This window comes from Chenopodium album, chromosome 13 (assembly GCF_948465745.1).
Source record: "Chenopodium album chromosome 13, dcCheAlbu1.1, whole genome shotgun sequence".
In the NCBI taxonomy this organism is placed as follows: Eukaryota; Viridiplantae; Streptophyta; class Magnoliopsida; order Caryophyllales; family Amaranthaceae; genus Chenopodium; species Chenopodium album.
In genome coordinates this window covers 14,463,452-14,535,540 of record NC_137846.1, presented here as the reverse complement: position 1 = coordinate 14,535,540, position 72,089 = coordinate 14,463,452, and the positions used below count along the sequence as shown (strand labels likewise).

Here is a 72,089-nt window from a genome sequence, read left to right as displayed (position 1 = left end):
AATTCAAACAAGAGTTTAGAAAATGTTCATTTTTTTTTCCAAAGATCAAAACTTTTTATAGTACAGAGAATCTGCTGCAAGTCCCTAAGATAATTCAGAGAAGAGATTAAATAATTAACTAAGATAAAACAGGTAAATTAACCCCAATGAAAGGAAGAAATACCCACTTACAAAAAAGTGAAGAAATGAGAGTGAAATTGAGGAAAATGTGTGAATTTTTGGGAGAAATTGAGCAATTTGGCAATGACCAATTACTACCATAAATAAATGAGAAGTGTACAGACTACAGAGGTCTCTGTTTAAGAGAGAGGTAGAGTTCCTTACCGAGGTAGCCAATAGGATGCTCCTCTTAATGCAGTGTACTTTTGTTGCTTAAAATTGAGTAATGTGACTGCAATCTGTAATAATGTACAAGTAATAACTTTTTTTTTTTTTCCGGAAAAACATTACTGTAATAATTGTAGTGTACATTTTGCATGAAATGATTTGACCGGTTTGGTCTTAGACCTCCCCATGAGGCCATGACTTCTAGTCCTAGTCCACAATAAATACAGATTATATGTGCATTAATAATCTTTTATACTCTTTTAGTTACTTTTCCGTCAACTTATTTTTTTACAATTATAAAGTACAGACACATCATCCAATATCAACTTATTTTTTACAATTATAAAGCACGAACACATCGTCCAAATTCAATATGTGTAATTGTGTATTGAACATTGTGTTTGGAATAGACACATATAGGACACACCTAAATGCGTGTTGGACACACACATCCAAAAAAAGAAAAAAAAAAAAAGAGAGAGAGAAAGTGTTCATCTATGGACACTTGTCACTTTGACATAAATGTGTTACTCCTACCTTTGACACTATTTTCTTTACTATTGTATTGAGCAAGTCATGTCTTGTTTGGACTTTTCTTTATTCTTTTGAGTTTGATCATTACCATACATGGTTTGATAATTATTTTTACAAAATAAAATAATAATAATTAAATTACAAGACCCTTCTCTTAGGTACAAATGTTAGTATCAATATTTGAACTCATAATCTTGCACTCATTAATGTAAAACTTTAATTACAATTCTAGTCTAGTGAAAAAACTTGAAACTTTATTATACTTTATTACATGGTCACTTGATATTACAATTTAACCCACACGTTATTGTTTGGTTGATGTGGGAATTTAATTCCCATAAGAATTTATACCTTCGTGGGAAGTTGATTCCTTAATAAAATTCCTAGGAATTTCTTAAATGCGTTTGGTTGGCAATAAGGGAAATTGAAATTCCCAAGAATTTTGGTTTACCTAAGGGGGCTAGTAATTTACTTCCCATGTTTTGTGAGAAGTTGAAATTCTCATGAATTCCCACTTTCCTCATTTTTGCCTTTTTATATTAACCAATTGAACAACTACTCATTTTATCAATTTCCACAAATTTCCAATTTTATTTTACAATGTCAACCAAACAAGTATTACATCTAATCCCATCGCGTCATCGTGTTTGAGACAATGTTTCAAGTAATAAAAAAAAAGTAATGGAAAAAAGTATAAAGTATATTATGTGAATTACATTAAAACTTATTACAGGTGAGGTTAGTTGAAGGAGATGAATAATTAAATTGATATTGATTCCCTTCCAATGTAAGAAGGATTGTAATCATAAAACCAATGAAAATGAAAAAAAATGTTAAAATTTATTAGAAACAGAAAAACTAGTGAAGATGACATTAAAAACAAACTATTATAATTGTTGAAGTCCATTGTTGTCCACTTTTGAGTGTCCCATATTGGAGAAAGAAGAGTGATGGTTCCACTTTATTAGGTAGAGTAGCAGTGATGGATTCAGAAAAAATATTTAAGGAAGTCAAAATACATTTGATAATTTTTTATGGGGTCATTTGGTAAAAAATATAAGTGATTTTATAAGAAAAAAAAATTAATTTAATAAGAATTTTTTTTTTTTAAATAAGGGACCCTACTTAATACCTTTCAATCCGCCACTATAGAAGAGTTAGGCCCCGTTCTTTAGAGCTGCTTTGCTCTGCTGAAATCTGCTCTGCTCTACTGAAATCTGCTCTGCTCTACTCTGTTTAAAAATAATACTTAATATTGAATTATAATAATAATAATAATAATTAATATTTAATAATAATAAATAATTAATATTTATTAATAATAATGTTAAAAATTAATATTTAATAATAATAATTAATAATAAATATTTAATAATAATAAATAATTAATATTTATTAATAATAATGTTAAAAATTAATATTTAATAATAATAATTAATAATAAATATTTAATAATAATAATAATATTAAAAATTAATATTTAATAATAATGTTAAAAATTAATATTTAATAATAATAATTAATAATAAATATTTAATAATAATAATATTAAAAATTAATATTTAATAATAATAATATTATTAAAAATTAATATTTAATAATAATAATATTATTAAAAATTAATATTTAAAAATAATAATAATAAATAATTAATACTTAATAATAGTAATACATATTTAATAATAATAATTAATAATTAATATTTAATAATAATAAATAATTAATATTTAATAATTATAATATTATTAATAATAATTAATATTTAATAATTATTATATTATAATAATAATAATAGTAATAATAATAATGATAATAATATTAATAATAATACTTATTATTAATTATACTAATAATAATAATAATTGATTTTTTATAATAAAAATTTAGTATTTAAAGATAATAACTAATATTTAAAGATAATACTAATTATTAATTTTTAGTAATATTAATAAAAATAATAATTAAATAATATTTAATAATATTTATTATTATAATAATTAATATTTAATAATAATATTTAATGATTATAATAATGATGCAATAATAGTATGAATTTGCTCTGCTTTAATCTGCTCTGCTCTGCTCTGCTGAAATTTGCTCTGCACCGCTGAAATCTGCTGTGCTCTGTCCAGAAGCTCAAAAGAACAAGGCCTTACTCCTATTATTACCAATTGATTTTAGTATGGAATCTCCAAAACCTTGTTTGTAGACCAAACTCTTGTGCTCCTTGTTTGAATTGCCCAGATCCGTTTCATATTCTTTCAAAAATTTAACAATTATAACGTAATAGGCCTGACCACCTAAAATGGTTTGGGTAGAGCCGTGTTCATATTTTTTATATACGGAGCAATAAACCTATCAAAAATCTTTAATTGACGTAATCTACGTAGTATTTATTGACATCTTAACCCATTGATTGTAACTTGAATTTATATTTTTTTCTTTGAGTATTCCGTAACCTTTTTTCTTTTTTTTTTTTTTTTTGGAGGGAGAGTATTTTGTAACTTGCTAGTATGTTAAAATTTGAATTACTAGTTCACTAGATTAGAACTCGTGTGATGCACGGTTTATATAAAATGTATTTTTAATTTGTACATTTTAAAAATAAATCGCTATTATACATGAATATAAATAAGAATTACGTATATTTTGTAAGTTTAATTTTTTTTTTTTTTTTCATCAAAATTATGATATAGTATCTGTTCAACGTTGCCTAATTCATAGTTCAATGTAGAAGGTCATTTATTAGTGTGCTATTTAAAATTGTTTCAATTTTCTACGATAAATTAATAGGTTTTAATTGTAATGTAGAAGCTTCCAATATTTAAATTTCAAGAATGTTAAATATGATAGCTCTACAAAAAAAAAATAATAATAAAATGATGACATCATCATTGCATTTAGGCGGGAAATTTTTTATCAAGAAAGCGACATGTGGGCAATGGTGACGTCAACAACTTCTATTTTAGTAATAGTTAATAGATATCATGATGTGAAAACTTTACATTGTGCTCAATTGTTAGTATTTTCTATACATTTAAGCGAACAAATTAAAATTATATCAGTTTCATAATGAAAATCTCAACACTAACTTGATTATTTATGAAACAATAAAACTCTAATTGACTCTCTTATATAAATGGGTAAAAAGGCTCGCCCCAAACCCGTTTGATTCATGTCTAACTCATATCATGTTGTCATATCAGATTAACTTTTGATGACTTTAGATATTGAAACTAGTGAGTCATAGTAATTTGGACAAGGCTGAATGTGTGGTACAAATGATAAACAATTACCTTGTAGGAGGCGTTCTAAACGGCTAACAATGACCAACTTTATTACGAAATTGCCATGCTATAGATCATCGATCAAATCAATAACTAAGATCCTTTTAGACTTCGTTTATACTCTTATTCCATCTACAAAGCTATTTAAATCCATCTGAACAAAAAGCTATTACTGAAATCCATCTGAGCAAGATTTCTGGAATCTAGGCCACAATATGCATGTTTATTGCACTGTAACAACAAAGGGCTAGATATAGTCATAATGTTTTCCCATAAGTTTAAGCTCAATACATTTATACATGCAAAGTTGGATGTATAACATCCACATACAGCTGATATGAGCACAAAGAATGATCTTACACCAGCTTCTTGTCTGCATATAAATCTGAGATTCTCATTTGATCGTCAAATCTTTTCTGCTATATGTCTTCCAAGTCGTATTCTTACTTGAGCTTGTTGCGAAGAGTGCAATAAACTTTTGGAAATCGATAAGCCTTATAAATTTATTAGTAGTACAAGATTATACCTTACCATATCACCAAAACAAAGTTGACAGGCAAATCAACAAACTTATGAATGGTTAAAAGACGAGTATACATATATGTGACCATGTCGAAACAAGGAGAGGTGGAGAGGGGTGGATGAACACCTTCCCTCTCCCTTTACATTCGATAAAAGATTGAAAAATCTTGCACAAATACACTTCCTTCTCAAGTTCTTATGGCCATGAAATTTTAGTCACTACAATACAAAGTCATCTTTAACAAGAAATACAGTTGCTTAAACTGTCCATATACACACATTTTAGATATCAAACAAGGTGCAAAGTAGAGTCAGCTAGTAATGCAGTATTCTTCATCTCTTTCACACACTGATGATTCTCATGCCCTGAATCTGCACATTTCCGCCTTTGGGTGGGGGGGGGGGGGGGGGGGGGGGGAGTTACCAAGAAAGGCAGCAAACTATGAGCATAAATTTGTGCTATACTTAGAGACAACCTTGACAGATAACACTACTGCAGGCAAGAGACATCGATTTGTTAGAGCATTACGAGGTTTTTTACAGGACCCAGACCGTGACAATCTAAACACAAAGTACATGGACTGCACCTTGTCAGTCAGACTTAAATAGCTGAGAGTAACTCTGCTACTTGTACTAAAAGTTACGGAGTACCTATCTGTAATAACTTTGTTAAGAGTAACATTCACAATAAGGATATAGATTCCATTATACCACCATACAAGCCACTATTAACCTAGGAAAGTATGGGTGGCATAGGCGTAATGGTAGAGTCAACTCTGAATGTGTCAACATTAATCACCATAGCTGCCTCATCTTTCTTGTCAATTGGTGTAAAGACCAACACATCAAACTCCGCCAAGAAATTCTCAAGAGCAAACTTTTTCCACCCTGGACCGAGCCCTTGACCTTTGTCATAGGAATAATAAGTAGTGAGCCATATTTTCTCCCCCACATGGAGAACGACTTCTTGGTTATGGCGAAGGGAATGCTTGTGTAGCCACTCTACAGGAACATTCTGCAAAAGAGAATTCGTGGTATATCATGTTTTTTAATGTATTCAAAAGATAGTGTTTCTAATAATAATCATTACCAAGAAAAATCTCTTGTAAACACAGCTAGGTTGCATTATTGCAATGAAACTATTTTCCGTCATGTTTTGATTCGCCCTTTGAAAAGCTGCTTGTTTCTCCATTTCAGTAACTGGCCTTTTATTTGGGATGTAATCCTTGCAGGATGTTTTTTCCAGCAGAAGCTGTTTTCAAGAATAATGAGAAGGTTAAGCTTAAACAACCAGATTTTTGAGACATCAGCATCATTTATCACCAACACTCAATCGTAAGCGAACTAAGGTATTTCAAGTAAAATACTCTATTTTCATTCTCTGTCCTCAGAGTGAAGATAGATACTATGCAGACAACAATAGTTGTTTGATCCAGGCATCAACTACAGGAATAGAGGATTACCGCTTTAAAATACCAGCTCACCTGGGGAATTAGGAAGCACCTGCTTCTTTGGTCTGCCTCTTTTCCCATGAGATTTGTGACATTGATCATCTTTCTCCGGGGAACAATCTCTATAATCAGGTCTGATCACCACACACCTTGAAATCTGATTCAGTTCCTTGAAAGTTCCACTGCTTCCACTCGGACCCATTTCTTCCAAATCATTTATGCAACCAATAGTAACATGTCAATCCTCAATAAATTTACATATTTTATATAATATTATGGTATTTCAAGAAGACAGATTGCGTACCTGCTTTATTTTTGAATATATGAGAACAATCTAAACTGGAGAACATTCACCGTTTTCAAGGGTGGTCATCTCCTTCCTTAAAATCTGACTTAGTTCCTCAAGAGTGTCATTTCTACTAAGCCCATTTTCTGCTAAAATCATGTACACAAAAACGCATGTTAACCATAAAAGCATAAACTAGTTCGTCGAAGACAATCTTCATGACAAAGCTGACCAGATAAGGCCTTTTATTTGTGAGAATGATCTATGACCCGGAAATTTCCTTCATTTTCAAAGGCGCTATAGTCCCTCTTTGAAATCGGCCAAGATTCATATGCTGCATCATTTACACTTGGTGATGGAGTTGGAGTTTTCACCTTTTCTCCTGAGCAAACCACCCCTTCATTATCTTTCTTTGATACAAGAAAGCCAGAATATTCTTCACCATTATCCTCAATAACCTCAGTGCTGGAAGCCTTTCTTGTCGTTTTCTTTTCTACATCTCCAAGGTCAGACTTAGGATGCATACATTTATTAACAAAATAAGTTGACTCTCTCTCACAAGAACTCCCTTGGTCAAAGATTAAGACCTCAAAAGTCGAGTTGCTCTTGTATTTGAACATCAAGAGGTTGTTTTCCTTTAGATCATTAACTTTCACAAAATCTTTCCATTCATTCCCAACAATTAAAGAGAACATTATCGGATTTCAGTAGCTCTATATTCCACAAAACACCACTTGGGCCTTTAAGTGGCATGTTATCTGGCAACTGATCTTTCATGTTTACAGCGAATTTCTGAGGTAGTACCTGTTTGATCACGATAACATTCAGCTAGCTATGTGGTAAATAATGTTCGAGCTCAAGATTTTCAAAGGTAAACTTATAACATTTGAAACCAGATTTAAATACATAAAACAATCACAGAAGATTCACAATGATCCTAAAGAACCTCAACTCCTAGTGTCACACATTTTTAAGGTCAAATGTGCTGCAGATTGTTCGTGGACGGATTCAGATTAATACACTTGAAAGATAGTAAGAGGCTCAATTACTTGAGTTTAAGACTTCGAAAAGTGAATTAGTAACACATAACAACTAAAAGTTCCCCACACAAAGTAACAAAACATGTATACACACAACAATACAGCATTATTCATATCTTTTTATTAGTACAGTATGTTCCTAATTAAAATTTTCCCTAAGTAGCAATCTCTAACCACAGAGATTTTTCATATAAAAAAAATCTCATAATATCTCATCCTCACCATGAACAAAAACATTAAAATTCTTCTTTAGTTCCAAAAAAAAAAAAATAAAAAAAAAAAATAAAAAAAAATCTGAAATTAGCCATTTTGACTATACTTTTTTCCCTAAGTTGCTAAATTATAATTGCATGGATTCTGTTTTTATTTTATTTCATTTCTATATGTTTTTAATACTACCATTTAAAAGATGAATAAAATTAATTACTACAAAAAGCACTTGCAAATAAAAAAGCATTAAAAATAAATAAATACTAAATGAACTTACAAGATGATGATGGAAGTTTGGGGGTAAGGTAAGATAGAAATGCATGGAGTTGAAATGTTTCCAGTACATTTCCTCTTCCCATGTCCTGCATTTCTTACACCCTGAAATTTCCCCCATTATTTTTTTATCAAAGATCAAAACTTTGCAGCAGAAAACGAGTTCCTAAACACAGAAAAGAAATAATCAGCCATGAAAACTCAACAAACAAAGGAAAAAGAGGAGAGAGAGAGAGAATTACCCAGTAGAAATGTAGAATGTGTGATGACAGTTAAAAACCCACTGAATTGTGCTAAATTGGGTTTAAAACCAAGGATGTGTATCATGCATTAATTAAGGTCATAATTGAACATCTTTTGGACAGGGAATGACCGAATGAGCATACGACCATTATAATACAGCTACAAGGTGGCATATGGGTCGTTTGGTTCGATCGACTCTATTGTTGTCATCTCATGTTTGGGTAAAAATCTTTCTATATTAGCTTGGGTCGAGTAAATTTAGGTTGCAGTACTTAAAAAATTATTGTTGAATGTCAAGTTAGCTTATCATGAAAATAGAGCAATTTGCCAATTTAGTTATGCTTAATGTCGTGTTGTGACAATTTTGGGTCAACTAATTTCAAATATGAATTCGATCATTGGGACGGATTAATGTGTCTATATTGTGCCTAGGCCGAGAAATGGGGATTGTCATGGCACAGTAAAATATATAATGAGATTAGGCACACACACTTTGGAATCTTAAAAGTCTATACTCCTATTTAAAATCAATTGTCAAGTCACTAATTCAAATTACACTGTTAGTGTAACTTAGTGAATCAGTGGCAAAGGGAGTATCAAATAACAAGGGGAAACAATTTCTCTTATGTGTGATACTCCAAATACAATCCTTGGACCCTAAGAAGGCTTAATTACCTTAAAGCACCTTTGTTATTCGTATTTAAGAACAAATTTTGAAGGATTTGTCATGCATATAACAGGTTATTAAGATTGCAGCTAAGAAATCTGACAGTTGATAAATTTATACTACCATCTGTTCTTCTGATGCATACACTAGGGCGTCTTTTGAGCCAGAGTTACATTCACAAGAAGTTGCGATTTTATTATATCAAAATACGCTCATGAGACAAGGCACACACTTTATACTTTCGATCAAAAAAGAAAATAACTTAAACTAATATTAGCCTAAGAACTAATGGGGAGAGGAGGAATGGTGCTTGGGATCACTCTAAATATGTCAACATCTATCACAACAAGTGCCTCGTCTTTCTGGCTTCCCAGCTGAAATACCAAAACATCAAACTCCTCCAAGAAATTCTCAAGCGCAAATTTCTTCCACCCAGTAGAAATCCCTCTATTTTTGCAGCCATAATTAACTATTGAAGCATGCCATGAATTCTCCCCCACACGAAGAATGACTTCTTGTTTGTGGCGAAATAGATTCTTGAACTGCCACTCAGCAGGAATTTGCTGCCAAAAAAAAAAAAAGGATCTGTCAAACATATTTCTGACATATACTACAATGTGGAAAGATCAAGTTGCAAATAATCAGTACCAAGAAGAACCTCCTGTAAACACAAGTAGGTCGCATTATTGCAGTGAAACTATTTTCAGTCTGTTTTTGATTTGCCCTTCGCAAAGCATCATTTTTTTCTTCTTCAGTCACTGGCCTTCTATTTGATATGTACTCCTTTGAGAAACTCTTTCCTGAAAAGATTTCCAAGCAAGATAAGAAGGTGTAGTTTGAACGCTAGCCAAATTTCAGAAAAACCAGTATCATCTACAATCTATTAAAACATCCATCAACTCATTCAAGAGTAACTAGATGTGATCAAGTACGGAGTACATAATATCAAACACAGCAAGGCCCTAACTTTATTCACCTCATTCATCCCTATGCAAGGGGAAATTTTTTTTTTTTTTTTAATAAATAATCTGTTAGAAAGCGACATCAACCAGGCAAAATTTCCACAAGATTAGAGGATTACCTCTTTTGAGCCCTGATTTCTTTGAAGATGTAGGAACTTGCTTCTTTGGTTGCCCTCTTTTTCCACGAGATTTGCAAGAATGATCTTTCTCAGGGGAACTTTCTCTATAATCAGATGTGACCAACGGCCCCCAAACTGAAATAGGAATGGCATCCTTGGCTATACTGCTTCCATTTGGCTCCTTTTCTGCCAATTCTTACATAAAATTAATAATAATGAGTCAAGCTTCAAATATTTACATACAAACATCTTAGTGTTCCAACTTGCAGGGAGACAAAAGGTTACCTGCTTGACCCTCGAAATCAGGAGAACAATCTGCAACTGGTGAAATCTCACTATTTTCAGGGGTGATAAGCTCCTCCTGTAAAGTCTGACTTCGATCCTTGGAAGTGACATTTCTGTTAAGCCTATTTTCTGCCATATCATGTAAATTAAGTCATCAATTTAACCAACACGTGAATTAGCTTCTTGAAGAAAATCTGCTAAGCAATGCTGACCAGATGGTGCTTTCTCTGAGTAAAAATTGTCTGTGACCCGGAGACCATCTTCATTTTCCATGGTAAGTAAGTACTTCACTTTAGTCTGACTCTGATCAATTGCAGTAACCTTTTTACGCACTGGATTTTCTGCCATATCATGTTCATACAAGTGTAAGTAATTCAGATAATTACAGAATTTATGATAGATAGCTTTTCATTTCAATAATTAGATACCAGAGTGGGCCTTCAATATGTGAGAATGATCTGCAGCTAGAGAATTTTTTCCATTTTCGGGGGTGGTCAGGTCCTTTGCATTCTGAGTCAATTCATCGACATTGCCTTTTCCGTTTGACTTCTTTCCTGCCAAATGAAGTACACAGAAATAAATAAATGTTTCCTATTAATAAATAACTCAGCTTCTAGTCTCAAGAAGATCATACTTACTAGACTTTGTCAGAACTTTTTGAGAATGATCTTTCTCAGGGAGAATTCCTCCATTTTCAGAGGTAATCCTGTCTTGGTTTGAAATCTGATTCGGTTCCTTGAGATTTTCATTTATGATTGACTTCCCTGACAAGTCATGTACAAGAAGTAACACAATAAATCGCCATACTTAGATGAAGCATGTTTTCATTTCAGACATTAAAGTATTAGAATGGTTACCAGATTTGATTTTTTTATCACTTGGCGGATTGAGGGGCGGTACTACCCTTCTTAATCTGCCTTTAGGTCTTGCAGCTGCACAAAGCACACGTTTTTTTGAAGTTGGAGCGTTCAACTTTTCTCTCGAGCGAACCACTTCTTCACCATCTTTCTTGGACTTCTTTGTAACAGCAAAAGCAGGACCTTCATCATCATTATCCTCAATCTTGTCGCTGGAAGCCTCACTAGCAGTCCTCTTTTTTTGGTCTTCGAGGTTAGACTCAGTGAGCCTACGTTTCTTAACAAAATAGGCTGATTCCTTCTCACAAGAACTCCTTTCATCAAAGATTAAAACTTCAAAACTTGAGCTCCGCTTGTAATTGAACACCAAGATGCAATTTTCATTCAGATCATTAACTTTCACAAAGTCTTTCCATCCATTTCCAACAAAAAGAAGATCATCAGATTTCAGCAATTCTATCTCCCACAAAGCACCACTTGGGCCTTTCAGAGACACTTTATCTGGTAAATCATTCATGTGTGCAGCAAATTTCTCAGGCAGTACCTATTCATAATTGTCATGATTAAACTAAGATCAATATGCAGTCAAAGACTCTCAAAAGAAACAAAATCTTAATATTTTCCAAGATAAACTTTTAAAAAACCAACAATTAGGCTATAATGTATACACAACATTTAAACATACATCATACAATAATTCATTAACAATTAGGCTAATGTATACACAAAATCTAAGCTCATAAAAACCTTGCGACAAAACTTAGCACAGCCATCAATAAGCATCTCACAGTAAGTTCTATTCAAGTAAATCACAACCGTAACACCCATTCGTAATTTCGATACTGCCATACGACGTAAGCAGCATCAAGTAATTCCTCGCACAGGGGTTTTCATAATCTAAGAGAGTACTTACAATTTCTAGCACATGGACAGGAAATTATAACAACAATTGGCTCAGATTCCTTTTGTAATCAAGATAATTTTAAAGATTTACATCAAATTCTAATGACATGACCAACTTTCTACTGTAAACACTTCTCTAATCTCGGAATTGGGATAAATCAACAACACACATTGTATGAATGCACAATAACAAACACTTTGCAGCTTTTAAAGAACATCAATCCCTCTATAACTGTTTGGATTTAATCATCGCAATTGTAGTTCAAATTACACTATCAACACGACTATTAATCACAGAATGAGGAGCAGTGAAATCTAAATTTTTTTATTAGGGAAAAAACTAGAAAGTTGAAATCTTTAACAAGGGAATCGGGTGAATTTCCATAAAAATAAAATAAAAATACCAAATAAAAAAATAAAAAAAAATAAAAAAATAAAAAAAATGAAGAACTTACAAGATGATCATGGAAGTCTGAAGTTAAGGTCAGACAAAAATGTACAGAATTAAAATGTTTCCAATACATCTCTTCTTCCCATGAACTGCAACAATTACACTCTGGATTTTCCTCCATTTTTTCCCAGAAATTTTCCTTCCTAATTAATCATAAATCAAACAAAAAATCAGGAAAAAAAAAAAGTACACAACAAATATGAAATCAACCCAAATCAAAGTGGAAAATAAAAAATTCCTTAAAAAAAAATAAATTAATAAAAAGTGGAAAATAAAAAATAAAAATAAAAATAAAAAAACAAAGAAAGGAAAGAGTGAATTACCCACTAAAAATTGTCAAAAACCCAGATGAAAATTGATGAAGGAAAGAAAACCCCACATAAAAATTGAAGGAATGAGGGTAAAATTGAGTTGGGAATGTGTTTTTTTTAGGAGAGCAGGGATTTGAGATGAATGAAAAACGTTACTTGATGATGTCCTTATTTTTAGCAGGTTACTACTTACTAGTTTTGTCGATTTCTGGTTGTAACAATGTATTCCGTAACATGCATTAAAGCTTTCAAGGTGGTGGGAATCGTCGAGTGGAGTATCAATGCCTGATATTTGCATGGGTGGAAAAAAAAAATAATAAAAAAAACTTGTGTACTAGAGGGTAGAGACGGCAAAGGAGGGGCATGAGGTGTCAAAAACAAACTGATCCAATATAATCCGTCAAAAATTAATCGATCCTTATATTCTAATTGAAGAAGTTTCAAACGATTAAAAAAAAATGTCGTAGTGGTAAATAAGTAATAATAGATTTAGTGTAATATTTTCGTAATTATATTAATAATTGTAAGCTCATATTTGATTATACAATGAGTTTTACGTGCGTCTAGTTATACACTATATGGTCGCTTGTAAAAGAACAAAATAATCCCTGTAACCAGATCTGGTTATTGGGCGGTCAGGTTAGGGTCGATGTGGGTCGGTTACGGTTCGAGTCAAAGAGGGTCATATTTTATCGGGACAATATTGGGTGGAGCCAATGCGGGTCGCGGGTCGATAGTGAGTCGATAATGGGCGGGCCTACAAAAAATCAATTAAAAAATAAATATCAGACAAAGCCATTATTAAGTATATATGAATACAAATTTATCTATGTAATTATTTTTACATGAACCATTTTCTTTATTAATTAAATTGGAAAAATATTTTGGCCCTATATTGACCCTACCCAATAAAGGTCATGTCCATTAAAAGTTCTGTAAGCTTGGCCCTGACCCTAATTATCATTGGGTTATCCTACCCAATAACCAGCACTACCTGTATCACTGACCAAGTAACCCCTGGAATATTGACTTAGTAACCCCTAAATCACTAACGAAATAACCCCTCATGATGGATGGCCACACGCTGTGGCCAGCCACATATTAATGAAAAATTATTCACTTATTTAAGATTTTACCATTTGATAAACAAGATGATAAACTTGTATTTTCTCAATTCTATCTAATTTAATTTTGAAGGGATCCAATATTACAATAATTTAACAACATTATATATAAATAAATACAACTATATTAATCGGCAAATATGAAAGGAAAAAGGTAGACGATTGGCCATGGTACCCAAACAATGTAGATGGTAAGAGTTTGATTGTCAGTATTTCTTCGTTGACAGTTTTTTTAAAGTGCCATGCGCTAGAAACATAAAAGTCAACGTCGGAGTCAGGTATTGGCTAGCCAAAAAAGCACTTTGCCCCCTTCACAACCAAACACAATTTATAAGATCCTTTTTCACAATTTTTGTCTTAAATAAAGGTCCTTCCTCACAAAAATGCCCTCTTAAAATGTCCTTCCTCGCATATTTTCCATAAAAAATATTTCGATAGTATAAAATAACAACATTACCACATACATCTAACAAACATTAATGCATGTTAATTTACTTAAGGATCAAAATTGTAAGTTTTAATTCACAATTAGGTCAAGAAATTCATACCCTTCAAAGAGAGGGGAAGAGGGGTAATTAATTCTATTTTTCATTAAAAAAAATTTTGAAATTTACAAGATGATGGTGGATGTTTGGAGATGAACATAATTACTGTTCCTGTACTTTATTGATAGATCTTGCATCAGCTAGACAGCTAGTACTATAATTAAATACATCTTCTTCACTTGAATGAAGAAGAAGCCAACAATGAGGCAGACTAGAAAAGATTTCCTGATCCCTCTAAACAAGATATCTGAGGCAAAGAAGAATAAAAAGAGCTTCCTCAACCCGCAGCAAGTTAACTGCAGTTGCAGAGCTAACAGAAGGTTAAACAACAATGATCTACAAAAGAAATTATCGCTCCAATTACGAGAGCTTCTACACCAAACTTCACTGCTACGACCATGTTTTCTTTCTAAAAGAATAAGCTCCTAGGACTGTGGTCATCAGCATTTACAGCATATATGGACATACTCTACATCTCGATTGTAAATATATTCTCAAGCTTGTAATGATCAGCCTTACAATCAATTACCATGAGGTTGCTTCTTGTAGTCTATATACCAAAATTAAGCTTCTCAGCTGGATATACACTGCTTGTACTTCCACTTTTTTGACCCTTCTGCGATGGCTTAGTTGTACCCTGTATCACAAAGTGAATTGGTTGCTTCTTTGCTTCAGAGAGATTCTCCCGTCTGTTCTTTCTGTAATGCATGGAAAATGAATTCAACAAGAGAACTTGGAAAGCATAGCTTTAACGAAAAGTTACTCATTTGGACAGACTTTTCCATACGTACCTGAGATGGAGCAAGAAAACAGCAATGCCTACTAGTGCAGTGCCCTTGACAACTGACTTCAACAATTTCCTTTGGGGCTTATGCACTGGTACATCTTTTTCGGTATCTTCTTGCTTTGCAAATCCAGACTCTCCCTATATGAATCCAGTCAAATGAAATAGCATATTAGCTTCCTGAACCAGAAAATATCTATTCAGGTCATGTGAAATCAGCCACCACCACCCACTATGAATTTTGTGATTGGCATGGTCTATGTAAAGATCTAGAAAGTGTGTGCCCTTAATTCTAACCAGTCAAGACTTGGGCTTTATTATTATCAAAAAAATGAGTTTTAGCAGGTGTAAGTTTTAATAATTCAGACACGACATCAACAAGTTTAAGCAAAGAGCATCAAGTTCAAAAAGGTTCGGATAAAGACTTGTTAGAAGAAAAGAACCTAACAGATTACCATAACTCCTGGAGAGAAATATACTGCTAAAGTAACAGCAAAATAAATGGGGAATTCAATTGGTATATCCTAAATTTGTAAATGCTTAGGGCCAATCTTGCTATAAATTACCCGTTAAGAGGTAAAAATAGAAGTAATTTCAAAAGCAAAGGGAAACAATTAAAAAAAAAAGGTAGGTAGTTTTTTTTTTTCCAAGAAACAGCAAAAGAAGCATAGATTTCACACCAAAGAGTTAGAGGTCACATGCAAATAGATCATCAGCTGATTATGTAGTATTCACCTTTTCTGCCTCTTTCACACAGTGAAGATGCTTATGATTTGTATCTTCCACAATTTTAGGGGATTGAGCTTCTGACTGAGGATCACAAAGGGCTGAAGCAAAACTATTAACAAGATTTGCATTATCTGTGTTGATAAGTTTGTCATCAATACTTTCAGCAAGAGCATTATGACTCTCAGATCCCTTCATGGCATCATGACAATCATTTAAGAATTTGGTGCCATTCTCAGCCACAACCATGTAAGGTACAGAATTTAGATTCATGTGAGGCATATCCGACAAATTACTTTCATTGGCATCCATAAAATTGTTGCCAGAGTGTTTTTCTGTATAATCTGGTGTGATCTTCTTGTCATCAAATGACATTCTGTCATTTTGTATCCGAGGACAAAGAAGCTCTGTATAGATAATAGTGTCTCTTACAAGAAGCGATGGAGATATGCTGCTTGGAGCAACAAATCTTGCAGGAATCAACTGATCATCATCACCATTTGATTTAACAGCAAGCAAACTTGAACAATTGCAACTGTGCCCATCACAATCAACAGAACAAGGAGACTTCTCTTCATGAGACCTCAATTGACCAGCCACATCTTCTGAAGTAGCATTCCCATTAATTAACCTATCATAGCAGGAATTTTCTCTAACATTTAAAACTTCTGTGCATGTATTAGATGCTTGATTCTCACTATCATACAAAAAATCGGGATTTCCTGAGGGTTTGGAAACAAAAGGGCCTTGTATTAGAGGCTCACTGGAAAGAACCTTGTCATCAGTCTTCCCATGAAAACAGGGTTCACCAACATCAAGAACTATGTCACGGACAAATGATTCATGTTTGACTGAGTTATTGTCCGATGGTACATCCGTATCACTCAAATATGGAGCCTCAACAACATGAAATTCATCTGTTACAGCACATTCAGGGGGTTCACCCAACTCAGAGCTCTTATCACAGTCAACTAAAGAAAGGTTGTTTAAAGTTCCAAGATGTTTGTTGCTAATATCATCGCCAACCAGATAAATATCATGAGAAGAAGTTGTATCTACATCTATATTATCATGGGATACACAATCAACTTCATCATCGTTGGCATCTTTGACATTTCCATGATTCAAATGACTATCTTCCCAACTGATTGGGACATGCCTGACATCACCAAATTGATACCCATGATTAGTCTCACTATTTAGTTCTAGAACTTTACTGCTAATATGAGAGCCAAGATCGTTCGAAGATGGCACGCTGAGCTCTCCATCACTGTAATAATGAGAACAAGGTGAGCCAACAGACTCAGCATTAGATGGAGACAGGTATTCACACTGATCATCGTCCTCATTTTCGAAGTCCGCTCTCATGCTTAACTGTAATTCTGAACTATATACTCGGACTACTTGTGGTGAACCCGAAATAATTGGAGATTCAGCATCATAAGCATAGTCTGATGATCCAGAAGATTCAGCAACCACAAATCTGCTTTCAGCCTCATCACAATTGTCTGAGTAACCATTACTAACAGCGGAGGTAGAATTAGACATCCTCTGCAAATGGCAGTTACAGAATGTCAGTAAAATAGAGCAAAATTATTGAGAGCAATTGCAATAAAATATTTTTTCCAGTTTCTCTATAAAGAGGAAAGAAAACAATTTGGCTAATACTGAAACAAATATACCCCTTCCATTCCCTTTTGTTTGCTCCCCTTTTGGTTTGTCACTTTGGGAGTTTGGGTTTGCCCCATAGGCCCATAGTATTAATGGCTAGAAGGATCACCACTTTCCTTCCACATCTTCTACATTGGTCCCAGCAATTCTTCTCTTATGAAGTCCAAATAAAAATAAAAAAATAATAATAAAAACAAAAATTCAATCCATCAAAACCTTTATCCCAAAAAATGGAGCCGGCTACATGAACCAAATATTTTTCTCCTTTCGCCATCAATGTTCCTTTACTTCCATTCCTTTTTATCCAATGTTACATGCTCCTACAAATCCAATTTCTTCATGCTCTTCTTAGCTCCTTCCATCCAAGTCATCTTTGGTCCTCCTTTCCCTCTTCTAAGCTCCCTCAATCTCAACCCTCTACTTTCCTTACTTGTGCATCTTCCCATGATCCCATCTCCGCATGACATGCCTAAACCAACGCAATCAGTCTTCCTTATATTATCTACAATGTCCGCGACTCTTTCCTTCTAATATCTTCATTTCCAATTCTATCGTTTAAGGTGTTCTCACACATCCATCTCAACATACACATCTCCGTTATTCCCATTTTCCTAAAACGATGCTTCCTGAATGCCAAACCTTCTAACCCATGTAACAATGTTGGTCTAAAACCCATCCAATAGAATTTTTTCTTTGACTGTAAAGGTATACTCCGGTCACACAATATTCCAGATGTTGCTCCCCATTTGAGCCATCCTGACTTAATTATGTGGTTTATAATTTATATCTTGGTCGATTTCTTCAATCTTCTGCAAAAACCACCCTAGGTATCTAAAATACGCAGTCATGGAAATCTCCTTACCATCCAACATTATTCTATCCCAACTTGACTTCCTTGCATTGCTAAAACTACATTCCATGTACTTGGTCTTGCTCCGACTTAATCTGAACCCCGAGATTCTAAGATTTTCCTCTATTGCTCCAATTTGGCATTAACCCCAACTCTAGTCTCATCCATTAACACAATAACAATATCATCTGCAAACAACATACACTAAGGTATCTTACCTTGTATTGGCCTTGTTAGTTCATCCTCCACTATTGCAAAGAAAAAAGGACTAATGCCAAGTCTTGGTGTTAATAAGTAATCCTTCGTTACTCCCCCTGCAAGTCTTTATATTTGTCTTGACATCTAGATACATATCCTTAATTAGGCAACACACTTACAAGTAATAACCATCTTAGTAATCACCAAAGTACATCTCTTGGCACCTTATTATAAGTCTTTTCTAAGACAATGATAATCATGTGTTATTCCTATTTCCTTGCTTTATAATATTCCAACATTTTCCTTATCAAATGCATAGCCTCCACGGTAGATCGTCCTAGCATAAACATAAATTGGTTTTTGGAGATTCTCGTAAATTTCCTCAGTCTCAAGTCTTATCTTTCTCTCTCATAATTTCTTGGTGTGACTTGTGAGTTTTATACCTCGATAGTTTGAGCAATCTTGAACATCCCCTTTGCTCTTATAAATTGGTACCAAAGTGCTCAACCAAAAAAAAAACAAAAAAAAAAACATAACAAAAAAAGTAACAAAGCCCCAATGGGGAAAACAAAAATGGACAGAGGGAGTAGAAAGATTACTTGTCCTCAATTCTTGTCATACTTCCAAACTTTACAAACATACCTGCCAAACTCTAACCCTTGAAACTTTTTCTACTTCTTGTTCAGCTGAGAGTGAAGAGGTTGACTGTGACATCTCTAGGCTCTTCCGAATGCCTTCAACCATGTCAGTCGGCATTGCTAAAGTGCAAGTGACACTATCAAAATCAGGAACCTACACACGTTTACAATTACAGCAATACAATCAATTAAACAATATGAACCAAAAAAAAAAAGACTTTATACACAAATGATGCTGGAGATCTTACATTTAAATCTCTTAACCGTGATTTTTTTGATAGAGAACGTAAACACATGCAAACTTTTCGAGTGTTCCTCCTTTCCACAACATCAGAGGGAGCAAAGAGATCAATCCCGTCTATGCCCAGATTTTTGCACATCTGCAAATTGAAAAGGATCTTAAAAAGCTTAAAACATGCAGGCGTTGCTAATATTTCTAATATTAGACACAATAACACTCAAACGCTCATGCTGATGGGTTTCAGTTGGTTAATGATCCACATAGCCTAATTAATATAATTCAACAGTAATCCACTAAAGAGGGAACTCATATTTGCAATTTCTTAATTTAACAGATGAATATAAAAATGAAGCCTGGACAGATAAATGACCATACATTCAATGAAGTGCAGGAAATAAATTGATGAACACAAGGAAAATAATGCATGAGTGCAGTATCAGACTATCAGTAAAAGGAGGTCCTCGGTGTAATCCCTACCCTTAAAAATGAATCAACATTATAATAGGGCATATATCTCCGAGTGCTCTTGTTTGATGCAAGAGTTTTCCATTCATACACTTTATTCTGAGTATCATCCACATGAAGTAATGGTATCCTTTTAGATATCACCTCAGACACTTCAAATCTACAAAAACAAACAGAATGTAAGGAAATTATCCATCAATTGAACATCAAACTGAGGGCCTAAGGCAAAAGCAAAATAGAGCACATGTACATGTAAAACTACTTGTAGTCTTGTATTCTCGAGTCTTAAGACAAAAAGTGTTGATACTTCTTTCAAATTGCTGTTAATTATGACAAATAAGAGCTAAATCTAATAAACACTAATTATTAAAACAACTTCCAGTAAGAAGATAATCCCCCAAGGTTAAATTTAAAATCTTCAATATATAACAGAATTTGGCAAATTAATAGAGCATGATCCGTCTAATCAATGAGTAGCTAAGTTCATCCAACCTTTTCAAAATTTCACAAGCAAGGCATCTCAAATTTTTCTGTGAGCTAAAAGGTAAGATACACTGCTCTAGCCTTTTATGTGTACAAGACCACCCCCCCCCCTCTTTCAGCTTCTCAGTTTTGTTGACACAAAGAAAATGTACGCTGGTTTCCACAAATTATGAGTAGTGTTATGAGAGTGTACAACACTACAACAAGTTGGAGGAAACAAAATGTAATAAAATGAGTGCAAAAAAGATCTTACAGTAGCTCCCCATCTGCAAGTAAATCTGAGATGTCTATACGTTCATCAAATCTTATCTGCAACACTTCTCCAAGCCATATTCTTGCTTGAGTCTGTGGCATAAAGTACAATTAAACATTGGAACTTGATTTATCATATGCGATGTTTCTCAAAAGTTTACAGGTCAAATTCAAAATAGACTCCAACACATAAAATGAAGAGGGGGGGGGGGGTGTTGAAGGGTTTCCTAACTGTTGAATCATATCTTGGTTCTTAAGAAACAATAAGAGCATATTTGAATCCATGTGTTGTACTCCTTCCACCCAGAATTAGTAGTCACATCATCAAAGAGTAACATGACAGGCAAATCAACCAAATCAAATAGGATTTCAATAAGTTAGGACCTAAAGGATTTCCTAGTTATTGAATCATATCTTGGTTTTAATAAGAACATGTATGATTATTGATTGTACTCACCTCCACCCGGAATTAGTAGTCACATGGTTCCAACTCTTTTTATGTCACAATTCACAATTGTGTAATTACTGTGATATCATCAGTTGTCTGACTTGTCTCATATTTGACTGTTCATTGTACTAATACTTTTCGTAGCAACACATATTATCCACACCTACATTTGTTTTTTTTTTTTTTTGGAATAGATCCACATCTAAAAATTTAAATCACTAGACACATATTTTCAATAAATTCCTTTTTTTTATTGCAAATGAGGGCCAAGGCCAAACAAAACCAAAGAAACTAAGCTACCATACGAAGTTTAGCTCCCCTGAGAGTGTCCTTCAACAGAAGCTCTTTTATTTTGATTAGAGGAACATCGAAATAAACTAGCCTTTCTTCAAGAACAACCCCTACATTAGTCAATGCTGTCAATCTATCGGCTACTTTATTCCCCTTCAATAAATACTTATTGCCAGTTATTGGACAAAGTTTAAAAAAAATAAAAAATAAAAAAAGGAACTACTTCATAATAAGCCATGATCAAATATTCATAGGAGAGTTGTCATACAGCTGTACTTTCTTCAATTTTCAAAACAAAAAAGGTTGAAAAACTTGAACCCATTTTTCAGAGTAATTACAAGCCAATGACTACTAAACTAAAGTCAAAAAGATTTAAGATTCCCAATATCTTTTTTTTTAGTACAAGAAAAAAGCAGTAATATGCTTAAACTGCCAAACACCATCCCTTAATTCATGCCATAATATCTGAAAAAAAAATTCCATGCTAATGTAATGTGCTGTATAAATAATTTAAATAACAGTAAAAAAAAAAAAAAACTAAATATCAACCAATGAACATTTAAAATATCTAAATTCCTATCCTTCTTCTATTGCTTTACAAAAATTAAGCTTAAGAGTATTTGTCTATTTGACATAGCAACATTGCTAAATACTCCACTAAAATTCTATACGAAAAAAATACAAGGTTGCGATTGTACACTCACATTAATTCCTATTGTTTGAGTTTTGTGATGGTGTTATTATATTGTACTCATTTTAATACGCAACATAAATTACCAAGTTTTTTTAGTTGGTTTAATTAAATATATATATTCTATAATCATTTTTTTTTAATTTTAATACATGGGTATTCTTCATTTCACCTAAAATATCGTTGATTTTCAACATTTTCAAAACTAAAGTTACTTAATTATTCTTACAAAACAATAGTTTTATAGTTTATTATGAGTATTTATCTAATTTTTTTTGCAAATAAAAATCAACAAAATTTAAACTTCCTCAGTAGTCATCAGTAGTTCAACTTGATATTAGCTAAAAGCCTTTAAAAAAATCAAAATTAAAAAATAAATAAATAAATAAACTACAACATACGAGTATTTAATATTTAAAATTGATATCACACTAAAAATAGAAATAATTTCAATAAAACCCAAATTAAAAATTAAAAAGAAAAAGAAAAACCTGCAAGTAAGCATCGTCAAGCTCACGGAAGTTAGACTCAGTTGACGACATCCTTTGCGGCGAATCATCTTCCACAACCACCGTTGACGCCGCCGTAACACCGACCATCTTCCGCCGCCGCAAACTCTTCCCGCCAAAATATTTGAGGAGAGAGAATTAGAAGAACAGTAGTAGACAGATAGAAAGTGTGGGGCTTTTGCTGGTACTTGGTGTAATTTTGAGATGTGATCCTTAAAGTCTCCACCCTTTTTTTCTCTTTTTTTTATTTAAATTAATAATTGAATTTTAAAAAAAAAATTAGAAAAGACAAATAATTTATTCTGGGAAGATATATGCCTTAAATTAATGGTGATATCACTCGTATACTGTGATACGCAATTATGCTCATTAGGGGTGAGCAAAAAATCAGGGTACCCTGAATCGGAATCGGAACCGGAACCTGTTAGGAACCGCAGGTTCCGGAACCGGAACCTGTACAAGAGGTTCCGGTTCCGGGTAGCAAATTGGAGACTCTGTTGTAACAGGTTCCGGATCAGGTTCTCAATTTTTTGGAACCGGAACCTGTAGGGTACCCTGTACCTGATAAAAATATCACTTAATTTTTAATTATACACTAATTTGTACTCAATTTTTAAATAATATATATCAAAATTGCAATTATAAAAATATATATATTAAATTTGTAAGATAACTACTATTAGTTTGTCTTATTTGCGAGCTGTAAACATTATAAATTAGTGACTAACCAGTTTTTTATTAAAAAATCTACAAAAAGTTAGTGAGTATCTTATAATACAGGGTACCCTGAATCGGAACCGGAACGGTTCCCAATTTCTAGGAACCTGTTCAACAAGTTCCGGTTCCGGTTCCCATTTTGAGGAACCTGTTGCAACAGGTTCCGGTTCCGGTTCCTGGAATTTTTACAGGGTACCCTGTTATGCTCACCCCTAATGCTCATTATTATTGTTGTCTGTGAGTCACTTTCTATTTTTGATTAAAAATTAGGACCCTGATCGAACCTCGACTTTCACGGTATTTTTGGTATGGTATTTGCGGGTTAGAAAGGAATCCCCATCCTTAGAGTGCCTCTAGTGGGAATTGAACCCCCAACCTCAAAGTTGGAAGGTGCAATCTTTCCCACTAGACCAAGCTTAGCTTGATAGTTATGTGTTTTAATTGGAATACTCATTATACACTACTACATATCTTAGAGTATACACAGCCATCAACCATTGAGGTTGGTTATTAAGAGATAGAAAGTGGAATAATAATAAAATAATGAAGAGAGAAATTTTGGGGGAAATTTTCAATAACCTGGTTAGTAGAATAACCGGTTATTAAAGCTTGGTCATGTAATAATTTATTGCTTTTGATGGTCACCCATAATGACATGGCTTCTTGAGATTGTGACACTTATTTCTTTGATCAATGGTTGAGATTTGCTCTGAATTTATAACCGTTGTAATTTTTGTTACGGCCATAATTTTTAAAATACATTTCTTTTCTCTATAAAATGAGCCCAATATTGAGGTATTTTGAAACAAATTTTTTTTAGTGAATATTACTCTTTTTGTTATCAAATTGTGTAGAGATGAATATTCCAAAATCTAACTTAAAAAAAAAAAAAAAAAAAAAAAACCCCCACAAAATCTCAGAAACTTATCACAACCCCAAAATAATCTAAATCTTCAACCTTACTATTCTAACCTTCCAATATAATTGATCTCAACTCTGATTGTTGTCATTTGATAGAATATGTATCATTTATATTATTATCGAATTTAGTAAAGTTGCAATTATTGTGTATTTCTTAATTAACGACTAATTACTTACTCCCTCTGTCCCAGTTTACTTGCAACATTTTGACTGGATACGTTTGTCAATGCACATGTTTGACCGTTGCTATCTTTTATTAAATATTTACCTAAGTTATAAAAAGTTTATATTGAAAACTTTACATTAAAATAGAACCAACAACATTTTACATAACTACATTGACTTTCATATAATAGCTAAAAAAGATGGTCAAAGTAAGATGTGTGAATAGTGCAAAATGTCAAACCGTTGCGAGTAATTTGGGACGGAGGGAGTACTAATTAAATAATGTAATGCATTAATTTTAAACATAAGTCATTTTATTTAATTAATGTATGCTAATAATAATTATTAGTTTTGATTGATTATTACCAAGTGCATTAAATATGATAGGATTTAAGAGAGAGATTGTGTGGCGGGGTTGGGTAAAAGTTGGAGAGAGAAAAATATATAACCAAAAAGTTGTGGTTAATTATTGGAAGACATTAGTTATTAAACGGGTATAAGAGTAGTTATAGGTGAGGTGGAAGATGGAGAAATTAATAAATTAACCTATAACCACAATGGTTATGGTCAATCATTGTGTTTACTCTTAATACCCCACCTCCCCCAGCACTATTTACATGTGTTAGATTCACGAAATTTTGGTACATAGTAATGTAATTTAAATTTCATACTTTAAACCTCCAATGTATAAATTTTGAAAACTTAAGAGAAATGTGAGTTTAATTGATGCTAGACATCCAAGTACTCTCTATTTCAAAATAAATGTCCTATTTTGATCGACACTGCTATTGCAAAATCAATTATATTTAATTATCAATAAGTATAACTAATAACAAGTTGGTATTCACAATTGTACATTAAGATGGCTCTATTCAACAAGTCCGTAAAAGATTCTTCCATCTTTTATACGAAATATAAAGCACCAACATTGGTCAAAATATTGTATGTTAGTACAGAAAGTCAAACTAAAAGAGAAAATACAAATTTATCACATTGATAAATATCAAATGACAAAATTATAACTAAATCAACAACTTTTTATTAAAAATGAACCCCACGCTAGTTGATTTATTTACAAATATGCCATGATGACTTGAAAATGAACTACACAATAGTTGATTTATTTACAAATATGTCATGATAATTAGACAAAATTGTTGATTTATTTATAGTTTTGTCATTGGATAAATGAATTTTGTTTATCAAGGTGATAAATTGGGACTTCCTCAAACTAAAACACTTTATTAAAACGAATTATATATCAAAATAAATATAAAATAAATATTCTAAAATGCTTGCCAAACACATTGTAATAGTTTAAGTATTTGTTCAAACCCGTTATTTTAAAAGCTTATTTATGAACCATACCCCCTTATAAGTTACTTTGTACAACCTTTTTACACACTCTTATTTTATCAACTAGTCAATATTGTTCATGTCAAAAAAAAAAAAAAAAGAAAAAAAAAAAACAAAACTCCGTATACTACGTACATAATTATAGCAAGCTAGCCAAAATTTCGAAGAGGATAGATTACTATTATTATTATTATTATTATTATTATTATTATTATTATTATTATTATTTTTAATCAAGGATAGATTATTTTTTATGAACGATAAGTAATTTTAATTTAAAAATTGATGACTATATAATTGTACACCAAAATGCAAATTTCTTTTTTTTTTTTGAACGGTCACTAAAATGTATTTTTTGACATAATCAAACGTGACTAATTTTTTATTGCATATATAATCACAATATATACGGTGTAGATGTGTGAATAATTTCAGTCAAATGTGTCATTAAAAAATGGCAGAAACATATACATAAGTAATTTTTAAGAATTATATATACTTTATTTATTTAAAAATAAATAAATAGCATGGGGCGTTTACGTAGTTCCACATCTACGTTGTCATGCTTGGTGTGTGGTTGTAGCTGTCGGTTACAAAAGTACCACGTTGTTTTGCTAATGTCCATCCCATTTTTTCATACGTACCAATTTCATGAATTTAGGTCCTTTACCAAATACCACCTCAAATTATTAATGGATATCTGTAAACCAAATCTACCTCTTTTGATTTAAGTACAACACAATCAATTGTGTAGATGGGGATTGTTGATGTATATTTTGATTACTGCGGTTTACCAATCACTAAAGATAATTAATGAAGACTTTATTATATACTTCGTATATCGTATATACGTGAACTTCAATTATTATCATATCAGACATCTATTTATATATTATTGAAATTTTAAAGCAATGTTTTGTCATTCTTCTTTAGTCGCTATCCGGATCATTACAAGTAGTGTGAGATTATCTAATACAATTGCTGAATATAATTAGGGACAAAATGAGAATCAAAATTGGCTTAATTGTTGGAAGCTCTCTATAGGGAATATTTCAAGTCATCCCACACTTGAGCCTCACTGTGATCATACACTTAAGCATGGTGACGTCCAAAGGGAAGGAAGCTAGAGTAAAAGAGTCGCCAACAAGTTTTAGGAATTTGTAAACCGTTCACAAGGTGAAGGTTACACCCCTTAACGATCCAGGAGATCGTTAACTCCATAGGTCTGGAACCATGACTGATGTTCGGGGATGAAGGTACAAATCCAACCTAAAAAAGATTGAACTTGCCCTATAAAATAGGCCTCTACTTTATTCTACTCGTATTCTTGTGCGCTTTCTGACTAACATACAATCAATAGATTAACCCTAAACCTGTTTATCTATGTTGGTTGAATTTAATGCACAAACAAATCTATTATTGGCGATCACTTGAATTATAATCATATTAGCCTAAACAAGATTATTAATTATCTTATTAAGCATGATTACAAGTACAAATTCCCTTTAATCCTGCAAGAGATGGCGTGATCAAGCAATAACAATAATGATAAATAATATCAAGCAACATAATAACAATCATCATCATCATAATAATATTCTCAATCTCAAAGCATAATAATATTAGCAAGATCCTAGGCATGATACTAACAAGATTAATAACAAACCCTATCATGTCACTAAACATCAAAGATCGAAGCTTTAGCTCTAACATGATACTAACATGATATTAGGAAAAAAAATAGAAAGCATCATAATAATCATACTTGATATTAAAAATATTAATTAACCCTAAACATGATACTAGGAAGCAATAAAACATCCTAACATGATACTAGGAATCAAAATAATCTAAGCATGATTTCTATAATAATAAAGCAATTAAGCAATTAAATTACTTACTTAGATTCCTTGTATCTCTTTCTAATAACAAAATACACACGTTAGTAACTTCAAGGAAAATAATAAATCAAACAATTAAACTAAATAATTAAAATAGGGATTTGGGACCAAACCCTCAGAAATTATCAAACCTTTCACGTCTAGGGCGAAGGCAACTTCGAACTTGGCTAGGTGTGTCTAGAACTAATGTATGAGGAATTTTGTGAGAGGGAAGGTTTAGAAAAAGAATGGAGAGAGAGAAAGCTTCTGGCTTTTAGAGAGAGAGAGATAATTGTTGTGAATGATCCTAAAACAGGGAGATACGACCCTTATTTATAAGAAAAATAACATGGGATCGAAGAAAATCATATTCGGAATAAAACTCCTCCTGTCGCAAACGACAGGAGCCAGCGCCACACGACGAGCTCGTCGCCAGGCGACGAAGGTCAGCGCCTGGCGACGACACTGTCGTCTCGCGTTGGTCCAAAAGTCAACGCGCTTTTCCATGCGTAATTACCTTCAACACCGGTTGCAGGTAATTAAGCGTCCGAGCAGTTTTCGAAATCAGATTTAATATATTTTATTCTAAATAAAATATTCTTTTTTAAAAAATAATGGTTAATAGGCCCTCCTCTAGATCATCGGGCCACCTTTGAAAATCATTGGGCCTAATCTAATTTAATCCATAACTTCGTCATAAGTCATCGGAATTGGGCCTATAATATATCATTGGAAAGCTCTTTTCGAGCCCAATCCAACTACACCATTATTGGACCTTTATTATGGACCAAGCCAAATTGGACTGGCTATTTTCCAAAAAATAGGAGTAAGAAAATAAATACTTTTAGAAAACAAAAGGAGAAATATTTTAATAAAAACATTCTCATCATTAGACTTTCCACACCTTCACCTCGTTCGATAATCAAATGACGTGAAAGGTATTCATTACTGGGTTTGATTTTGGGGAGACACATTTGGGTGTCTATACTATCTCCTTCCACTCATGTCAGAGGGACTTGATCCTCACCCCTTGTAAGTGGAATTTTCAATTTCCCCCTTATATTGGCAATAGTGGCAGATCTTGACAAATTTGTTTCAAGGGCCGAATTAAATATTCAATTCATGAAATCATAAGCCTTGTCATAGAGCCCATAATATATTTTTATAAAAAAAAAACTTCATATACTTGTATAAAACATTCACAACTAATCCTTTCAAATATATTTTCAATCCAAAGACTAATTTCATTTCATGATAATTTTTTATTTTGTTCCACATAGGTGAAGTCCTCAGAAATCTTGCTCACCCGCTCCTTGATCTTGTCTACTGCGGCAACAGTGACCTTAGTTTGTTCCATGGTATTGACTTGGATAGTGAGAGTTTTCATCATGGCAAAAAGTGCCTCGATGGACTTGTGAATGCCCTTAATATTTTCTTTAGTAGCCATTGGAATGAATTGAAAGTAAACTGGAGATGGTGATGGAGATGAACTTTGTGGAGACGATTGTGGTGGTTTCCTTGTACGCTTCTTAGGTATAAGAGGTTGTTGTGGCATTGACTCGAATCGTACCAATCTACCCTTGCTTCTCAACCAAGCGCTACGACATTGAAACAAACGCACCTTTAATGACTTGACTCAACCTTGACACCCATCCGGAAAGTAAGGAAAAAAAAAATTGACATTTGCTACCAGGAAAAACACCTAGCTTCACATTTGTTACCGGTTTTTTTTTTTTGTTTTACTTTGCTACCATCTAAATCAGAGTTTGTTTAAAATCACTACCACTTGTCTTACACCGTTAGTATTTCCGTTACCACCACCCAACCATCGTCCAGCCACCACTCCTTCCCACCTATCAGCTGCCCAATCCACCGCCACTGTTCAACATCAAACCCACCGTAACCACCACCCAACCATTGTCCAGCCACCACTCCTTCCCCACCCACCAGATGCCCAATCCCTTGCCGTGACTCCAGCCACCCAAACAACTCCCCTGCTCCTTCTTCCTTTCCTCAGCCGCTCAAACCACCATCAATTACCAACCCTTTTGCTGCCCCTTCCCCCTGTTCCCTTTCATCACCACCAATCGACACCAACAGCCACCACAACCAATCCCAGCTACCGCCGGCCGTCGCACACAGCAGCAACGCTTCCCAGCTCCACAACCAATTAGAGAAGCCGCATCAATCGAACCCAAATTCGCAACCCCCTCCCCTCGAAAACCCGCCTCGATCCCAGCCAAAAACCCCAATTGAGCAAATTGCAAATCTCAAAAAATTAAACCGTAACGAGAGTGGAGAATGTGTTGTTTGGTGCGGTAACATCAAGGTGTTGTTTGGTGGAGAATGTGGGTGAAGGAGAAGGAGAAGGAGGAAGAGTGATTTTTGTGGAGTTTTCCGGCGGCGAGGTGGAGGACCATGGGGAGGGTGGCGTCGGCAGGGGGAGGGGGAGGGGGAGGGTGGCCAACGGGAGAAGCAAGGTGTTTTAAGGTGGTTGGTTTTTGTTTTTGTTTTTTTTTTTAATTTTTTTTTTGAATAAACTTAACAGAATCCTAACGGATTCCATTAAGTGGTAGTGATTTTTAACAAACTCTGATTTAGGTTGTAACACCCTAGATAATCCTTTCCTTTAAAATATCTGTTTTGCTCTTTTTAAAACTCAAAATTTATTGCATCCAAAATAAATTAAAATAAGATACTTCTTTCGTCCCAAATTACTCGTAACGATTTAACTTTTTGCATTATTCACACATCTTTCTTTAACAATATTTTTTAACTATTATATGAAAGTCAATATAATCATAAAAGATGTTGTTGAGTCTATTTTAATGTATAGTTTCTTAATATAAATTTTTTATAAATTATTTAAATATATATAAAAAATATCAACAGTCAAACATGTGAATCGACAAACGTATTTAGTTAAAATGTTGCAAGTTATTTAGAAAACAAGAATAAACATTAACAGATTCTCTACCGACTTTAACCGTGCATCGGTGCATGCATGTTAGAATTTAAAATAGAAGAGTCCGACAAAACTTCTCACAACACTCCGAAACTTAAAAAGCCAACGTCGCTAGTTTTCTCTAAACCCCGTACCTCTGTGACACTTCCCCTTAACCAAGATCCAACACCCTCTCTCCTTCCACACGTGTACACGTGCCACACACTTTCTCTTAAATCTCTCCACACGTGCCACCACCCTCATTTTTTCCATTTTCTCTCTCCTCCGTTTTCCTCACCCGCACTTTATGTGTGCTGCAATAACCCAATAACTCTCCTCTCCATGCACACAACACAATCACAAATACCACCGTTACTCCTCCGTTAAAACCGCTTCTGGTATTCCGACCTCCATTTCCTGTTTTCCGGCACCTATAATCCTCTCTAACAGCTTGAAAACAGCTTCTGGAACTTTCTAGAGAGTTGAAAATGGAGTCGATTCTTGCAAGAGCGTTGGAATACACGCTTAAATATTGGTTGAAATCTTTTACCAGAGATCAGTTCAAGCTTCAAGGCCGCACTGTTCAGCTCTCCAATTTAGGTTTACATTTTTGTTATTTTTCTGCTGATTTATTTATTTTAGCAAATGAATCGAATTTTGGTTTTGTGATTAGTTGAATTATGCTGTAGCATGATTTACGAGGTAGAATTGCGACCTAATTTGAGATTTTTTTTGGATTAAATTGCGTGATTTCGATTAAATTTGTGGAATTTTTTGGATTTGAATTTTGATGATTTTTTTTTTTCCTTCCTAAAAATGTGGATATTGATGGAGATGCGTTACATTCGAGCCTCGGATTGCCGCCGGCAATTACTGTTACTACAGCCAAATTAGGGAAATTGGAAATCGTGGTACGTAATTCGCTCTCGGTTTTTTGTTTGGTTGAATTATTGATTTGATGGACATTTTGATAGCGGGGTAGTAATCTTATGCTTCATATATATGTAAATGTGTAATAGTTGTTGATTGGATGGACATTTTGATGGGAATGTAGTTATAGTAGTGGTTGATGCAGACAATAGTAAGGTTGTGTGATAATTTAGTGGAGATTTTCTTCGAATTATAATGATTAAGACTTGAGATTTCGTTGTTTTGAGTGTAGCTACCGTCGGTAAGCAATGTGCAAGTAGAGCCAATTGTTGTGCAAATAGATAGACTTGACTTGGTTCTTGAAGATAATGCGGATGCTGATACGAGTCAGAGTTCCAGCAGGTATGGTCATTGCTTTATCGATTCGAATTGAAAGGAGTCTGGTTTTTTTATGGACTATGTATAATAGGTTGTTTTTGTAAATTATCCAGGAGTATGATTTGGGAAGTGTTTTTGCAGCTCTCAATCTGCTAGTAGTACAGGAAGAGGGAGCGGTTATGGATTCGCTGATAAGGTGAACTTGATTATTTTTTCCTCCCTTTCTGTTTCGGCCTTGCCGTTGTCATATCAAAAGACTTTTTTGCAAAATATGAGTTCAAATAAGGGTTATAGAGTTAACATGACAACTTTAAATATATTTAAATGAATTTAGGTAAATTCAATGAAGTTCAAATGAGGGTTGACTGGTAAAAAGATGTAGTATAACGTGTGTTGTGGAGATAAGATAAAACCATAGTTTGTTTTATGTTATGTTTGAAATGAACATAGCTTAGACTCTTATATGTGAATTTTGTTATTATTGCTTTTCTCTTGATTCTAATTGTTAGGTTTTTGACTTTTGTCCCATCCTGTTACATGTTGTTGAGAAAGCATTTTAAGCTTAAGCTAATTTTTTATTTTTATTTTTTTTTTTTTTTTATGTTGGAGTCCAGTTGCGTTGAGGCATCTTTGATTAATACTAAGAATCTTTTGTTCTTCATTCCGTGTTATGGCAACCCAACTATCCTTAACATAAGTTTAATTACTGTGTATAGTAAGCCCATATATTCTGCAAATCTGCATTCATCAATTAAATGTAGCTGCTTTGATGTAAATACGTTAAGTTAAAGTTAGCCATGCTTTTAGTATTGTAACATATAATAGTGATTCAATTTTTTTTAAAAAATGGTGGAACTATAAGTGATGGTATCCCGTACAGTATTCAGACTTCCATATTTAGGTTGTCAAGGGTGTTATATTTTTTTTATATAATTTAGTCCCTACTATTTACAATTAATGGACAGGGATATTCCCATCTAACAATTTTTCCTTTTCTTCTTCAACTGAATTTTAGTGCTTGTTTTAGTTAGTGAACTTAGCTGCAGGCCTGCAGGCTGCAGCCAAGGAAATTAAGGTACTACTTTGGTGAGCTTAATAGCTCAAGAAACATATGAAACTAGAAAGAAACCCTCATCGCCTAATCCACTGTCACCTGTCAGGCTGTCATTACACTTTGCCAGAATATATAGGGGATCAATGGGAATGCAGAGTGATGGAATGTCCTGATAAAAAAGGACTCCGTAGCTTTTATTATTTATTCCTAATATCAAAGAGGTGCCTAAGGTAAAATAACAGTTAGGGTTGTCAATGTCTTTTGGGCTCAGGCCCTTTCCTTCCTAATGTTTTTCAATTACCCTTTCTTTTCTCTCTAAGGCCGTGTGATGGTTGTCTGAGAAGGGATTGAAATGGGTAAACAGGAAAATTTGCATTCCGAATTTTAGATATTCTTGTCTCTGCATTTTTTGGTTCTTTTCCTTCAACTGTCTCTATCATCATGCTTTGTTGTGCATGCTTCTGGTGGACCAAGCTTTCTGTGTCATAAACTCATTGTTTAAGGGACAAAATTTCTACATTGAGTCATTGTGGCATAGTGAATATGTTGACTATGGTCCCTTGTTGCCAAAACGGATACAAGAAAGATAAAGCAAAAATAATAAACAAAAAGACACAAATTGTAAGCAGTTGATTAATGATGTTTTAGCTTTATGTTACTTGGACTCGGGTACCCATGTCCGACTCGGCTATTTTGTGAAAAAATTCCATGATTTTGAACTAAATGTGAAGTGTCCGGGTGTCATACCCATGTCCGAGTGTCGAGAGTCCGACACGGGTACGTGAGGTGAAATGAAGAGTCCGAGTAACATGCTTTAGCTACATCCACGTAGAGTAGAGGAAGTTTTATTGATCTTGAGGATAAGCTGATTACAAATTATGCTGAGTTAAGAATTAGGGAGTTTATATATTACTTTTGAAACTGAAAAGTGAAAATAAAAGGCCCTTAAAAAATGCCTAAACGGAAAACATATTCCATAATAATGATAGACTGAGTTAAGGCATATTCCAACACCTATTAGCCATACCAACAAGTACAATGCTGTTTATATTGTATCTGACTATCTTTGCTGCATCAGATTGCAGATGGGATGACAATAGAAGTACAGACTGTAAATCTTCTACTTGAAACTCGAGGAGGTGGTCGTCGCCAAGGTGGAGCAACATGGTAACATCAACCTTTTGACTGTAGTACAATCATCAATTACTTTTCTTTAGTATGATTGGATATTAAAGATCAAGCTGCATTAAACTTTTAAATTCTAGCTGATTGCTGTATATTGTTGTCATTGTCATTATTATGTTTTGTAGGACACCTCCTATGGCATCTATTACTATGTGTAACCTTGTACTTTACACCACCAATGAAAACTGGGAGGTTCGTGTACTAGTAATGGTTTCCTCTGTCGATTTTCTTGCCTAAAGAAAATGTTTAAGTAAACGTTATTTTTCTGGCAGGTTGTAAATCTTAAAGAAGCAAGGGATTTCTCAAGCAACAAGGATTACATCTATGTTTTCAAAGTAACTGTGTTGCTGTTTTTTATCTTTAGGTTTAGGACTTCTTGTTATATTCATTATAATAGTCCTGAATTGTCTTTTTAGTGGTAACTATCAAAGTGTCCTTGTTTTATTTTAATTCATAAATCACCTGTCCTTGAATGCTATGTTAATCGGACACGGCTAATATCACAAAGTGTCCGTGTCGACACTTCATGGACACGGACACATGACACGTGTCCTATCCTTCACTGTGCACTCGGACACTTCCATTAGGAGAGGAGAGGAAAAAAGAGAAGAAACATGAAAGAAAAATGTGTCTTGTTCGAAAACCACCATTAATATAGAGAAAATGGAGATAAGAAGATTGCCATTTATTAGGAGATTTTACCGAGGAAAGAATTAAGATAAAAAAATAGGGGTAGACATAATGAAAAATTTAAAGCTTTTGTAATATATAATTTATTTTTATAAATTTAAGTGTCATATAGACGTGTCCCCGTACCCGTGTCCAAATATCGGACATAGTCCCCGTGTCCTAAAGTTTTGGAACTTGCCGAATCGGACACTTCGACATGTGTCCGTGTCCGACACCCGTTCCCGAGTCCATGTAACATAGCTTGAATGTATAAATACTTCCTCATTTCCAAATTAGTTGACGTCCTTTTCGGGAAGTTTCTTTTTAATTGAAGCGTTTCTATTTTATTAGGAAATTTTTATATGTTAAAATGTCAATTTTACCCTTATTATTTTCTCTATCTCATCTTCTCTCTCCTACCTTTACCATAAGAGGCCCTGTGAATTTTCACTCTTACATTATCATCTTCCCCACTCCATCGCCACCATCACCACTTCATCTCTCTCCTCTCTTTCTGGTACACACCCAATTTTCTGGCGAAACACTCTACCTGAACATCTCCTCCACCCACTACTTCCAAGCTCTCACGGTCTTACCTTTGGCTGTTTAATGGTTGACAACAAGAGCTCTGCCATTGTTGCAGTGGTCAAATATGAGAACGGAGGAAAACTTGGAAGAAAATGAAGTGATAAACCTTAGTTTTTATAGCCAATGCCCCTTTCTCTTCATTGAGCGAAATGGGCCATGCTTTCCACAACAGAACCTGGAGACACTAAAACTTCTAATACCCAAATTTTTTTATATCCAACCGCGCTGGAGTTAGGTGGTTTTAGGTAGATTAGTTGGTGTCTTCTTAGATGGTTGTGGCTGGGAGACTTAAGTAAGGAGGGAAGATGAGAGAAGATTAGTGGTGAGAAGGTGGATGGAGATGAGGTGTCTGATGAGTAAATGGAGGTGGTAATGCAGTCCCTGCAGTGGGCTCAAGAGGCTGCTTGTTTATTGTCAACTGGGCGTGCACCATGTCAAGGTAGGTTAGGTTGGATAAGGGGTAGGGATTGGTAAGGGCATTTATTTTTCTTTCTCACTTTTCCTTAATATTTGTGCCAAAATTAAATGTTTCTAATTTGGAATGGAGGAAGTATCAATATGTCATGCATGATTTTATCTCAATATCTCTTTACTTTTCTGCCAGAAACTTGAATGGGGATCGCTGTCCATCGATCTTCTTCCTCATCCTGACATGTTTATGGATGGCCGTGTTCAAGAGGGGGCAAATAAGAGAGATGATGATGGAGCAAAACGTTTATTCTTTGGCGGCGAGCGCTTTCTTGAGGGGATATCGGGACAGGCTTATGTATGGTTTCATCTTTCATTTGACTTAGCATGTATCTGCAAATGGTGTTTCTACAATGTTAATTCATCAATTACTTTGTTTTCCCATCAGATAACAGTACAGAGGACACAGCTTAACGACCCTTTGGGGCTTGAGGCCAGGTTGCATATAACTGAAGCTGTTTGTCCTGCTTTGAGTGAACCAGGTTAGGGATACACATACACACACAGATGTTATTCCATCCTGACATATTCTCTGTAGTTACCTACTGTTCTGTTTACCACGACTCCGAGCTCTTCTTCGCTTCTTAACGGGACTGTATGTATGCCTTAATAGAGGAGATGTGGATCCAAGGGCACAACAGGTTATGCCTGACCTCTTGTTTTAGATAGAATTTATTGGTGTCTAGCTGATTTTAAGGCTATTTTGTGTATCTTCAGCGATCTACAGAAGCAGCTGGCCGTTCATTAGTCTCGATTGTTGTTGACCATGTTTTTCTCTGCATTAGAGACACGGGTCAGTCCCATTCAGAATTTTCTAACCTTTTTCTTTCCCTTTATTTTCTACTTTCATTGCTGGTGTAACTGTAGAATAATGGTTGTTGTGGCGTTTTAGTAATACAAAACCTTGATCCCCCCCCCCCCTCTCCCAAAAAAAAAAAAGAAAAAAATTTGATCTTATCTGACATTTGCTGACTATATAGTTTTCTTGCAGAATTCAGGCTTGAACTTCTGATGCAGTCTCTCTGCTTTTCTCGGGTATGGTCTTGTCTTACTCTGTAGTCTGTATCCTTGTGGAATACTATATTTAGTCTAATGGCTCAAATCTTCAATTCTTGCAAAATATATTCAAGTGATTGCAAGTTTCAGATCTCCAAATTGTTTTGCTTTTTTCCTTTTTCTTTTTCTTTTTGTGTGACTTTCTGTATATTATGTGGTTTGTATTGTTTCCATAATAAGATTATACTTGTGCCAAATAAAGGAATGAATGGGAAGCAAATAAAGATTATGCAACTGAAGTCATATCAATTATTACCATATTTCACAAGCCTGCTCCCTCCCTTGTTTGGCTAAATGATTTAATATCTGATTTCTTTATAGAGTGACAACATATTTTGTTGGCTTTACCCATGTTTGATTCAAAGTTTGTCATCCGGAAATCCTATACCTATAGGGATTAATGCTTTGTAATGCACATGCGAATTCAGAAGGGGACATCAAAGTTGCATATGCTTAGTACTGGCATACCTAGCCACCTCTGCTCTATGGGAATTCCTGACTTTCTTATACATGTTTGTCTTTAATTGTGAATTTACCGGAATTAGGGAGTTAGGGACTACTCCCTCCGTCCCATAATACTTGGGACGTTGGGGTGGATACGTAGTTTAAGAAAACTACAAGTGGGTCCATTTAAAACATTTGATTATTATATAAAAGATTTTCTTTTGTATTTTTATATTTAAAGAAAACAACAAGTGTGGGTTAGGTGGGGGTAGTGAGGAGAGAGAAAATATGAGAAAAAGTATTATTTTATTAGTAGTCTCATACCATATTTAGTAACGTGTCAAGTAATGTGGGACAGACGGAAATGGGAACTGTGTCAAGTATTGTGGGACGGAGGGAGTATTAGTTTATGTGAGTTGGGTAAGTTGGTTGTGAACAGCATTTGTGACCCTTACGTTGAAGCTAGTTCTGGTGAAAAAGGGAGAAGCCAACTGCCATATGAAACTACTTTTGATTTGCAGTAGCATTGTTGTGATATTGGGTACACTGAGTCTTGGAAACGTTGCGCTTCGTTAAATATTGCACATTGATTAGACATTTCTAAATTGGGCTTCTAAATCATAGGATTGGGGATTTGAACATATTTATAATTTTATATCAAACATCTCATAACCATATTAAAAAACCTGGAAGACTTAGGGCCTATTCTCTCAAATTTTTTTCAGTTTAGCTCTAATAAGTTCAGTTCAGTTCTTATCTTAATTTCCTTCTCTCATAAAAATATTCAGTTCATCTCAGCTTAGTTCACTCAATCAGAACAAGCCCTTAGTAAACACTTCCTATGTTCTTTTATTACTACAACTATGAAACTTTTGCACTATTCACACACTCTCCTTGACAGTTGACTCTAATTTATATGCAAGGAAAATAGTCACGTGGGATATTTTTAGATTCGTCTTGATCTGTATTTTTCCGAATATCAATTAAAGATATTCATAGATATTTAAAGATATTTAAGGTTGAATTTATGCTTTGGGAAGCGTTATCCCCATGTTGCACTAATAAAAGAATGGAGGAAGAATATACTTCAGCTTAGTCTGTTAAGGATCAACTTTTTTAAAAAAATTCTCTATCTAAATTTCTGCAATTTCTATTCTGTCTCCTGCTTCATCACTCAGCCAGTTGGATTTTCCTTTATTCTTTGCTTCTTTCTCTGCCGCGTTTTTTGATGCTTTGCATATATTTCCCGCCATTCAAGTGTCTTCTCCATTTTATACCCTCACTGAGTGTTTGTTGGAAAAATGACATTAGAAACAGACTTACAGCTTGAATGGATTCTTGCACTCTGTTTGTAGTAGTTCTAAATCAAGAGTAGCTTAGTATAATAAGTCCGTAGTAGATTTTTGTTCTTATTAATCCCCGTTTACTGGCCTGTTTATTTTACATTGCAAATTGTATCCTGGAAATATTTGGTATACTTTCTTGTGGCTTCTGCTAATTTTGTTCCTATTTATGTCAGGCAAGTATATCTGATGGAGAAAAAGCCAAAAACTTGACACAAGTTATGATTGGTGGACTTTTTCTGAGGTGAACTTTATATCTAACCTATCATTAGTCTACCTTCCTCTGTCATCCCTGGTTTTGCATAATCTTCATATGTTTGTATCTGGACTTATGCGTCACACAATAACTCGTAGAAAATTTGGTCTCTGAATTATTTTTTTTTGGATTTCAGGTTGGTTTAATATTAGCTTGGGTGCCTGTTGCCTAATTCATTCATTGCCTATGTTTTTTTGTGCTAAGCTAACTTCATGTGAATTATCTCCCGTTTATTAATTAGCGGGAATCAAGCAGCAGTAGCATATCAAATCAATTTTAGCTAAAATTTCTAGTTTTTGCACCTTTCTGATTGCCTTGACTATATCATTAGGCTTCCAAGTCTTTTGAACTTGATAAAATAAAAATAAAATTACTAGGGCTAGGTATGTGAGTGTGTGTGGTGTAGCGTAGGGTATAGGGAGGGACCTTTATTTAATTATCGCACGCGGGGGGGGGGGGGGGGGGGGAGGGTGTTTGGAATTGAGAAATGGGCCTGGGGCAGTCCCCCTGTTATGAACTCTTTTGAGTTTGCTATTTCTCATTCTCTCTCTCTCTCTTTATTTTTTATTTTTTTTAATGCTTCTATTTGTCTACTTGTCTATTGCATGATAAACTGTTTATCGTACTTAATTATGATGTTTTCAATCACTTCTCCCCCTTTCTTTTCAACAACTCTATTAGGAGTGCTCCTTTAGTAATCACTTTACTTTCAGTTGATTGATTCATTATATCTTTCTCAAAATGGGGGTCAAATATTTGACTTTTAACACTATGTGTGTGTATGTGCGCTCGTGCGTGCGTGCGTGCGTGTGTGTGTGAGATTAGCCAGTAGCTTGTCAAGCAGAAAATAATTTTGTTCATTGGAAAACTATTGATGCTCATACCCATTTCATACACAAGTCTGGGTACACTGCTATCATTCCTAGAATCCTAGTCTTGCTCTCTGGCCTGTTAGATAAATAAATCTCATTTATTTCCGATGAACATAAGGTCACAATCTTTTTGATATGACCTCTAAGATTTATTATACATTGGGTGGTTATTTAAACAGTTCTACTTTGTTAACGTAGATGATCTTTAGATTGTCATAGGAGCAAAGGACATTGGATTTTCTTACTGGTAATTGACGTTAGAGACAGAAGGCAGCAGTGGGGTTTTGCTTTTACGGTTTTAATATAATGGCTATTTAAAAAGAGAGATTTGTCATTAATTGTAAAATTGGCCGTTGAAGTCTAGTGTCTATGTGGATAATCTTTTGTTTAGCACCTGTATTAATTTGCTATTGCTCACGCCTCACCTAAGGTTGAAGGTTTGGTTCCATAATTCTTTGTAATTTTTTTTTTTTTTATTTTTTTTATTTTTTATTTTTTATTTTTTTTTTATACAAACTAGTCTATTATGTATATTAAACCTTTCAATTTCATGTTGGACAGTGGACATATATTATATTGCTTTGGTAGTTTGCATCAAAGTGGCAATTTTAGTCATAATTTTTAATATGAGTAATTGTTTTATTTGCATTGAATAATATCTGATGTTCTTGTTCATCATGCAGGGATACATTTTCTCAACCTCCATGCACTTTAATCCAACCATCAATGCAGGCATTAGCAAATGATTATCCATCCATCAATGCAGGCATTAGCAAATGATTATCCAACCATCAATGCAGGCATTAGCAAATGATTATACAGCAAAGGACTTCTCTCCCCCAATATACCCGCTGGGAGATAAATATTGGCAAGCAAATGAGGCTTCCTCTTTTATAAGTATCCATTCTCTGCAGGTGACGCCATCGCCAGCTCCTCCACTGTTTGCTTCACAGACAGTAATATCTTGCCTGCCTCTTCTGGTATGTTTCCATTTATTACATATTTACATCTCTAGGCTTTTTGGAGTTGATTATTTTTCTGATTTCTAAACTCTAAGTTTGCACCTTGTTCAGATCCATCTTCAGGAGGAGTCTTGTTTGAGAGTATGTTCCTTTTTAGCTGATGGAATTATAGTCGATTCTGGCTCCATCTTGCCAGATTATTCCATCAATTCTCTTATGTTCACTCTTAAAGAACTAGATCTTACAGTTCCATTGGACTTTGCAAAGGCAGGTAATATTGTAATAATGCCTGCAGTGGTGATACTGCTTTCCAGGATTTGTTTGCTGAAGCTAAGCTTCACATTGAAAATCTGTTTTTTTCTGAATCACCTGCGCTAAGTATGAGCGTGCTTGATTTGGAGAAGGATCCTGCTTATTTCTGCCTCTGGAGTGATCAACCTGTTGATGCTAGCCAGAAAAAGTTGTCTGCTGGAGCTTCTTACGCAAGTTTGTCTCTTGAAACATCTGAAGATGCAGACGGTCAGCAAAATTCTTCTAAATCATCTTTGGGATCGTGGAGGTGTGTTGAGGTGAAAGAGGCTTGTGTTGAGGTAGCTATGGCGACTCTAGATGGCAGTGTGTTGGTTCAAGTTCCTCCTCCCGGGGGTATTGCGAGATTTGGTATTGCGTGTAAGCAGTATTGCTCTAATGGTTCTGTTGAGCAGTTGTTTTTCATCCTGGATCTCTATGCATATTTTGGAAAAGTAAGTGAAAGGATAGCATTAGTAGGAAAGAGTAATAAATCGACAATTCAGAGAACTGAATCATGGAATGATGAGCTGATTTCTAAGGCTCCCAGTGATACTGCTGTGAGCTTTGCCATAAAGGACCTTCAATTGAAGTTTCTGGAGGATTCATGCAAGACTACACAGGGGAAGACTTTGGTTCAATTTATCGGGGAAGATCTGTTCGTTAAAGTAGGTCATAGAACCCTTGGCGGAGTCATTGCTATATCATCAACTATACGCTGGGAAACTGTGGAAGTGGATTGTTTAGACGTGGAGGGTAATTCTATGCTTGGCAACAGCACACTGTCAACTCCCTGTGCAAATGGCTCTCTGATTACTGCAAATGGATGTCCGCAGCTCAAAGCTGTGTTATGGGTAGAGCATAAAGGTCAGAGTCAGTTAAGTGGAAGAGCAACGCATGCTCCTTTCCTCGATGTAAGTATTGTGCATGTTATACCTTCCCAAGCTCAGGATGCTGGTTGTCATAGCTTGAATGTGTCAGCTTGTATTAATGGTGTTCGTTTGGGTGGAGGAATGAACTATGCTGAAGCATTATTGCATCGATTTGGAATTCTTGGTCCTGATGGGGGCCCTAGTGAAGGGCTTTTGAAAAGGTTGGAGAACTTGTCTGGTGGTCCACTGTCAAAAATTTTCAAGGCACCGTCTCATACTGTGGATCGTGTGAAAGAAAGTATGATATTTGTCTTGCTTCTATTTGTAGTGTGTGCATCACAAAGCATGAGTGAATTCTTGTCATACGTTATGTACTGGCACTTGTATATGCTTAATCTCAATGCTGTCCTGCTTGAATCCTTGGCATTAACTATAATAAACATGAAAATATTAATTAAAAATATATATTCATTTTGCAGATGGAACATGTGACAGTAGCCATGATAGTTTATTTTCTGACCTGGGAAAGCCAAATGAAGTGGATGTGCTGGTTGATCTGAGAAATTGGTTGTTTGCTGTTGAAGGCGCACAGGAGATGGAAGACAGATCATGGTTTGATAACCATGTAAATACTAATAGGGAAGATAAGTGTTGGCATAATACTTTTAAGAGCTTGAAGATTAAGGCAAAGAATACTCCAAAGGACCTATTGAATTGCAGTGTAAAGTCCAATTGTGATCATAGATATCCTGTGGAACTGATAATGGTGAGGATTCATTCTCTTAATTTCCCTCAAACTCAAAAATTAGCCCTTGGTGCTCTTTATCTACACAAATACTAATTTCTAACTAACTGAAATTAAATTTGTGACAGTTGGTGTAATTGGTGCTCTAGCTCAGTTTTCTTCTGATCCATATTTTATTTTTGCTGGATTTGATTGACTACTCTCATATCAATTAGCTATTTTTCCGAAAAATGTTGAGAGCAAGTTTAAGAATAGGGGATTATCATTTAGACTTCTTGAAAGAACACTTATTGGAAGTTGTGCTTTCACGAGGAGGACGGCGTAAAACTACAGCAATGTAATTATTTGGCTTAAAAATATTGTAAAATTTTACTTACTGAAGAATTATGTCAAGAGCATCAAAGTCAAGAACAGTATCACGATACTTGGTTACTTTAACAGGTCACTTAACCCTTAGATCAGATGATGGCATTGTCATGACACTCTGACTGATATAATCCTATATGCTTGGGATACACCCTCAAGGGTTAAATCTTTGTAGGGATTGATGGAGAAGAGACTCAAGAGAGAAGTCTTTAATTAGTATTACCAACTTTACTTATCTTCAATGTTTTCTTTTGCACAATTGCGCATAAAGTGGTTGTTATATATAGCCATGAAAGGTGCTACAATAGTGCCATAATATTATTCTAATTTAGGGTCTAATTGATAAATAGATCAAGGTTCAAAACTTAAAGAAATTTGATGGGGAGTGTGCAATTTTTTTAGTCATGTTACTCACCTGTCATTGCTCTCTGGTGTATTCTCAGATAACATCCAATTCAATCTGTTAGTCTTTACTGGTTAAGATTTTAGGTTTTTGTCTGCATGAAGGACGTGCTCATTCCATTTTGATTTTCTTGTAATTCTGGGCGAGGATGTGGGGCTTCTCTGAGAAAGTCATATGAAGCTTCCTAAATCCTAATCCCTCCTATAACCTACTACTCCGTACCTTTCAGCGCTTTATCTTTCTCTGCAACTTGTATGCTTTATATATATGTACGGTTGGATTGAAGAAACAGTTGTACTCCTATCAAGATTAATGGAACTGGATAATCTATAGTTGATTTCTCTCTTTATAAGCTGTTTGTCTAATAGGGCATTAAATTTATGTATTTTCGATGAAGTTCTAGGGGAATTTAGGTAATAATATCTAAGGGTTTTTTTTTTTTTTTTTTTTTTTTTTTTTTTTTTTTTTTTTTTTTTTCCCCTTCTTTTATATATAAACACTAATTTCTGGACAATTAAGACGAGTCATTCCAGTCAAGAGGATAGCTCAAGAAACCTTTTTAGGCCATATTAAAAATTTGAAAAGTAAGTGTTATATCCTTTAATCCTTACTGATGTGACTGCACCCAATGTTCTTTGAAAAGTATAATTGTCTGAGCAGCATAGACTAGTATACCCTGCTGGTCATTCTCAACTTATGTAAAATAACTAATGTATAATGTGCGCAGATTGGCGTTGAAGGTTTGCAGATGGTGAAACCTCAAGTCCAAACAAGCATCCATACAGTGGAGTTTCCTGTCATTGCTATTAAAGAAGCAGATATGAAGAAATTCGGAGGGGTAAATGTTGAGGTTCATATGGTTGTCTCGGAAGATGGTTTTGATGATTTAACAGACAACTGGATGGTTGAAAACCTTAAATTTTCTGTTGAGCAACCGGTATGAGTTTAACTTTTTCAATTTCTGTGTATGGACATTTATTCGACTTTTTGAGTCCGTCTCTAGCCATTTTCAATTCGTCATTGCTTGTGGGGTGCATTTTTCTGTAGATTGAGGCTGTTGTTACCAAGAATGAGCTGCAGCATCTTGCCTTTCTTTGCAAATCTGAAGTTGACTCTTTTGGAAGAGTGGCTGCCAGTGTTTTGCGACTTCTGAAACTGGAGGGTTCAATTGGTCAAGCAGCTATCAATCAGTTGAGCAACCTCGGTAAATTCTTAATACTACAATCCTACATATTAACACAATTTTCTGTCCTAAACTAATGCAACTTTAGGGTAACCTGGCAAGTTGAGTTCTAGTGTCAATGTCTTATTTACTGGTTGCTATTCCCTCTGATTCAAAATAAGCTCCTTCTAGCATGTTTTACATGTTAATAAGTTGGCTATATTTTGTTAAAACTACGCTTGTTGTGTAAAATGGCATTTAATATTGCATTGATTAAATACAAAAAATGCAAATATCTTGGAAATATTGTCAACTAGTAAACCCAACACAGTAAAAATTAGAAACCATGGGCAAGATGTTCGCCTACTAGTGATCTATGAAAAAAGTTGCATTTTTTTTTTATTCAAGTTAAGTAGTTGCATATTTATACTCAAAAGTTAAACAAAAGGTGAAAAGCTAACTAGTTTGACCAAAAAAAAATTAAGGGAAACTAGCTTAACAATAATCTATAAAACATTAGTCTTAATCCTAATAGATAGGGCCGGCTACATGAACCTAGTTTTATTCTCTGACAAAATTTTTCTCTCCATTACCTCCTGTCAAATACTATATGTTCATGTAAACCCAAATTCTATCATTCATAACTCCTTCCATACTAGTGAAACTGGTTCTCCCTTTCCCTATCCTCATATCTGCAATTCTTACCCGCTTCATTTTTCATTCTAATCTTTACGGTGTTCCCACACATCAATCTCAATATATGCATCTCTGCTTTATCCATCTTTCTAATATGATCCTTCATTCCTTCCTAAATGGCCTAACATTCTAACCCATGTAATCGCACTGGTCTTATAGCTGTCCTATATAATCCAGCGTTAACTTTAGAGGTATGCTACGGCCACACACTCACGCGTACTTCTATCAGTGCCACCCAGACTTAATCTTGTGCTCTATAAATCACGTCTAGGACAATGTCTCCTTTTGTTTTCGATCCAAGGTACTGAAAACACTTATTCTTGGGAAACTCTTTGCTATCCTGCTACTACATCCTTGTTTGACTCTCTTCAAGTAAGTGATAGCTAATGTTGTATTCTTATTGTAGAATGACTCATATCTTGTGTCAGGAGTATGATTGTGCTCTACCATTCCAATGGTGGCTACACCCACACTCAGGGGATCAATTTCGTTAGATAAACATATCAGTCATTTTTTCCAAGTCTTTCGGGAAAAGTCATGTTTGAGAAAGAGAGGGGGGGGGGGGCGGTTTGGTAGTTCACAGCTATGTAAATTTTAATCCATACCGTCGTTGACTTTAACCAACAGCAAGGTTGAGGGGCCTCAGCGAGACCAACCCAGAAGGACTTCAGAGAAAGTCTAGAGAGATGGACATAAAATTGAGGGATGGAAAATAGTAGAGATTTATTGGTTGGGAAAGGAGGAAAGGAATGGCAGTGATGAAGAATAAAGACAAGAGAACTTGTTCCGTTGAACTGTCATTTTCCGCTTGAAATGCCAGTAAACAGATGCTTTAAATGCCACTTTTACTTGCTGAATAATGCAAATATGTCTCTATTTATTCTCATTACACTGAAGCAGAAACTTAAGACACCTCAAGGACCTTTTGCATCTGTAGGTCTTGTAGGGTTCCTAGGGTGTATGCTAAGCTATGAACAATAATGATAAAAATTATTGATAAAGATTAAAAGGTTTTGGCATTTTCAGGAAAAGTGACAGAATGGTATTAATGGCTCTTATCTTGGCACCTGTTGCATAAGAACTGCTGCTGATGGGAACTTAGTGAGAGGTTGAAGGTGAAAGTAGGATTGGGAGAGAAGAAATTTGTTAAGCAGTAAAAGCTAATTACCCTTAGTCTGTGTGAGAGGACTGTTTCCGATCATCAATTATGATTGCCTTGGGGGCTGACCTGTGAAAATAACAACGGAAGAAGTTTATCCTCTTATTTATACCTACCTCTGGGTTACCATTAAGTCAGAAATGCATAAAATGGACTTGATTATAGCTTTTATATTATCATTTGAAGGTTAGTGAGAGGAAGGAGTGAAAATGAAATTTGTACTGGAACAGAAATGGCTACTTTGGCTAGAAGCTGATTTTGATAATGTCAGTAATGCTTAGAGCCTTAGAGCTTAAGAATTGCCGGTGGTAGTGGGAGTTTGAAGGTGTGATTGGTGGTATGAATAACTCGGTTGTGCATAATTAGACCCAGGCCTGAATGGACAGGATTGGACTGTACCAATAAATTCAGGTCTGGTTTCCAGTCTTAGAAAAAGCATATTTTCGGGTTTATTTATTTATTTATTTGTAGACCATATGAGAGCGTAGAAAAATAAGGAGGGGGTTGTTATGATGGGGATTGCTTATTTATTTGCTTATATTTAGTTGGAGGGGGGCCGGGGAATAGGGAGACTTCCTCTTTATATAGGAGCCCAAATTCTGTGTCCTGATACTAATAATTTTTTCCAATATCAATATTGATGCATGTCATTTTGTTCAATCCAACATTTGCTCTTCGAGGGGGTTGGGGACCATCTGGTACATATGTAAGACTTTTACTCTTCGCGGAGAAATAAAGTGTGCACCCAATCGCACCTCTCTGAATCTCTGATGGTTTAAAAGGTTGGCAGTGATGGTAATTGGTTAGCACTAAATATATTTTGTATTCATTTTCATATGGTAATTGGTTAGCACTGACATCATATTATTTTCTTTTGTTGACTTGACATGCTTAAACTCATGGAGAATTTTAATCTCATCTTCTCTTTCATTTACTTTGGAACTCTGTGGCATGCAGGAAGTGAAGGCATAGATAAATTTTTTAGCTCAAAACAGCTGACACGGGGTGAGAATGATGACTTTGAACATAGCCCGGCTTCAAATGGACATGTAAATGGCTCACATCCATCTGTGAAAACCATCGTAACCTTGCTTGAGAAGGAAGTTGAGGATACAGAATCCAAATGTGCTGCTCTGATTTCTGGTATCGGTGAATCAGAGACTTCCTCACAACACCTTGATCGTGTCAAGGAACTTGGTCAGCAAATTGAAAGTGTTCGTATGTTATTGAAGCAGTTGAAGAATCAAGGTTAGCCTATTTTGCATTTAAATTTATTTTTTTGTCATTCTTTTTTGTACAAGTTACTAAGCACAGGGAGGAAATCCGACCCTGTTTGGTTTAATATTAGTGATTCTTTTTTGTACAGTCATATATATATATATATAGATATCTATATACTTCATACGAGTGTTGGACAAAAGGCAAATAAGGAGCATTCATTTGACACAATAATTTTGTAACTTGAATGTAAAATTTTGTATCTGCAAGCGCGATAATGCACTGAAAATTTTTTCGCATTGATTCTTTATCAATTTTCTAGAGTTCTAATTTTGTATAATTTTCATTCAGTTTTTAAAGTTTTATGTTAGGTTTGCACACATCTAATATATCATAACTAATATATAAAACTAAACTTTTAATCAGGACACAAAAGACATTCTAATATTACGCCAAGTGTCGCATTAATTATTAGTATGACACATTAGGAAAAACTTGTGTGAGTTTGGTTCACAATAATATTATTGTAAACCCGAAGTTCTACATGACTATACGTGCGCAACTGGCTTTTTGTTTAATGACCCTAATATTAAATATAGTAACCTTATTTTTTTTTTTTTGAAACATATAGTAACCTTAATTTTAAGGTAGTAACCTTTAACAAATTTTATGTGATTTTTATATTGTTGCAAATCTGAAGTATGACGTTATGATCCTAATTTTAACTTAGTGACCTATATTATTCATATTGACCAGTATTTCAAAATTTTCATTAAAAAAATTCATCTCTTGTGATCTTTGTTAAAACACAATCACTTTTATATTAACCTAATAACCATTATTTTAACATAGTGACTTTTTTTATTTTTATTTTTATTTTTTATTAGTAAAACGACTATAGTATCTCTACTATTAGTGGTCCACAATAACTTAATGTGAATCAGATCTATTTAAGAGTTTGTAAAGACACATAGAATACTAATTTAATGTTGGATAGATTTAGATAGAGTTGGGATAAAAATTTAATGTTGGATAGATTTAGATAGAGTTTGTAAGATAAAAAGTTTGTTTCTCAATAAAATTTGGATATATTTTTAGGATAAAATTGTTGGTTAAAGTTTTATTTTCAATATTATTTTATAATGTTTAATAAATCTATTTTTAGCCCAAGTTTCCTACATTATGACAAAAGTGAGTATATGAAAATTGGAAAATATGAAAATCATGTTCAATTAAAATTAAAAAAATGTTTAATTTTGGATTAAATTGAAAAAAAAAATAACATAATTGATTATAATAAAATATATATTAAAAAAATAATAATAAAACTATTAAACTTAAAAAAAAAAAAACCACTTTTAAGTTCATCATATTCAACTATATATTTATCACACCCTAACTCCAACAATTTCATGTATATATTATATATAAAAAAAAGTATTATTCAAATATAGTCATTTGCCATGTTACCAGAGGTATTTTTTTTAAGTCCCAAAATATATTACTACGTTACGTATTAATAATCAACAATTACTAATAATAAATAAATAAATAAAGTTCAAGCTAAATTAAATACTGGGTAAAGATTAAGAAAACATGTCAATAATATTTACTATTGGTTTAAGATATATGTACATATTGGTATTTTGTATGATATCAAAAACGATCCACAATAGATAAGAGCTAAATTTAATATACACTCCACATGCCGTCAGTGTTGCTCTATAGATCAGATCAGGTTACAGTAGTTCCTTATTTAATAAGTCAGTTGTAAGTTGTTAATGTATAGGAAACTATTTAGATTGTTGACCTACATTGGTTAGGAGTCTTCTTATTATAAATAAGGTACTGAATTTTATTATTTAATTTGAGAAGTCAGTGATTTCATATATATTTATCTTCCTCCGATCCAAATTAAATAGCATCACTAAGCTACATGGAAGATCTAAGTGATGATTTGATGATCGAAATCTTGATTCGATTGCCGCTGTGAGCAGCTCATCAATGTAAGGCCGTCTCGAAGCATTGGCTCTCTTTGATTTCTAAGGCTCACTTCAAGGAACGTTATTGTAGGCATCGTGGTGACGGTAAAAACAACTATATACTAATTGTTGGCGCTCTTATGCGTGATGGTGTTAAAACAGATTTAGAATCATATGAAGAGCGATATATAACAAATTTTATGCCTAACGAAGATGTTAACAACAAGCTCCTTGGAATTAGTTTGGGTTTCGAAAATCTGCAATTTTCGTTACATGGTTTGTTATATGTGTCCAAAGACTTGCTGTTGATGAACATTGACGAAACTGGTTTTGAACCAAAACTGATGATATATAACGCCTTAACAGAAGAAAAATTCATTCTTCCTCCGTATCCGTTCCAACATGATGATAGAAAAAGCATTAGTCTTTTTAGTGGGTGCTTGTGTAGCAAGCTGGAGGATGAATACAAAGTGGTGGTTGCTTCTCTACCTCCGGTCCCGTTGTATGGATATTATCTGTATCGACCTTTAGATGTATCAGTCTTCTCTTCAAGTAGCGGCAAGTGGACACACTATAAAGCAAATCCCCCTTTCGATCTTGTTGGGAGGAGTCCTACCTGGAGTGTTAGAAGTCACTATGCCGTGGATTGCAATGGAAAGTTCCATTGGGTCAACAAGAAGATCATTATTGTACATGATCCTTTCAAAACTCCTGGACGATTTGACTACATCGACTTTCCTGATAAGTTAAAGTTGTTAAAGAAAAAGAATACATACTGGATAAGCAATGTTCGGGGTTACATCCGGCTTTACGAGGCCAAACCAACTTCTAATTCAACAATTTCATATTGGGATCTAATAAACGACTACACCAACGGTGTTTGGAGCTGGAGCGTCAACCAACACATTGATCTTACTGCTGTTAACTGGCCAACTACTACTATGTCTACTACACAGGACCCAAAGCAACGACTTGTGATTTTAGGTTTCAATCATTTTGGAGATGTTGTGTATCTTTACTTGGATAATACTCGTTCTTTTTTAGCATTGAACCTAAAGACTAAATCTCTCGATATTCTTACCCAATTCAAACCTCCAGGGATTTTGCACTGCTTGAGATTTTTCACTCTTACTCCACCCTCTTGGCCAACAAAACTAGCTGATTTGGATTTCCTTTAATGTTAGTTTTATGTATTGCAAATGCTAAACTCCATCTTTAAATCGTCTACTCGAAATGTTTTGCTTCAGTATTTTACATTGTTCAGACTTATATTTTTTTGAATATTCCTACTGCATCAAAGTGTTCAAATCGAGTCTCTGACATACCCACTAGTGCAGACACCATCTTCTGCTGTCTGAGTATAACATATGCCATGTAATCTGAAAGTGCCTTGCTGAATCTACGATCCTTTGATTCTGATGAACCAGCATCATCTTTATCGTCACTTGTAGTCCAGTAGCAGATATCAGTAGCGAGGTGCCAAATCAACAAACTTTCATCAAAATCAACATCTACGATCCAAGGGCTTAAACACTCTGAAGCGAGGAAATAATCTTTTTGCAAAACCAAATTCCCTCTAGCAGAACAAACCTCCTTTGCTACTGCCGTTTCTTCTGCTTTTTTAGCTTTGGACCGCAGCCCTTCTATTAAGTACTTGATAAGCTCCTCCTCAACCAGATCTTCTTTGACATAGAGGATTCCAACTAAAACATCCCTGATTTCCTTTATTTTAAACAAGTATATCAAGTTGAACAATGAAGAGGGTTTTCTAAAGCAACGCCTTAATAAATAGTATTTTGAGATGGAATTAGACCACCTTCAACGGTTATGTTGTCTAGCCCATTTTGACCATTTAAGGACAGCATTAGCGATTGTAGGTAGTTTTTAAACATACCATCAGAACATAAGATAACCCACCAATCCGACAACATGAACATAACAGCAACCCAATAGATCCAAGGCTATAGCACCACCAAGAAATGTGAAAGTTACTGTCACATCAACATGATGATCAAAGTATTTGCCCCCGTCTTGAAAAAAGAAAGTTAAAAAGGATGCAAGAGCCAAAAAAAGGCACAAAACTCGAGCACAAGCTCTTTTCTTTTTAAAGAGAAACAACTTTGTATAGAAAATATCATAGACTAAGTTGAGCTCGATCTGCTGTATGATTCTAAAAGCTTCCTCACAAGGCCTTTTTAAAAAAAATTCAACAAGCAGATAAAACACAGCATATTCACGGGATCACCATGAGGTCACACTCTTCCAAACATCACTATCACTATCAACTTTCTCTTCCTCCTCATCAGAATCATTAATGAATTGCTGAAAACGGGCTCGTTGTGCTGCACTGAGGTGCTTAAAAGAGACTTCTTTTACTGTAGATGAAATAACAGTAACCAGCTCCAATGCATCATGTAGTAGTCGGTCATCAGTAGAAAGGTAAGATTGAGAGAGTGTCAATGTTTCCAGCAATGGTACACTAGTTAAAAAGCTTCTTAACCAAGAGACAAAGGTAGAGTGTGATCCCTTGTGTAAATACAAGGTCAGATTTTTGAGATTTGTCATTTTGTGCAGTTTCTCTTCTAGCATTAGATCTTTACTCATGTCTAGGATTTTCAGAGTAAGAGTATGAATGTTGGAAAAACTGGGGAATATCAGAGGAAGAAGATAGTTGAAAATTCTATAAAAGTAAATATGCCAATTTTTCATCAATATAGGTAAAGGATGTGAGATTAGGACAGTCAAGACATATTTCTTTCCGGAGTTGGAATGAATGAACAAAACATTTGGTACTGGATTTATGATCAAAGAACGACACATTTGTGAAGTGAGTAGTTTTTAGGAAAGGCAGAAGAAAGTTGTCAGAAATCCTCAACACAGTGTCAATGGTTAGTGTGAGGGTTACCAGGTTGGAAAAGGGAGTGAGATTGAAATGAAAAGGAGTCTTGGAGTTTGGTATATTCAAATCAAGTTGTTTTAGGTGTTTTAAAGAGAGGATGTGCAAGATTCGAAGTATGTCTTCCATGCTAAGTTCAAGACGCTTTGAAACTTCCAAGACAAAGCTCTTAATCGTGTTAGCATTGCACCTTTGCAATGCAATCAGTATAAAGAGGAAGAAGATCAGATTTTACATTAGTGTAGCAGAAGCTGGTGAGTAGGCTAGGTAATTCCCTCCATCTTGTTAAAAGCACGGAGGTTGACACAGCCTGTGCTGTTGGTAGCTTAGAGATGATGAGTGCAAGTAAATCGTCAGGAATATCATTGTTGTGCACCTGCAGAAAAAACAATAGGGAAGCATAAAACATCATGAATGATTATCCTCCGATTATTCTCTTGTGATAAACTTTACTTAGTCAAAGTTGCTAGCTTCTTATCTCTTTTAGTTTGGTAGTTTGTTACTGTAGATAAATATTCCTTTTGAATTTATCTCTAGTTTGTATAGCTTAGCTTGTAGTTATCTTCTCGTAAATACATAGCAATATCCTAATTCAGTACATGATGAAATACAGTACATGATTTTGCCTATTTAAGGGCTATTTACTTGTTAATAGAAAGTAAGCAAGAAAAGCATAAATCTTTCAGTTACAACTCCAAAAGTCATCAATAATATACTCAAGTTATTACCACAATTTACAAAGCCAATATTAAATGTCTTTAACCAACAACTTTATTGTCAGGATATAAGTAAAAACGAGAAGAGCTCATCAGCAAGACTCTTTGTCTAGCTAGAGAACACGATGAGCTCCAAGGAAGAACACATTAGTTATTCTCAAGGTTAGTTATTAGTTTAAGAAACCTCATATAATGCTAAAGTTTTGTGTTTGAAGATCGCTTTTTAAGTAGTACGGAATGATATCTTATAGACAAGAAAAAGAAAATAGTCAAAATAAGCCCTCAAAGTGGCACAAACAAGTATGAGAGTAATTATGGACAAATATCATTATTTACATACATAATATTGTGCTAACAGAAGACAACTATACAACTATTTTTTTTTTGTTTTTTTGAACGGAACTATACAACTAATTTACATATTAATATAGGCCGTCAAATAAAAAATAATAATAATAAAATAAAATAAATAAAAAATAAAAAAAATAAAAAAAACACATTTACCTTTGAAAAAAAAAAATGAAATGATCATGAATCAAGAACATCCCAGTTGGATCTAGACCCGTCATGCATGCCCCCAACCTGGCCCATGGTCTAATTAAGCCCGTATATTCGAGTCTAGTTTTGTAATTATTTATGGCTAGACTCTAGTCTAGCCATCTAAACCTACACCCCCCCTAAAACGACGCCGCTCAGTATCTTCCCACTAACCCCACACATTCCAACCTACCCCACAATAACTTCCCTCTACCCCCACACATCCCAACATACCCCACAGTAACTTCCCTTTAAACCGCCAGTAACTTCCCACTACCCCACCCATATATATATAATTAAAAAAAAAAAATTTCAAATGATCACATTTACTCTGCATTTTCTCTCTCATCTTCTTTCTCCATTTTCTCACTCAACCTCCATTTTCTCTCTCTACTCCATTTTCGTACATGCAAATAGCAAGTAAAATCGTCTAAAAATGTCCGACATTAGAGACGAAATTGCACAATCGCAACAAAAATCACCAAGAACAAAACAAAAATCTAAAGAGTAAGTATGTTTTGCAAGTTTAGTGTAAAATTAATTGAAAATTGCGCAACAAAAATCCTAATTTTTTGGTTTTTTGTTTTTTTGATGATGTTTCAGGAAAAAAATTGAAGATTCTGGAGTTCCAGAACAATCAAAGTAAGTATTACTGATTTTTTTCGAATTATAAGCATAATTTTATTGAAATTTGCTCATATTTAAATAAGTTACTGTTCAAATTTGAATATAAACATAATTTTACTCTATTTCTGAAACGATACTTAAAATTTAAACAAGTTACTGTTTATATTTGAATGTATGCATAATTTTGATTAAATGATCAACCAAAAACTATATAAAATATACAAAAAAACGAAATGTGGGAAAAATATAATGTCTAGTACTGTGAAATATAATGAACAAATACAATAAAGTACATGTTCAAATTGGTTTGTGTGCATATATTTGTGCATATATATGTATACATATGTTTAAATATGTATAGTATGTGTATAGCATGCAATTTATGTTTGTTTATATACATTTACTGACATATTAATTGTTCATTTACAAAATCAAGAGCGTAGTTGGATATCAACAGGTATTAATGAACAATATGGAATTATAATATGTTCATTTACAAAAATGTGTATATATAATAATATTGTGTACTATGTACAGATTTTTTTTCCAGTGGCCATATATGGACATTACTATCTTCTATGCATTGATCATATAAATGAGACAATGCATATAATTGACAACAGGAAACTGCCACAACATCTAACAGTTGCAGCAAAATATGAAAACCAACCCCAATTGGTGGTAAGTATATTGTTTAACAGATATAAAAATGATTAATTTGTTTATAAAAAATGATCAATATTGAGTACTAAAATGATCAATATAAATATGACCCTTTTTTTTTCTGTATTTGTTGCAGTTAAAAGGATATGCAGAATACTTGAAAGGGTTGGGGTATGAAGATGCAGATTCTATTGAGAAATATAAGGTGGTTTTGCAAAAAATGAAGTGGAGGAGCAACGAAGAATACATCAACTGTGGAGTTTACATTATGAAACATATGGAAACTTTCACTGCTGATCCAAATGAAGAATGGGTTTGTGACCTAAAAGCAAACAATGTAAGTAAATTTCAACATAACAAAAAAATATACTTCATGATCACTTTATAATACATAATGATCATTTATATCACAATTAATGTTCATGTTTATAATAAATTATTTTTCTGAAACAGGTGAACCAAATCAGAAAGCTCAGAGTACAATACACTGCTCAACTAATGCTGAATGAACAAAACAGGCAGTCACAGAACAATAGAAGAGCAGCAAGAAGATTTGCACAAGCTTAATAGAATATGTTCATATATAGGCACATATATGATCATACTTGCTTTCAGTTTTTGTATGGACATAAGTTTTTGTTGTTGTTCTAGTAAAGACAAAATTAATTATCTTTTTAATATTAACTAATGTTGTTGTTTTTTTTTTGTTGTTTTAGTAAAGTGTAACATTATAATTGCCAGTTTGAAATGATCTAATATAATTATTACTATTAAATAATGGTTCATACTATTTAAAATAGTAAATGATCACTTCCAAAAGCGATAATAAACATTTATAGAACATTTAAGGATGGTTTTGAAAAAAAAGGTTCAAATTACATAATGAATCTAAATATTAAAAACTTAGAGCACTTGAATCTCTATAAAGTTGAGACAACTAAAAATGTTGATAGTTAAACAGCAAAACATAATTGCATATTGATCGGATCTCTTATTTACCATTTGTAGCCAATCTCTTAGCCACACTAGTATCAAAAAACGCTAATAACCTATCATATTTGGTTGAAATCTGTGGAGAACCACCTTGAGTACTTCTTGAAACAGTAGGAGATCCTTGAACATTCCTTGAAACAGTAGGAGAAACTTGAACATTCCTTGAAAAACTAGGACAATCTTGCACATTCCTTGAATTTCCTTGAGTACTTCTTGGAACATTAGAAGGAGCTTGAACTTTCTTCGGAATACTAGAACGAACTTGAACTTTTCTTGGAGGATTTTTAACAATGCTAGAAACTTTAGAAGGAGCTTGAGCATTGATTTGAGCTGTGGGAAATTGTACATTTCTTGGTTTCTTTGGTGGCAACTGAGAACTTGTTGGGACATTATTAACATCATGAGCAATAATAGCTGTTTTACCCTGATGATCAAAATTAAAATAATAAATGATCAAATTCAAAATAAATAATGACCTTATACAAAATTAAAAGGTAGATGATTAATATTTCACCTTCACAATAGAAGATATGTCTGGATCAACAGCAACATTTGATTGCATAGAGCTATCTCCATATTCCTATAATACAATGAAAATTATAAAAACATTATAATCCCAACTTAACATACTAAAATGAAAAACTACAATTATATACATAATCATTTACATAATACCAGTTCAAAGTCATTTGAAACACTATCATCTGAAGGGATATCTTCTACAATGCCAGTCTTTTTATTACCAACCTTGTAAAAAAATTAAAAGTAAAAATGTTTTATATTCTACTAAATTTGATAAAAACAGATAAAAAAAAAAAAGAAAATAAGTTTATATTTACCTGACCAATTGGATCTTCAATCACAATTAACTCATTAGGATCAGCCAAAGAATTAGCATAAGATATAGGACACCCATTCTCGTCCAATTCCTAAGGCATAACAAAAATGTTCAATTCCTGAACATAAATAATCAATAACAAAAACATAAATGTTCATCATTACCTGAACTACTGCTTGACCTTTAGATCTTTTATAAGGAGTGTATACTGAATTTTTCTTCATCCACTGACCCCTGGCTTTGTTATAAGCCTTCTCCATATTACTCTTAGGCCTATAATTCCTCTCTCTAATAGGTCTTGATTTTTCCGGATTCTTAACTTCATGATCAACAATTTCAATACCTTCAACTGGTTCATTAAAATCAATAGTACCAGTAACACTCTCAATCTTTTCTTTTAAAAGATTGAAATAACATTCAACCTCTGCTCTAGCATTCAAAGAGTGTTGACAACTTGTTACCAACTTAACAAATTTCCTTAGTGTTTGTGTCCTCCAAACACTTGTAGATACTACATTGGTTTTCATTGTAGGTTCATCAAGGCCATGACTACACATGACAGCCTTAGTCCACCTCTTACATATATAATCATCTGGAATCTTACGAACACAATTCATATGATAAATTCGAAGAGCATGAGAACAAAGCAAACCCATTTCACTAAACAACATGCATGTACAACATACTGCATGTGTTTCTTTATTAAAAACAACCTCATGCTTGATCATATCTTTCCCAGGTCTCCACAAATGATAATAATATTCAGGAAAATTCACACCAGCATCTTTATGATCACAAGCAGTACCCTTAATGAACTCTTCCTCAAAAAGCACATAAGCTTGAATAGTATACAATGACCTAGCATGAACAAGAATCCCAATGTATGCAAAGGCCAAATGACGATTACCTCTGATTGTATTATAATCTCTCCCTTTTTCTTTGCTTCTCCACTCTTGAACCACATCGAGAAACACTTGATAGAAATCACATAGACCTTGTGTCTTGTTAAGCCTTTGAGAAACAGATTTGTTAGTTGTCTCACTACGTTGAGATGAAAGCACACCTCCTGACCAATGTTTCTTTGAAAAAGCTGGACACCACATCTCCTTGATTTTATACAAATCATTCAACCAATCAACATTTGCACAGTCATATTTCAGCACCATTCTGTAAATCAAACATGATCATTAAGCATAACAGTTATGAGCATTTCAAATAAACATTTACAGACAACTAAATGTACATATCTGTAAAATTTTCTTAAGCAGCTAAACAAGTATGTAGAAGAAGTACCTTTTCCAAAAATGCTTAAATTCTGGTGGAGTTTCACAATACTTCAGCAAATAACCAAATAAATCAGTGAAACCATCCAAAGCTCTCAACGCCCCAATGTATTTCTTAGAATTTTGTTCAATATGCCACACACACAATCTATGATGAACACCATTGGGGAAAATATTTCTTATCCCAGCTGCAATTGCTTGAGCTTGATCAGTCATTATAGTAATAGGACTTCTCCTTCCCATAGAAGTTAGAAAAGTATCAAATAACCACTCAAATGATTCTGTTCTTTCATTAAGTATAAATCCCATGCCAAACATCACATTATTTGCATGATGATTCATACCAACAAATGGAGCACAAATCATACCATATTTGTTAGTCCTATAAGTAGTATCAAAAACTAACAAATCACCAAAATAATGGTAATCTCTCATCATCCTTCCATCTCTCCAAAAGAAATTAACCAATGCACCATTTTCATCTTGTTCAAAATCATAATAGAAATCTGCTTCATCAATTTGTCTCTTAGCAAAAAATTTGATTAGTTGATTGCTGTCACCTCCCTCAAGTTTAGCTCTCTTTTCAGCAGAAATAGCATTATAAGCATCAGGAGCTGTAAAACAAAGATTAGGAGACCCTCCAACCTCCTTCTTCAAAGCTCTCAAAGAATCAGAAACTTTAACTCCACTCAATCTAAGTGTAGAAATGAAATGAATATGTTCCTTAGAAATATCCCTTTGAGACCTTATTAAATGTCTCTTGTCAACAGGAATCATTTCATGATTATGGACCATTTCATGTCTTGTACATGTATAAACACCTGAACGGTCAATACTAAACTGCACAAAAGCCAAGCAACCAGTCCTTATGTTAACTCTCTCATAAAGCCTATTATTCCTACACTTATCATCTTTAAAACCCTCATTTGTACAAACAAATCTTTTCATAGAGAATGAATCATCTCTTCGCCTCTTACTTTTTCCAATTCTAATTCCAAATCCCTTTCTAAATGCATATTCATTAAACATTTCATAAGCAACATCTTCAGAAGGAAATTGTTTCCCATAAAATTCAGAACTAGCTACTTCTTCAAAAACAATAGCATCCTTTTTTTCCACTGCAATATTAAAATGTAACAAATGAACACATACAGTAGCAATAATGTTCAATTACAAAAATGATTATCATAAATTACAACATGTAAGTATTAATGATCATTTATCAGTACATAAATGAGTCCAAATTTTAGTCCGATTCAGTACAAGAATTTAAATTGCCAATTTTATTCTTTTTCATTTAGTTTAGCCCATTGAAACTATTTTTTCAACCCAAAAAAAGAGAGAAAAAAAAATTCACCCATTTTGCCTAACTAGTAACTACTTTAAAAGGAAATTATATGATGTTGATGATGATTAAATTAAATATTAGCCCATATTGACCCCATAGGAAATAATTTAAACCCTATGTATTTTAGTTTTTGTTTTTGTTTTGTTTTTACACATAGCAATATCATGTACTGTATTTTGGATGTTTATACTCGGTACAACTGTTTCTTGAATTTTAACGAACCATTTCACCCTATTCTTGAATCTTAGAGGCATAAAAGAACGTAAAATATTTTTTGAATAAAATAGTAACCCATATAATACATACAAAACTCATTCCCATCATATTGTATGCCTTAATTAACGAACTAATTAACTTTCGCGATTGATTTTCCATATAAAGAACGAATATAGAACATAAAACAGTGAATTACATAATAAAGCAGCGCATTTAATACAAAGTTTATTTCCATATATTTTATTATCAATGCCTTAACAAATTGGAATCTAGTGATTGATTTTCCTTAGTCTTAATTACATAAAAGTATATGTAATATGAAAAACTTAGAGTAGTATTAGATAATAATATATAATTACGTACGTACCCTGTAATTCGGCGGCCTTTGGTGTGTAATGATCGGAGTATTTGCCTGTTTCGTCATCAATCATCATCGGCAGTCGACCATTATCCATTTTGACGAACGATGAAGATATTAAAGGATTCTTGAAATTCTTGATCGAGCTAGTAGGAGAAAGATTGAGTTTAAAGTTGTAAGAATGCAGAAAATTAAGGGCTTTGGTGTTTTGTTAGTAGTGTGTTAACTCAAGAGTAGAGTAGTAAACTAGTAATATATATAGTACGAGTAATATAAGTATAGTAATCAGTAGAATACTAGAATGAATTCTTGGTTTGTTAGAATTTGGGAGTTAATCCCAGAGATCGTTATCCGTTAGTTAATTAGTTTATTAGTGTTGTCCGAGCCAATCAAATTTGTTGCCAATTTAACTACGACGTTTTTAAATTAGTTCACAACCCTAGTTAAGTTCTTATAGCCTCATTTTATGTATATATTAGGAATCCCTAAAAAAAAAGTATATATTAGAAAGACTAATTATTATTATTATTATTATTATTTTTTTTTTTTTTTTAAAGAAGGAAGAATAAGGGTATGTTCAATTTAGCTTAATTTCATTTCAGTTCAGTTCAGCTTAAATCATTTCAGTTCTTAATTTCCTTATCTCATAAAATATTCAGTTCAGTTCAGTTCCAATCAGTTCAGCTCAGCTCACCTCATTAAATGTGAACCGGGGTTAAGTTCTCACATTCATGATTAATTAGTTTTCGTAATTTAAAAAAAAGGCAAAAAAAAATCTATTATAATAATAATAACAATTTTTTTTTTTTTGAAATATGTAATAATAATATAGTCCTATCCTTTAGAGCGAAATTACATTTTTATCTTAAGTGTAAGTTGCTGTTCGGTTTTGTGCCACATTGACTGCTTTTCCTTTCTATTTTTCAATAATAGTACTACGTAATAATAATAGAAGGTAATCTCTCTCAAAACTTTATATATTTTGCAGTGATTATGGATAAGGTTTCCAATTGCTGCATGAACGTATTGCTTTTTCTGATTTGGGTTTCAGAGCTTTGTTTGGGACTTTGGGGGTAGTTGGAAGATTTAGGTTTTTACCAATCTTGAAGTTGAACTGCTTTTGATTCAATTAATAGAATTGGGTTTAATGTATATGGTTAGTTGATTAGTTTCGTGTACAACAAGTTGATTGATTCTTTTTTTGGGGGCAAAAAATTGAGCTTTCTTTTGACTGGAATTTAAGATCTAGAAATTTACCTTTTGGTTGATCTAAAAATTGGAATTTCAATTCTTTCTAAGGAGAGAAAACAGAGAGCTAAAGCTTGAGCTGGCTCGGATGAGAATGAGACTCAATTATTTGGAAAAGAATCATGTTCGTATGAAAAATCTGGTTCTCGGAAATTTATGAGCTCTTTCTCAAAGAATCTCAGCAAGCTAAGCTTCTTCGGACATACTTCTTCCAGAGCATCAACTTCTCCTACTCCTTCCAGACATTAATATAATTATTCCACCCAAGGTTATTGTTATGCACACCCAGGTGCAAGGTCATTTAAGGGTAATTTTTCGCTCTTGTTGATAATTTTTTTTTGTAACCCTTAAATGCACCTTGCATCTGGGAGTATATAACAACCTTTGCATTGAATTTGATGCACTTGAACAATCTTACCAAATATTTTACCGATCAATATCAAATTGAGGAGTACAATATAGGTAAAGGGTTAAAAAAGTTTGATCATCAACTTATCTACGTACGCCATTTTACCACAATTCTGCTAGCTAGGACCGCGGTGGGTGTTGGAATACAACATTGGCGACCTATGCCCAAATTATGCCAACCAAAGGATCGCCCGATTGTGCTATGCAGCACTCAGGTGGAGAAATTATCGTTGCAGGTAGTAGTGCATCCTTAACTGGCACGGCTTCCATACAAGTATGGGTGAATGAGAAGGCCAATTATGACTAATACTTAAATACTTGTTCCCCTAACAAGGTCTGTGGACATATACTCAAGTAGTTTGGAGTAAGTCGGTTCAGCTTGAATATGCTAGGGTTCAATGTAACAGCGGTTGGTATTTTATCACATGTAACTACTATCTATGTTGGCCGGAAACCTTACTAAACTGTCCATGGTGATTGTTCTACTAATATGTTGTATACTAGAGTATGTGGTATTAATTAGCTCCATCACTGGATCATTATTTTATATAGTCGATTTGTTGTAATTATTTATTCCACTGTTAGTAAACATGCTCAACTTTTTTAACGTTGTGATGGGCAAGTCATTGTGATCATATGCGAATCATAGCTCAAGTAAAATATCTTTCAATAAAATCATTGGCTACGATATCATATTAATTAAGTGTGAAAAAATAGAAAGCGTTTTGTGTGAGACTGGACTCACGTGAGACCGGGCTCTTAATCAAAAGGGCGCGGGTCTGAGATACCCGACCAAAGCCCGCGCGCCATTTTATAAAATGTGTGAATTTTTTTTATCATTTATCATTTTCCTCAAATTTCGAGCGCCGTCATTTTCTATTAAAATTGCGAACGCATTAATTTCGCGAAACTAAGAACTCCTACATTTACTCAAATTTCAGAGCATTCAAATCTTCGAATTTCAGAAAATTCAAGTCACAAAAATGGAGAAATCAAACAACAGAATGATAATTGAAGAAGAATCTGATTCACCTATAGAATCAATTTCGAGCTCAATTACTGCTGAAAAAGGTACAATTTATTTCAATTTAATTTCATAATTTCAGATCGTATTTAATTTCAGATTATACTTAATTTCAGATCATATTTAGTTCATAATTAATTTCGAGTTTATAAATTTTTGCAAAGAATTCATTCAATTTAGGATGCAATTTAAATTTGCATACAATCAATTTCGACTTATAATTTGCATGCAATGTTAATTTAATTTTAGATCGTATTTAATTTCGAGTTAATTTCGACTTATAGTTTGCAACCAAGGCTAATTTATTTTCAGATCGTATTTAATTTCGAGTTAATTTCGACTTATAAATTGCAACCAAGGCTAATTTCTTTTCAGATCGTTGTTAATTTCGACTTATAATGAATGAATGCAGTAGATAATGTAATTATAGAAGAGAACACCAATCAAGAAAGAGATGATGAAGAAAGAGATGAAGATGCTGCAAATATAATATGTATGTTTGTTTGAAAATTATAAATATTAGAAGATTTATGAAGTGTTAAAATAATCTAAGTCCTGAGTAAAGCATACCAATTGATGAGCAATATTATCTTAAACCTGATTAAAAATAATTAGATTCCTGAACAAAATATTGTAATACCTAACATAAATTATCTAATTCCTCATCAAAACATGCAAATTCCTGAGACTTTGACTTTCAAAAAATAGTTTAATTCCTGAGAAAAATATTTTAATGCTTACAAAAATAGAGTAATACCTGACATATATAATGTAATTCCTGACTAAAAGATAAATGAAGAATAGTGCGTTTAGGGTAGAATAAATGACTCTTAACCAACTATATTAAATATTTTACCTACTCAACCAACTAATAATTAAATGCTCTGTAATTATAATGATGTTATTGCTGAAAATAAATTCCTGACAGTATAACTATAATTCCTGATATGTAAAATCTAATTTCTGACTGTATATCTTTAATTCCTTACAAACTATCTGAATTGATATATTGCTGAAAGGTAGATGAGTTGGAACATAATCATGAATTGGTAATAACAGTTCAACGACATCATCTAAGACCAGAAAGGCAAATATCATCTCCAATGGGTGAGCTAATTGAGAGCATGATTGAGAGTGGTATTCAACCAATGGATGCTTATACTTATATAAGCAATGAAGCTGGAGGAGAAGAATGTGTAGGTCATACTAAGAGAGATCACCTTAACTATGTATCAAGGGTGAAAATGAGTATGGTTGAAGGTGGAGACATGTAGAATGTATTAGACACCCTTCAAGAAAGAGCAGATCAAGATCCTTCATTCTTTTATAGACTGAAATTTGGAGAAGAAAATAATGTTGTGAGCTATTTTTGGCGTGACTCTCAAATGCTTGAAGATTTCAAAGCTTATGGTAATGTTTTAATCTTCGATACAACATACAGAACAAACAAATATGGGTTGATATGTGCTCCATTTGTTGGTATAAACAATCACCGAAGAACAACAATGTTTGGATGTGCATTCATAACTGATGAAAAGACTGAAACATTTGTTTGGTTGCTTTCAATTTTCAAAAAGTCAATGTATGGAATTGAACCAAAATCAATTTTCACTGATCAAGATCTTGCAATGAGCAATGCCATACCAGAGGTAAGCAGTTTTAGCTTCATAATATTTGTGTTGTATAATTTAATATGTGATTTGTATTCTATAATTTAATGTAGGTTAATTCCCGACAAAATAATATAATTCCTGTGAAAAATAATGCAATAACTGACTAAGATATTAATGACAGATTTAAATTTATTAATTCCTGACTTCAAACTTTTTAATCATGATGAAGGCAATCTTATTCCTGATAATAAAGTTTTATATCCTGACAAAAGTAATCTAATACCTGAATGAAACTATCTTATTATCAATTTAAAATGTATTTACTTACAAAAATAAATATATTTCTGACAAATATTCTTTAATTCCTGACAATTATAAATTAACTCCTGCCCTACATAATCTAATACCTGAATAAAATGTTATGCCTGACTAAAATCGACCAATGCCTGACATGAAAAAAATTATATCTGACTAATAATATCTAATTCTTGATTAAGATAATCTTATTTCCGAGTTAAAAATGTTAAATCCAAAACTCTAATTATTCACAACTAAGCTAAATAAACTCTAAAACTATTTAATTCCTGAGTAAAATAGTTATAGCTGACAAAAATAGATCAATACCTGGCAAGAATTATCTAATATCTGACTATAAAATACTAATATCTGACTTAAATATTATAATCTTTAACAAAAATACAACAAAAATAAAAACTGACAAATATAATTTAACTCCTGCCCTAAATAATCTAATACCTGACTAAAAGGATAGGATAATAATCCTGAAATAAATAATATTATTCCTGATTAAAAATATATATTTAGTTACAAAAATAAGTTAACTTCTGGTTAAATTAGTATAATTCCTGACTAAAATGTACTTATTCCTCATTATATTCATCTAATTTCTGACAGAAAGAATTTTATTCCTGGTTGAGGTAATTTATTTCCTGAGAAAAATAATATAACATAGTCCAATTGAGGGGTGTTTTTCCATTCACCAACATTATGCACAAAAAAGAATAAACAATAAAAAGATACAGAATATAAACCAAAACCAAAACAAAAAATTAAGTCAAAATCAGTACTTCAGTTTCTTCATTTCATTAATGATTGTCAAATAAGTACATTAACACTTTGTCATACTGGTGACATTGCCTTACAAAAGCAAAAGAACAATGTCACACTAAACTATGACAAGAGAAAAAAATTCCATGCATTAATTACTTAGAGTCAGTCACTATACAAAAGACTGCCCTCTAGTTAAGCAAAAACCAACTCACAGGGCAATTAACCTAGCACTATCTACATCACTACTCTAGCCTAATCTTCTTCTGCTGCCCACCAGGTTGAATGGCTTCCTCCCTCTTCCTTTTCTTACTCCACATATCTTCTTCATCCCTAAATAGCCATTGCAAACCATCCAGAAACTCAGCCCAATCCTGAACCATTGAATTATGGAAGCCGAAGCCATACCCATTATGCATCATAATATCAGTTGCAATCCACCACCTTTCACTGGCCTGTCTAGCTCTAACAACATGAGGAATCCAGGATTTCCAAAACCACAGATCATTCTAGTGCTTACACACGCAATTACACATCGCTTGGGCTCGAGGGGTGCACTTAGGAAAGATATACATACATAAGATTTCAAGAATAGATAAAGCATGTGGGGCATCCTCTAGAGCAGCCATCTAGTGAGGGTCGTCTACTGGATCCATTTAAACTGACAAAACACCCAATAATCATGGTGTTAACACAACCACAATTTAAAATAATTCAAACCAAAAAATACTCTGTTTTCAAAAATACTAACAATGAACATCAACCAATTTTAAGCATCTTACTCAAGTATTTTCACACATTATAGCACTTTATGTACGACTTCACAAATAACAAAATACATAAATTCCACACATTATAACACTTTATGTACGACTTCACAAAAAAACAGATGATCAACATAGCATTCTAAATCCTACAATACCAATAATATTTTCAACTTAATTTCAATATTAAAACAATAAAAATAACAGAGAAAACAATGTACCTTGCAATTAATTTGAATCCGAATAAAAATTGAATAATAAACTACTAAATCTCCTTTGTTGAAGCTCTGGAAATGGATGGTTTTTTTTTTAATGAACAGAAGAGAAATATGGAAGGGTGGATAGATTTTTTTGGGAAAATGATTTTTTTAATACTTTACTTAAATCAATTATTATTGCGCGCTTTCCCAAGTAATTTTATTCTAAATCAATCAATTCATCATTTCCTGGCTTTTAATTTGTCCACGTATTATACTTAGCCCTAATACAAAATATTGTAATATAAGAAATTTAGTGTAATCTAATTTCTGACGAAAATAAACCATTACATGAAAAATTAAATCTAATTCCTGACTAAAATATACTAATAGTTGACCAAAAACTATTATAGTCTGACTATTATAATTTAATTCCTGAAAAAAAAAAGATAATACATGACTAATATAGTATAATTCATAAATCAAACATACCAATTTAAACATAAAATAATATACACTAACAAAACAAAATAAAATTAAACTACGATACTAAATAAATACTAAGTAATGTATAAGCTACAAATTTCATATATTTCATAATCAATTCAGCGAAATGAGGAAATATATCATAAAATATAATATCTTGGTGTTTAAGTTTTAATTGTACCCCTATAAATCATAACAATTGCTGATTAATATTATCTTATTCTTGACCTATATTATGTTAAACCTGATTAAAAAAACTATTTAATTCCTGACCTATATAATGTTAAACTTAAAAATGTTAAATGCAAAACTCTAACTCTAAGACTCTTTAATTCCTGACTAAATTATTATTATGCCTGATAAAAATAGATTAATAACTGACATGAGTTATCTAATATATGACTGAGACTCTTTAATTCCTGACTAAAATATTGTTATGCCTGACAAAAATAGATTAATACCTGACATGAGTTATCTAATATCTGACTATAAAATGCTAATATTTGACTTAGATTGTCTAATTCATGACTAAAAATTGCTAATTCCTGATCAATATAATTTAATTCCTGATCATAATAATCATATTTCTGATTTAAAAATGTTAAAACGTGAAGAAAATAATCAAATTGTTCTATCATTGTTACAGGTGTATCCAAATTCAAGACATAGACTGTGTCTATGGCATTTGCAAAAGAATTTTGTATCACACTTTGGAACTTTAAAAAATAATCCTGAGTTCAAGAATATGTTTCACAAGTGCTTAAGTGGCTGTGATTCAAAATCTGAATTTGAAGATTGCTGGAACAAGATGGTTCAAAATCATGGATTAGAAAAAAAAAAAGAATGGTTTGATAGGTTATTCGGGCTACGAGAAAAATGGTGCACAACATTGAGCAAGGATATTTTCTCTACTGGAATTCTTTCATCTCAAAGAGTAGAAATAACAAAAAGAGCAATTTCATTTAAGGCAAACAGAACCACTAAAATTTTGGAGTTCTTTCACATATTTGAAGCTACTATGAGAAGATGGAGAAACACTGAAAAGAGTGACAACTTCAGATGTACTACTAAGAAACCAAAAACAACAACAAAAATATTAAAACATGCTGCTGAAGTTTATACTCTAAACTTATTCAAGGATTTTAAGTTGGAATTTGACACAAGTCTAGGAGCATATGTAAGAGAAAAGCCAACTTCAATGCAATATGTCAAATTCTTTGATGTTTCTCTTGAAGAAGATTATAAGCACACCTATCAAGTCATATATCACTATCAAAACAATGAGTTTCTGTGTTCTTGTATGTGCTTCACAGAGACCGGATTGCTGTGCTTTCACATCCTCAAGATAATGCAAATGTACAGCATACATGCTATACCAGAGAGATACATTTTGAAACGTTGGACAAAGCTTGCTAAATCAATGATATGGGATGAGAATGAATCAGGTACGTACATACTTTGTTATTTTAAAATTTAATTATTTGTTAATTAAATATAAAATAAAAGTATTATTATTCCTAATTATAAGAACTTATTCCTGACAAATATAGTCTTTTTCCTTAAACAAATATTGTTACTTCTAATAAAACAATTTAATTATGACAAACATAATCTTATACCTGATACAAATATTATTATTTCTGATAAATATAAACTTATTTATTACAAACATAATCTTAACAAATAAACTTATACATTAATACCATTTTCTGCTTCAGTAGGAACCCTCTCATTACCATCAGCATTAAAAACTCTAATGTAAAAATTTGAATCATTATCATGATAAATATCTAGTCTTTCTCCTTCAACAATATTATTGGATGATACAAAGCTTGTCCATGCATCATCAATAAAACAATCACCGCAGGTTCCTTTATTTTGTGGTACGCTTAACACTCTAACCTCCCAAAATCTGCCATTATTCCCACGATAAACTCTAACTGGACCTGTGAATTTTAAAAGAAAACCTTTCCAATCTGCAGGAAGTGGCTGAAATAATAATAAAAAAAAAACACACACACACACAAAAAAAAATGAAAACATTAAATATTTACTAAGACACAAAACAAATGTATAAGTATAAAGCTTAATGTATTTACCAAACTAAGTCGATAAATTGATCTGAACTTAACAGAACATTTTGCCAAATTTTCATTGAAATCAACCATTGTCTTCAAGATTGTATAAAAGAACAAAAATATAACTTAATGCAAATTTAATGATAGAAGAGTCAACCTTATATAGAAACAATAGAGGTTGTTAATTTAAGTCTTTTTATAGAAAAAACTTGATTTAAACAGCCTTTAAATAGAAAACAGTTATGTATGAACAACAATAATTAACATGTAATTTAACAGAAGAAATTTTGACTTTTGTCTGTTTTTTATGACTTTTTCATGATGCAATAAATTACTTTGAAATGATATGACTTTTTCAGTTTTTTCAGATTTGTATGACTTTTTGAAGTTGCAATTAAATTCTTTTTAGTTTTATATGACTTTTCCATGACTTTAGTTAAATTTGTATGACTTTTTCATAATGAAATATATTAAATTTTCAGATTTTTATAACTTTTCATGATGCAAAAACACTTATGGCCCAAAGAGAAAACAATATTGTTTTTACTGAAAAATTTAAACTTACTTCTGACCAAACTTATCTTATTCATGACATTTATATTCTTATTCCTGACCAAACATATCTTATTCCTGGCCAAACATATCTTATTTCTAACATTATAATTTTGTTCCTGATATATATATATTGTTATTACTGACAATTGTAATAGTATTCCTAATATTTATATACTACCTCCGTTAACTTTTATTTGCAACTTTGGGGTATTATTTGTGAGATATAAAATATTCCAAAGTTGCAAATAAAAGTTAACGGAGGTAGTATTTATTCCTGACTAATATTATCTTATGACAAAAATGTAGTAATCTTTTTTTTTTTTGTTAGGAAATGCAACTACGGATCATTCATTAATAAACACTCCTTGGAGGCAATCAATAACAAAGAATTTCTACAACCTTGTAACAATATCTCAAGGGAACGAAGAAGCAACAAAATTATGTGACGATGGTTTGGAACAAATGTACAAATCTGTAAGAAAAGGGTTCCAAACAAATGAAGAAAAATTTCATGAGCTTGATGAAGAAAAAAGAGAGAAGGAATGCTGTAAAAGATCCAAAACGACCAAAAACAAAAGGAAGGCTAAAGAAAAACAAAAGAATTAGAGGATATTTTGAAAGAAGTACAACAACTAGAGATCCAAATGAGTTTGGAATAAAAACTCCAAATCCACAACTCATTTAATATTGAGACATTCATCAAATAATTTTTATTCATTAAAAATATTTGTAAAAAATATTATATTTTCTTCAGGTATATTTTGATTTTGATATTTTATATTTATAATCAAAATTAAGTTTTGATAAATTTTATTATTCCTGACAGAATTAATCTAATTTCTGAACAAAATAATGCTATTCCTGACTAATATGATTTATTCCCTGATAAAAATCACTTATTTCTTGAATACTATCTCCTAACTGTCTTTTGTTTTTCCTGATTAAATTAATCTAACTTATGCAAAAACAAGCATGTATACCCGACTGATAATATTAAAAAAATATATATATACATATATAAATAACTGTAAAAACAAAATTTATCAACCAAAACAAACCTAATATTTAACTACAAAAAGGAAATATATATACAAAATAAAATTATCTAATTATTGTCTATGTTTTGCTGTTCTTTCATTTCCTTTAGTTTCTGCTGCTCCAACTTGTATCTCCTCTTTTTTTCTTTCTCTATAGCAGCCTTTTGCTTCTGATATTGAGCCTCAAGCTTCTTCCTTGCAGGCTGAGCTTTGAAAATTTTGTCTTTGGTAATAGAAAAGGCAATGCAATCATTCCACAATTTCTTGCGCAAAAAATTATCTTCTCTATTAACCAAATCATAAGCTATTCTGCATCTATATAACTTTCGATTTTGCTTCTGCAAATTTATACAAAAATAAGAACACTAAAAAATAATTAGTATAAATCACAACAAATATCAAAAAAAAAAAAAAAAAAAACACTTACAAGTTTTAAATCAAGAAGTCCTCCATCTAGTCCAATGTACTTTTGCATACACATTAATGCAAAAAGCCCACAATCATAATTTTCTGTGCTCGTCTTCCAAGATAAAGATGGAGTATGCCATGGCAAATTAGTAACCTTTTCCGCTAATGGATGTTCATTCTTTTGCAAATAAATAGAAACAACTCTAATCTGTGTGTGTGTATATATATATATGGGATCATGTGAGAACCTAAGCATAGAATAGGAACTAAGAACTAATCTGGAGCGTTGATCACTCTCAATCCAACGGCCCTTGCTTCACCCGCCTTTTTCATTTCAGTAATGGCATTTTGGTAATTTTGTCACTTTGAATGACCTCTTTTCTTTCTCTCTCTCTCTTCCTTACATTTTCTCTCTCTTCGCGTCTTCATTTTCTCTCTCTAACATTGCTTTCTCCGCCGCACCATCTGTTCTTCAATTTTGCGAATTTTTTTGCCCAGATTTTTTGATTTTTATCTTCAATTACATCGTATTCTTCGATTTTTTTTCATTCATTGAGGTAATTTTCTAATTATATTTGTATTTTCATTGTTTATTTTGATTTCATTGTTTATCTTATTACGAGTTTTCCTATTTAGGGTTTTTTATCGTAATTTTTATCAATTTTTACTTATTAATTGTTCTTTGAATTGTTCTATACAATTTAGTGTTTGATTTAGTGTTTTATTTTTATGATTTTGGTTTTTAATTTCTATTTTATGGTTTTACACTTAAGGAGTTCATTGTAGATGTTTTTTGCATATAGTTTCTATATTGCTTGCTGTTATTAATCAAGTAGTATAATTTGTTGTTGTTTTAAATTTACATTTTGCATTCAGTCATTAACTTCTCATTATTAGTTTTACTTAATCCTTATAACTTCATGTTTTTTAGTTTCTTCAAGTTTTTAAATTTTTTTTTTTTACTTTATGCTCTGACTCATTTACTTTTTAGTATATCTCTAATAGTTTTTATTAGTATATTTTTTAAAAATTTTGTTTCCTTTTAGTTATAGTTTATTTAATTTT

General features: G+C 33.1%; 3 protein-coding genes and 1 pseudogene across 5 annotated transcripts; 2 read left to right on the top strand and 2 right to left on the bottom strand.

Annotated features, from left to right (window-relative positions):
* Positions 1 to 9,014: 9,014 nt before the first annotated feature.
* Positions 9,015 to 12,892, bottom strand: LOC145576375 (uncharacterized). Of its 2 annotated transcripts, none has more exons than XM_081634144.1 (10): positions 12,741 to 12,892; positions 12,422 to 12,560; positions 11,064 to 11,607; positions 10,845 to 10,970; positions 10,635 to 10,760; positions 10,419 to 10,547; positions 10,207 to 10,335; positions 9,922 to 10,116; positions 9,489 to 9,640; positions 9,015 to 9,403 (listed from the first exon to the last, which is right to left on the bottom strand). In XM_081634144.1, exons 2-10 carry the CDS (start codon positions 12,536 to 12,538, stop codon positions 9,119 to 9,121), a joined length of 1,803 nt encoding a protein of 600 aa, XP_081490270.1. In that variant the 5' UTR covers positions 12,539 to 12,560; positions 12,741 to 12,892; the 3' UTR covers positions 9,015 to 9,118. The 2 variants fall into 2 exon arrangements, with proteins under 2 accessions (XP_081490270.1, XP_081490271.1); XM_081634145.1 differs by having other exon boundaries at positions 9,922 to 10,107; positions 12,741 to 12,891.
* Positions 12,893 to 14,643: 1,751 nt separating this feature from the next.
* LOC145576374 (uncharacterized) lies at positions 14,644 to 22,883 on the bottom strand. The gene is made up of 8 exons (XM_081634143.1): positions 22,627 to 22,883; positions 20,707 to 20,798; positions 19,983 to 20,130; positions 19,513 to 19,644; positions 19,269 to 19,418; positions 15,917 to 17,458; positions 15,189 to 15,322; positions 14,644 to 15,095 (listed from the first exon to the last, which is right to left on the bottom strand). Exons 1-8 carry the CDS (start codon positions 22,732 to 22,734, stop codon positions 14,948 to 14,950), a joined length of 2,454 nt encoding a protein of 817 aa, XP_081490269.1. The 5' UTR covers positions 22,735 to 22,883; the 3' UTR covers positions 14,644 to 14,947.
* An 8,043-nt stretch (positions 22,884 to 30,926) lies between these two features.
* On the top strand, positions 30,927 to 47,995 carry LOC145574620 (uncharacterized; annotated as a pseudogene). The gene is made up of 20 exons (XR_014098108.1): positions 30,927 to 31,227; positions 31,462 to 31,538; positions 31,790 to 31,899; positions 32,017 to 32,071; positions 34,008 to 34,096; positions 34,240 to 34,306; positions 34,387 to 34,449; positions 35,976 to 36,137; positions 36,228 to 36,321; positions 36,401 to 36,480; positions 36,557 to 36,632; positions 36,831 to 36,874; positions 38,859 to 38,926; positions 40,494 to 40,576; positions 40,633 to 40,790; positions 40,884 to 42,230; positions 42,412 to 42,698; positions 44,174 to 44,383; positions 44,494 to 44,650; positions 47,421 to 47,995. The product of XR_014098108.1 is annotated as an uncharacterized LOC145574620 (transcript).
* Positions 47,996 to 55,018: 7,023 nt separating this feature from the next.
* On the top strand, positions 55,019 to 55,669 carry LOC145575265 (uncharacterized). Its single transcript, XM_081633155.1, has 3 exons — positions 55,019 to 55,120; positions 55,239 to 55,439; positions 55,556 to 55,669. The coding sequence occupies exons 1-3, from the start codon at positions 55,043 to 55,045 to the stop codon at positions 55,667 to 55,669; spliced, it is 393 nt and encodes a 130-aa protein (XP_081489281.1). The 5' UTR covers positions 55,019 to 55,042.
* Positions 55,670 to 72,089: the final 16,420 nt, after the last annotated feature.

Excerpts from the sequence above, each read along its gene's own strand:
- LOC145576375 (XM_081634144.1), bottom strand. The coding sequence starts at position 12,538 with ATGGAGGAAAATCCAGAGTGTAATTGTTGCAGTTCATGGGAAGAAGAG. Across the intron at positions 11,608-12,421 it reads CAGACTTCCATGATCATCTT|GTACTGCCTGAGAAATTTGC; the intron begins GTAAGTTCTTCA and ends AATTATGAATAG. Across the intron at positions 10,761-10,844 it reads AAAAGTTCTGACAAAGTCTA|GAAAGAAGTCAAACGGAAAA; the intron begins GTAAGTATGATC and ends TTCATTTGGCAG.
- LOC145575265 (XM_081633155.1), top strand. The coding sequence starts at position 55,043 with ATGCATATAATTGACAACAGGAAACTGCCACAACATCTAACAGTTGCA. Across the intron at positions 55,121-55,238 it reads AAAACCAACCCCAATTGGTG|TTAAAAGGATATGCAGAATA; the intron begins GTAAGTATATTG and ends TATTTGTTGCAG. Across the intron at positions 55,440-55,555 it reads GTGACCTAAAAGCAAACAAT|GTGAACCAAATCAGAAAGCT; the intron begins GTAAGTAAATTT and ends TTTCTGAAACAG.
- LOC145576374 (XM_081634143.1), bottom strand. The coding sequence starts at position 22,734 with ATGGTCGGTGTTACGGCGGCGTCAACGGTGGTTGTGGAAGATGATTCG. Across the intron at positions 20,131-20,706 it reads CTTGCAGATGGGGAGCTACT|ATTTGAAGTGTCTGAGGTGA; the intron begins GTAAGATCTTTT and ends TTGTTTTTGTAG. Across the intron at positions 17,459-19,268 it reads CAAGGGTTAGAGTTTGGCAG|AGGATGTCTAATTCTACCTC; the intron begins GTATGTTTGTAA and ends TGCCATTTGCAG.